Source organism: Pleurodeles waltl, chromosome 8 (genome assembly GCF_031143425.1).
Source record: "Pleurodeles waltl isolate 20211129_DDA chromosome 8, aPleWal1.hap1.20221129, whole genome shotgun sequence".
NCBI lineage: Eukaryota > Metazoa > Chordata > Amphibia > Caudata > Salamandridae > Pleurodeles > Pleurodeles waltl.
This window is the reverse complement of record NC_090447.1, coordinates 105051574-105123662: the sequence shown is the minus strand read 5'-3', so window position 1 is coordinate 105123662 and position 72089 is coordinate 105051574.

Below are 72089 nucleotides of genomic sequence, written 5' to 3'. Positions count from 1 at the left end.
GTCCCGCACCAGCACACCCACCACCACACCACGCTCACGTGCACTCAGCACCCCCAATACCATTCACACGTCCCCTGTGTCCTCTCCCAGTGTGTCTGTGACGCCCCCTCCCAAGATACACAAACGCAGCCACACACCCACCCAACAGCCATCCACCTCACAACAGCCTCCAGCGCATGCACCTGCACCCAAATCCACTAAACTTACACCTCCTACAACCACCACTTCTTCCTCCACTCCCAAACCTCCTCCAGCTATCCGTCCCAGTGTCTCCAAACAACTTTTCATGTCCACCCTTAACCTATTTCCCACCACCCCCGTCCAACTCATAGGTCATGTACTAGCACCTCAGCCATAAAATCACCGGGACCAGTGGTGCCTGTTGTGACAGGTATGTGGAGTGCACCGGCCACCAGGCCAGCCAGTGTATCACGGAGCCAGAGCACAGCCAGTCCCCCCCCTGTGAAGCACCAGAAGTTGGCCAGTACCCGGCGGGAAAGGGGGAAGACTCCAGCCACCCAAGCCGCTCACAGGGGTCCCGGGGGAAGTGTGGACTCAGCTGTGACTCCTCCCAAGGTGGGGAAGGGCAGAAGAAAGCCGCAAAGTCTGGGAGGAGCAGCACGGCGGAGATGACTGCCATCATCCCCGCTGGCCAGGAGGCCACCGCCAGCCCTATCATCGCTGCCCAGGAGGCCACCGCCAGTCCCCTCGTCGCTGCCCAAGAGGCCACCGCCAGCCCCATCATCGCTGCCCAGGAGGCCACCGCCAGTCCCCTCGTCGCTGCCCAGGAGGACCCGCCAGCCACAGCCCAGCTGCCCAGGAGGACCCTGCCAGCCTCAGCCCAGCTGTCCAGGAGAACCCTGCCAGCCACAGCCCAGCTGTCCAGGAGGACCCCACCAGCCACAGCCCAGCTGCCCAGGAGGACCCCGCCAGCCACAGCCCAGCTGGGAAATGAAGGACCGCCAGCCCCAGCCCAGCTGGGCAATGAAGGACCGCCAGCCCCAGCCCAGCTGGGCAATGAATGACTGCCATGTCAAGCACCGCTGAACAGGGCAAGCACCGTTGAACAGGGCAAGGACCGCCATGTCAAGCACCGCTAAACAGGGCAAGGACCGCCATGTCAAGCACCGCTGAACAGGACAAGCACTGCTGAACAGGGCAAGGGGCAAGCCGCGCTGAACAGGGCAAGGACCGCTGAACAGGGCAAGCACCGCCAACTCAAGCACCGCTGAACAGGGCAACCACTGCTGAACAGGCAAAGGACCACCATGTCAAGCACCGCTGAACAGGGCAAGCACCGCTGAACAGGGCAAGGACCGCTGAACAGGGCAAGGACCGCCATGTCAAGCACCGCTGAACAGGGCAAGGACCGCCATGTCAAGCACCGCTAGCCCATGAGCGACAGGGACCGTCACTGGGTGAGTGATGCACTCTGGGCACCAGTCCACCTCCAGAACCAGTGGAGACATGCATCCACTCTGTCTGTCCTTGGCAGGATGAAGCACTCTGGCACCAGTCCCCCTCCAGAACCAGTGGAGACATGCATCCACTCTGTCTGTCCTGCACAGGATGAAGCACTCTGGGCACCAGTCCCCCTCCAGAACCAGTGGAGACATGGATCCACTCCGTCTGTCTTTGGCAGGATGAAGCACTCTGGTTATCAGTCTCCCTCCAGAACCAGTGGAGACTGTTATCCACTTGAGAGACTGTGGCTTTGCACTCCCCAGGATAAGGCAGTGGGCAAACCACCCACTGTAGAGACTTGAGATACTGTGGCTTTGCACTCCCCAGGATGGTACAGTGGGCAAACCACCCACTGTACAGACTTGAGAGACTGTAGCTTTACACTCCCCAGGATGGTACAGTGGGCAAACCACCCATTGTAGAGACTTTAGAGACTGTGGCTTTGCACTCCCCAGGATGGTACAGTGGGCAAACCCCCCACGGGAGAGACTTGAGAGACTGTGGCTTTGCTCTTCCCAGGATAAAGCAGTGGGCAAACCACCCACTGTAGAGACTTGAGAGACTGTGGCTTTGCACTCCCCAGGATACATCAATGGGCAATGAGCCCCCTCGCGGATCTGGCGTCGTGCACTCATCCGGCTGAGGTGCCCCCCCCTTCCCTTCCCCCTGAGGTGCCTGTTGTATTTCTATCTGATGCCCCTGCAGTGTTCTCTCCGTCATGTTCGAGTATCTTGTGTGGGCCTCGCCCATGCATTTTGGTCCCAGTGGTCCACGGACTATGAATGGTGTATTACCTGGACTAATTTTCGTGGTGTATATTTTGTTAATAGTGTATATATGTATATTTTTGCTTACTCTATTTTGATATTATACAATGGTTACACTCATTTCCTTTTGTCTTTGCATTCTTCCGGCGTGGTTGGGGGGTGTTACTGTAATGTTTGGATATGCATTGGTGTGTGTGTTGTAGTGGGTGAGGGTGGGGGTGGGGGTGTTGCGTGTGTGTCCCCCTGTTTTTTGCCTCCCCTCTCCCCTATGTCGTAGGTGCAGTACTCACTGTGGTCTTCACCGCAGCGTTGGTGCTCCTGGTACAGGAGCAGGAAGACTATTGCAGGAAGAATATGGAGTTCCGGCTCCATGGTGCCCTCCTTCCTCGTGGAGAGTGTAGAGGTGAGCGTTTTCCCTTCGAAATGCCTGTTTCCGCTGTGTTTTTATCTGCGGGGAATCTGCCCCGGAAAAGGTGGCGGATTGGCCTGTCATAATAGTGTGGGTGGTACATTGTTTCCCGCCTGCCTGTTGGCGGTGACCGCCGCGCTGTTTGTCAGTACCGCCGTGGCGGTCGGAGTGTTAAAGTGGCTGTCTTTGTTGGCGGTTTCCGCCGCGGTCGTAATTTCAAATATTTTACCGCCGGCCTGTTGGCGGTCTAACCACCGCTTTACCACCGTCTGCCAGGGTTGTAATGACCATCCATAATATTTATCTGTATATTTGCAGGTCAAAAATGATCAAGATGCAATACGAAAATGTAAAGGTATCACTGAAAAGTGACGTAAAGGGGGTCATTTTGACCTCAGCGGTCTTTTCTAAAGACCGCCGAGGGACCGCCCTGCAGAAGACCGCCAGTGGTGGCGGTTTTCCGCTCGGGGTATTATGACTGTTGCCACGACAACAGAACACCGCCCACGGAATCATGTCCTGTGATTCGGCGTGGCGGTGTTCTGTTGACGGTGTGGTGTCGGCGGAGCAGCCCCCATGGCTCCCGTCCCCTCCCGGAGGATCGTCGGACCATGAAAGTTGATCGTCCGTGAGGGGAGGGGGGTGGGGGGGGTTGTGTGTTGTATGTGTATGTAGTGGGGATGTGTGAGTGTGTAAATGCTTGCGGGGGGTTGTGTGTTTGGGAATGAGTGCGTGTATGTCTGTATGTATGTCTGTATGGTTGTGTGTATGTAAGTTTGAATGTGGGTGTGCGTGTCTGACTGTGTGTGTGGATGTTGGCATGTATGTCGGTGTGTGTGCGTGTATGTGTGTTGGTGGTGCCTGTGTGCGTGTCGTGTGTGTATGTGTAATGTGATGTTGGGGTCGGGGTGGAAAGGGGGGTCCTGCCACCTTTGGGGGGTGGCAGGGGTGGTGGGGGGGCATAGGGGAGGGAGTCGGGGTGGGGGTGGGGGTTGGGGGAGACCCCTATCAGTGCCAGGGAAGGGATTCCCTGGCACTGTTAGTGCTTACCGCCATGGATTTCATGGCAGTTTCAAACCGCATGAAATCCATGGCAGTCAGCCGGGTCCAAATACAGCTGGCGGTATAATGATGACCGCCGGGCTGGAGACCCAGGTCTCCAGCCCAGCGGTTGTCTCCGCCCTGGCGGGCAGAACAGAAAAGCGGCGGATGACCATGGCGGTAGCCGCCATGGTCATAATTCCAAAAAAAAGACCACCAGCCTGTTGGGGGTCTTACCGCCGCTTCTCCGCCTTCCGCCAGGGTCATAATGGCCCCCAAAGTGTCTTAAGTCTTTTAAGAGCAAACAAAGGGGGTTATTACAACTTTGGAGGAGGTGTTAATCCGTCTCAAAAGTGACTGTAAAGTGACGGATATACCACCAGCCGTATTACGAGTTCCATAGGATATAGTGGACTCGTAATATGGCTGGTGGTATATCTTTCACTTTACAGTCACTTTTGGGACGGATTAACACCTCCTCCAAAGTTGTAATAACCCCCAAAGTCTCTTTCACTCACAAAGTACCTGGTTTGAGTGAAAAATCTCCGCAAAGGGCCGCAGAGGAGGAGAAGCGGAGAAACAAAGGAGTGTGCGTCGATTTCTCGGGCCGCACACTGTCGATGCGTCGTTTAGTTTCCACGCAGGGATGGCTAGGCGTCGATTTCCGGCACTCGGTCGTGGATCCTCTTCGGGTTGTGGGGTTTTCAGACGCCCAGGGTCTGTGCATGGAATCCTGGGCTTGTGACAAGCTGTGCGTCATTCCAGTGGGCAATGCAGGGAAATTTCTCCCTCACAGCAGGCGCTGTGTCGATTTCCCCTCTGGAAGTTGGGCGTCGTCGTCCCAGGTTGGCTGTGCGTCGATCTGGTGGGCTGTGCGTCGAGGTTCCGGTCACACCGCAGGCGCGCGTCGATCTTTTCCTTGCGAAGTTGAGCGTCATCGTCCTGGTTCGGCGTGGGATGAATTTTCACTGTGGAACAGGCTGTGCATCGAATTTTCGCCGAACAAGGAGTCCAGTTGCAAGAGAGAAGTCTTTTTGGTCCTGAGACTTCAGGAAACAGGGGGCAAGTTCTATCCAAGCCCTTGGAGAGCTCTTCTTTGCCACAGCCAGGGAACAGCAAGGCAGCAGGGCAACAGCAAGGCATCAGTCCTTCACAGAAAGCAGTCAGGTGAGTCCTTTGGGCAACCAAGCAGTTCTTGGCAGGATGCAGGTTCTGGTTACAAGTTTCTCCTCCAGGAAATGTCTGAGGTGGTAGGGCTGAGGCCCTGTTTTTATACCCAAATGTGCCTTTAAAGTGGGGAAGACTTTAAAGAGTGGCTTAGAATTGCACCAGGTCCCCCTTCAGTTCAATCCTGTCTGCCAGGGTCCCAGTAGGGCGTGTGGCAGTCCTTTGTGTGAGACCAGGCCCTCCACCCTCCGAGCCCAGGAAGACCCATTCAAAATGCACATGTATGCAAGTGAGGCTGAGTATCATGTGTTTGGGGTGTGTCTCAGTGAATGCACAAGGAGCTGTCAACTAAACCCAGCCAGACGTGGATTGTAAGGCACAGAAAGATTTAAGTGCATAGAAATGGTCGCTTTCTAAAAGTGGCATTTCTAAGATAGTAATATTAAATCCAACTTCACCAGTCAGCAGGATTTTGCATTACCATTCTGGCCATACTAAATATGACCTTCCTACTCCTTTCAGATAAGCAGCTACCACTCCAACAATGTATGAGGGCAGCCCCAATGTTAGCCTATGAAGGGAGCAGGCCTCACAGTAGTGTAAAAACGAATTAAGGAGTTTTACACTACCAGGACATGTAAACTACACAGGTACATGTCCTGCCTTTTACCCACACAGCATCCTGCCCTAGGGGTTACCTAGGGCACACTTTAGGGGTGACTTATGTGTAGAAAAAGGGGATTTTTAGGCTTGGCAAGTACTTTTAAATGCCAATTCGAATTGGCAGTGAAACTACACACACAGGCCTTGCAATGGCAGGCCTGAGACAATGTTAAGGGGCTACTTAAGTGGGTGGCACAGCCAGTGCTGCAGGCCCACTAGTAGCATTTAGTCTATAGGCCCTAGGCACATACAGTGCACAGTACTAGGGACTTATAAGTAAATTAAATAGTCCAATTGGATATGATCCAATGTTACCATGTTTAAAGGGAGAGAGCATATGCGCTTTAGCACTGGTTAGAAGTGGTAAAGTGCGCAGAGTCCTAAAGCCAGCAAAAATTAGGTCAGAAAAAGAGAAGGAGGAAGGCAAAAAGTCTAGGGACAACCCTGCAGAAGGGCCATTTCCAACAGATTGTCTGTTTAAAAATGCCACTTTTCGAAAGTGGACATTTTCTTGCATAACCATTCTGTTACTCTGCCTGTCTGTGGAATCCACGACTGGGTCAGACTGACTGGTGGGCTGTTTGTGAATTCCCTCTAGACAGTGACACAAATGGAGCTGAGGTGTGTCCTCATATCCTGATGACTCTCCTGGGCTAGAGTGGGAAGGGAGGATCTGACACCTGCACCTGAAAGGGCTGTGCCTGTCTTCACACAATGCAGTCTCCGACCCCTGGAGTGTGTCTGGGGCCATGGCTGGTTAAGGCAGGATCTTGTGAACAGCAGAGACTTTCCTTTAAAGTTTGCCTAATTCAAAGGCAGAAATGAGTATGAGTAGTGGACCTAAAACCCCAGACGTTGAGATCACTTCTGGATCAAGAAGGAACCTTTGCCAAGGAGAAGAGCTGAAAAGCTGGAGGAGGAGTACTGCTTCTTTGTTGTGTTTGCTTTGCTGTGCTGCCCTGCAGTTGCTGCTTCTGCCTTAAAGAGGGCAAAGACTGGACTTTGCTGTGTATTCTACTTGTGAAGTTTCTCCAAGGGCTTGGAGTAGAGCTTGCCTCCTGTTGGAAGTCTCAGGGATATCAAACACTTCAGCTTCATCTGCCTACAACACTGGGAACTGTGTGTTTTGTGCTGAAACAGAAGAAAAACCACCTTGATGCCATCAATGACACGGCTGCCAGCACCGTGACCTCATTACACCGCACGGAGCCATGCCCCACATCGCACCACAACCCTGGTCTCACCGCCGCCACCACCTGACACCGTCACTGAGCCGCTGCTTGCACCATGACCTATGGGCCCCACACCCTGCATAGCCTTGCTTACACCGCAGCCTTGGCATTCCCGACGATGCTGCTCAACGCTGACACCAACGCCACTGTCTGCGCCGTGGCCGGAGGACACTGCTCATGAGGTACACAACACACTGTCCTGCACCACAGCCCTGGACCACCGACGCCAGTGCTATCGACGCCAGAATCATCAACAGATACCCCATCTGCACAGCGACCCGTGGGTGCCACACAGAGCCAGCCCCGCGCCGCACCGCCGCCATGGGCCTAGCGACGACATCGGTTTAGCAACGACGACGATGCTGTCTGCACAGTGACCTGGAGACACCACATGTTGCACCACCCTACTTCACACTTCAGCCCTGGTCTCACCGATGCCACAGGATGACATCACCAAGCCGCTGCCTGCACTGTGATCGGTGGCCACCACATGTCGCATTGTCCCGCTTCACACCGAATCCCTGAACCCATCAACACCAGTGACCCTGACTTCTTCATCAGCCAGGAGTTCGATCTACAACGCGTGTGACTTCAAGGGCCTGATGACCCCCGCACTGACCTCTGAAACTGACGCCTGCAACACAGAGACGCCACACTCTGGAAGTCATTGCAAGGATCACGTCGCTCTACATTTCCAAGGTACTGTTTGCAGGTCTTCCCGACACCGTAGTTGGCCGAAGATGCTGCAGCCGTCCTGAACTGTTGGATTTGCTGTTAATGATGCCATGATAGACCCAGACAGAGCTATCGACTTCAAGGAACTGTATTTTTAAGTTAATTCTTGCAAAATTCATATCTTTATTATTGTATGTTGGATTTGTCTTGTTTTGGTCTTGCTTCACACAGGTGTGGTGTACTGTTTGTAGTGTTTTCATTGTATTACCGTGTGTTATGTGCAAATGCTTTACATATTGCTTCTGAGATAAGCCTGACTGCTCATGCCAAGGTACCAAGGCGGTGAGCATGGGTTATCTGAGCTGGTTGTCTCCCTCATCCTGACTAGAGTGAGGGTCCTTACTTGGACTGGGTGCAAATCGACTGCCAACCAGAGACCCCATTTCTAACAACAAGGATCTCTGTCTTGCCGGAGTTGCGTTTGAGACAGCTGATTTCCATCCAGGCAGTGACTGCTCTCATTCCATTTTGGATATTTCTCTTGGCTGTTGACGGGTCGTCGGTCAGGCAGAGGATCAGGTAGGTATCGTCAAAATAGGAGACAATGTTTAGGCCGTGCTCTCTAAAATGTTAGCAAGTGGGGCCATATAGATGTTGAAGAGGGTCGGGCTTAGTTAGAATCCCTGGGGTACTCCGCAGCAGGTTTCTTTGGGTCCCGAGATGAATGGTGGGAGTCTAACACTCTGGGTTCTTTCGGTGAGGAAGGATCAAATCCATTCCAGTGCTCTGCCATGAATGCCAGCATCGTGGAGTCTGGTGCAAAGGGTAGAGTGGGAGGTTGAGGAGGATGAGGGGGACCATGTCTCCATGGTCCAATACGGCACAGATATCATCAGTGACTGCAAGAAAGCCTGTTCCGGTGCTGTGATTGCTACTGAATCTGGACTGGGAGGGGTCTAGGATGGGATTTGACTTGAGGAACTCCGTTAGTTGTATGTTAATGGCCTTTTCTGATACCTTGGCTTGGAAGGGGAGAAGAGAGATGGGTCTGTAATTCTTCACCTTTTTTGGGTCAGCGGAGGGTTTCTTTAGAAACGGGTTGATCTCTGCATGCTTCCAGTCGGATTTGAAGGTGGCGGTTATGATGGATCGGTTGATAGTTTGGTGGAGCTCTGGTGCGGTAGTGGCGCTGCACACGTTGCAGATGTGAGGTGGGCAGAGGTCCGAGGGTGCCCCAGAATGCATAGACTTCGTGAGGGTCTGGGTATCTTCTGTGGAGATATGGATCCAATGGTTCAGGGTCTGGTGTGGCGTGGGGCCCGTGCTGATGCTAGTAGGCGGTGGGTTTTGGTTCTTTAATCCTTCGTCTATGTCCTGAATTTTCTGGTGGAAAAAGTTGGCGAGGTCTTGAGACGAGTGTCATCTGAGGTGTCAGTTTGTGCTGTGTGTGTGCTGGTGTTGATGCGTTCTTGAATGTCAGCTTCCTTGGAGGCTCTGATGTGCTGGTGGTGCGTGATGACTGTTTCTGTGTAAGCTGTGGGTCTACAGTTGTTTAGCTGTTTCTCCATTTTCGTTCCAGGTGTCTGCAGGTGCATTTTGACCCTTGAAGTTCTGACGTGAACCAGTGGGGTTTCTTACAGTGCTGGTTTCCAATGGGTTTTCTGAAGTGGGCCTATGGTGTTAGCGCATTTTATGATCCAGCGGTGTAGGTTACGTGCTGAGTTGTTCACGTTCAAGGCATCCAGTGGGGGGGAGTGGCTGAGTGTGTCAGTGAGCTGGAATTCAGGGACTTTGCTCCAGTTTCTGCAGAGGGGGGACGTGGAGTGCGGTGGCATGTGGTGAACTTTGTGAAGGTGAATTGGACGCCTCAGTGGTCAGTCCGATGCTGCTTGGAGGAGTGAGAGATAGTGCTGCTGTTTCCTGCCAAGCAGATGCGGGTGAGGGTGTGACCTGATGAGTTAGTGGGGAGGGTGACTAGTTGCTTGGGACAGAGGATGGCAAGGTTGTCGAGGAGGGTTGTGGTGTTTGGGTGGTCATGGGTCTTAAGGTGAAAGTTAAGGTCACCCAATAGGATGTAGTTGGTGGAGGCGAGGGCGGTGACAAAGTTTGGAAATGGATTAGCTGAACTGTGGCCTGGGTCCGTGAGATCTGTAGATGAGCATGCCATGAAGGGAGTTGTTCTGGTTGGTCTGAATTTGGAAGTGTAGGTGTTCGAGGGTGATTGGCTGGTTCTGCATCTCGGTGGTTGTCGACAGGCGGAGGGTGTTCCTGTAGACTATGGAAATGCCTCCTCATGCATCAGAGTATTCCAGCTTTTAAGCACTTTACCAAAGAAGGATATACAAAATGGAGTCTTCGTTTTGAGAAAGGAGTGGGGAGACAGCTTTTCCCTTTGCAATGCAGGGTCCAGGCTACACAATCGTCACAATAAATAGAGCAAGGGGTAAGACAAATTGGGAGTGTGAAGTCTTAAGTCTTTGTGAAGCATGTAGCTGTCTTGGAGCATCATACCCCAATATACAACCTCAAATTGGGAGATTGCCATGGCCTCAGCTACGGGTTTACTATCATGTAAGGGTATGTATGTGTTTTAAATATTTGAATTTAACCAATTAGAATCTAGGCATAGCTTGAATGTGATCTTAGAAGCATACATTTTCAAAAAAGAAACCCAAGGATGGATAGGAAATACCGGAGACCAAAAGTGTGAGATAGATTGATTTAGTGTGGTTCTCCATGGCAAAAGGAGGACAGGGGTGAGCCTGACAAACTTCCCATTCTGCAAATGAATCGGGCATTTTGTGTGGTTCATTTGAATATCTTGCAGTACTAGTGATAACCACAAAAATGCCTGAACCTTTCAGTGCTTGGGTTATCAATCCTTTTTGTTCTTGGTAGATAGAAGCAAATTTCATAGATTTTTGTAGCATACTATGGAACAAAAACCTAGGACGTCACCCACATCATGAAATCCTTTTAGAGATCCTTCATGTGAGAAAAGTGTCAGTGCTCTCATGATTTTATTACTGTGATGAAATGTGTAGATCAATGCTACACTACATCTCTGCACCTCCCTACTCCCAGTAGTAGGTCACATACAAGAGTTCGAAAACTATTTTACCACTCCTTCAGAATCCAAGTCGTAATATACTAATACACACATCATAGCATTTTCAAGGCCCCTCCTGTTTTCTCTCAATACATGTGCTGTCTAAATTTCCGGTCAACTGTTACATTTTACTCAGTTAGTAATCTTGGAACTAAAGGTAGTACTGCTAGCCAACCACCAATATCACAGAAAATCAGGCTTGGGTGTTATCAGTGTGTTAATGATACAACCCAGTTAGTTATTCTGATGGTCCACAAAAAATCCTTTATAAGCATTGAATTGTAAATGGGTCTAGATGGAAAATATTATAGGGTTTGGGGTTTAATTTATCTCCAGGAATAGATGTTGTTTTCTGTAAACAAACAGAACTTCGTCTGTGACATTTCAATCACAGACAAAACATTAAACAAACTCAGGTGTTTCCAATTCATGGGGATAGAAAGCCGTAATGAATTATTGTAATAGGTACAACCCCGCTATCTTGGGGTTATTATCTCATGGGACAATTACTGTGAAGGTTTACCAGTTCCCCCAAGCTGCACACATTTTGGTCTCAAGCACAACTGACCCAACCTCAGCCCCATCAATCTATAGTAATTAAAGGCAGAGAAGATGGCTAACTATGCCTATCCTGACTGACCTCTTGGAGTCATCTTCCTAACGTATTAATGGCTCTCACCATGCTCCACCCTTTTTTCTGTAACACTGGCATATCGTGTCACCAACTGCATCCCAAATCTTCCCACATCTACGGGGGCACTGACTTATCATTATAATTAAGTATATGTGAGCTCTAAAATGTGACTGACTTTACCCTAGCCATTCCTTCTTTCTGGTGCCTGTATCATAATATCACACAGAGATGTTCTTGAAGTGGGATCTCACAGGTACAACAAGATTACAACAGATTCTGCCCCAGTCTTCCAGATCTTTCAGAGGAGCTGATCTAACTTGACTGATTCCTCCCAATCCTGAAGGTCTTCATTGAGCCAGAGAGAATGATATGATGTCTGACTGAAAAGATTGGGTCTCAGAGAGACCTCGACCTGTAAAGCTATCTCAGAAATAGAATGGACAGCCTGCCAGACACACCTACAAGACATGGCTGAATTTGTCTCATTTATACCAGCCTCTCAGACGTTAAAGTGCTACTTTAAAACCTCATGCCTCCACATCTATGCTTCATGTCTAAATACTGGTACCCCACCACCTCTTATTGGGATCTAATGCCTTCCACCTGGAAAGAAGAAAGACTAAGAGTTAAGAGAGGTAATGACCACATCCTGACTCCCTTTTGCTCTGCTCCTCTATGTTCCTGGGCAGAAGATGGAGCTAGGGCCAGACTTACAAAGTAATTTTGCAGTTGCAAAGCCTACAATTTGTTAAATCACAGGGTTTCCAACTGTAAAATGTTTTTTAATGTACTAAACCAACCTCAAAATTCAATAAGAATTACTGAATTACAAAATAGTTTTACATTTCTTAACAAATCACTATTAGAAAGGGGCATGTTTAGTCCATCCCTTTTAAACTACAATTTGTTGAGGTGGTAACACATTTGCAAAAGAGAAGGGGTCCTTTTTGGGCAACTCCCATTTCAAGAATGTACAAAACCAATTCACTTGAATCACATCCTCATCGATAGCACTGAATAGTCCCCTCCACGCATGAGAATCCCGGAGCCCATTTAAAACATATACATATGTTTGTACAATATTGTACGATATTACATTTACATATGTGTTTGCAGCCTGTGAAAAGGGCTAAAAGTGGCCAATTCTATTTATTTTTTATTATATATAAGAATCCAATTACTTAAAAACAGTGGCTTAATTTGAACAATTAGCATAGAAAATCTTTCACAAACCTTTTTAAAGGAAAAGGGAATGAAGAATAGTGTTAGCCAATGGACTGCAATGCAAAACATTGGGAAAGGAAACTGGCACTGTGCCTTTAAGAACTTCACAGTACACCCTATTTCCTATGACCCTCCCCCCCACGGGTAAAGGGGCAGATCATTTTCATGGAGGATGAGAGGATAAAAGGATCCTGGATGAAAACGAGAGCTGTATTTCCTCTTTTCTCTTGTCAGAGGTAGTGGGTGTCTTGTTTGTTATTATGATAAGGGTTCTCCTAAAAAACAAACTAGGATTACAGGTGAGTCACTTTTCCTTCTCCTCCAGGGGATCCTCATCATTAGTCATAAAAACTGAATAAAATAGCATGTGCATCTCATAAATAAGTGGACGAGAAGAAGAAAACAGCTCCTGGAGTCACCAAAAAGGTTTCTCAAAGATGCTTGCCATACATGAATATCTGGCCTGGAGTCCAAATCCAGAAAATACTGTCAGGTAAACGTGTACACGAATCTCAGGTACAAGCCATACAAATTTCTTAAATGGACACATTTCTAAGAGAGCAGCAGCTTTTTTATGGTGTGGAATGTGCTTTGGGTCTACCAGGCAATGGTCTTTTTGCTAGTTGGTGTGAAAAAAGTATACAAGAGACTATCCATATAGAAATAGGTTGCTTTTATGAAGATAAACTTACTGGCCCACAATTTACAAAAAGATGTTCTGATTTTGTCTATATACAATTTCAAAGATCTCTTTATATGTAGGGGATGCAATGCTCTTTCAGCAGGAGTAGATGAATTAAGAAAGAATGTAGGTGAGGAGATGGTCTGGTTAATGGGAAAAATTACTCTACATTAGGAAGAAAACGGGTAGGTTCTCATGACCACTTTATTACTATTGAGTACTGTGTATGGGTCAGTAGTGCATAAAACCTATATTTCACTAACTCTGCGCACAGTGGCAATAGTGACTGCTTTAGGATCCAGATTGCTAAGTACAGTGCTGAAAGGTTGGCCTATAGGACAAAGCCTCGCAACTTGTACATGGGATATTGTATGTCCAGTAGTGTATTGTCTGATTGCTCTGAAAGGGGAAGAATGTCCATGAACCACCATTGGTAGAGCCAGTCTGGTGATATAATGATCATTCTGGTCATGAACTGGTAAGAACTGTTGGTATAAGGGAGAATGGGGGCAATGCATAAAGAACTTTCTTTGACCAATCTATTAAAAGGGCATTCCCCTTTGACTCTGGTTTGTAGAATTTGGAGATATAATCTTGGCATCTTTTGTTGCTTGCATCTGCAAGCACGTCTATCTGTGAATAACACAGAACTGAAACATTTCTTGCAAGACTCTGCTGCTTAGAACCTTTTGTAATTTTCTTGAAATGCACAACTGAGAAAGTTTGCTTCTACGTTTTGATCGTCTGAAAGATGGACAGGCGGTATTGTCAAATTTCTCACTATTAACAATTTCCATATATGCTTATAACTGATAATGATTCCCCTGAAAGAGGAGAAGGGTTACCGGGGAGTATGGAGTGCTCTAGAGGATAACTGCCAATTCCCAAAATATGTAAACAACTTTTCTTTTTAAATTTAAACTAAGCCCCATTTCCTCAAAGGGAAACAGACTCCATTTAAAAAACCAAAGTATTCTGCAATCACAGATTTGTTAATCTGCTAATCCTAGCATGCCACCACCCTTGTGATGGCATCCACTAATACCGATTTTGCAATTTGAGCCCTTCCTCATGAATACTGATTAGACAGTTTGAATTCCAACCCACTATGATTCAGAATTTTAATGGGTTGGTTCACAGATCTATTTTTATTTGCAATTGATGATCACTTTTTGTCATGGCAATTCCATAGCTCTTCCCTCTAGAGATAGGAAAAACATTGTCTCCCAGTTGGTCGCCATTGCTTTTGACAAAGTCTTAGCTTTAAAGATTCCTTCCTATGTTTTGTCTTTCCCTTGAACAAAGCAAACTCTTCTAATGTATTGGGCTGGACTACACACAGGAGAGCTACTTGCAGGTTGCTAGAGAGCTACCAGTGTCTCACAAACTCCTTGTTGGAGAAGCCTCCCCCAGAGAATGACAAACTGACAGGGTGTAGACTTGCACACTGTAGCTTCACTTGTGGTTCTACTTACAAGTTCAACCTGTGAATAGCAGTTGGAAAGTGTGTGTGGAAATGAGGCTTGAATCCAGAAACCACATGCAGGAAAGGGCCCAAATATTAGTCCACATTTCCAGGCCTGCAACTCATTATTGCACCATATATATGGTAAATTCCCACTGGGAAACAACAATGCCCAGTCCTTTGTACCATGCAGCATGATCACACCCTCAAACAAGGGTCATAAAGTGCTCTGCAAACTTTTAGAAAATTAAAACAGTAGTTTGAACAGTGACCCCTAAATTGGGTCCTTGTTTGGCTATTCAGATTTGTAGTTTTGTGAACTAAGAGGGAGAACATAACTTTTCTTACTTCACCAGCCAGCAAAAACGTTTGAGGCACTTTGAGATTACACCATTAGAGCGTCCTCACTTTGCTACATAGATGGTGCCCCTGGGCATTGCTGATCTTCACCCTGTTTCTCTGTTGCTACCTAAGATTTGGAATTAGTTGTTTGTGTCAAAAGTTGACAGTTGCAGTTTGTTCCATCTGGGAAATGTGCATTACAGAGAATACCAATGTGATGGCAGGAGTGCTTACGAAGGTCTCTGCCACCGGCAGCTGCACCAGGAATGGATATCAGGCCATACTCTGTCACCCTCTCTGTCAGTATAGATGGACATTTGTCATATTCAAATCAGATTAAGGGCCTGATTAGATCACAGCAGAGGGGAATACTCTGTCACAAACCGATGTATATCCTGTCCGCCATATTGCAATCTCATTATATCCTTATATGGCTGATGGGATATCTGTCATGTTTGGGATGGAGTATTCCCTCTACCAAGATCTAATCAGGCCCCAAGAGTCTTTTAGTGTGTAGCTGACACAGTCCTTTGAAAACACAGAAACCTCCACATCAATGGTGTAACAACAGCCCTCTCAGCACCCACGTTGCAGGGGTGGTGGGGCCCTAGCTGTAGGGGTCCCCATCAGCACTGAATACTGTGCATGGGTGGTGGGCCTCTGGCCTGACAGCGCCTGATTGAGTCGGGCCCCATTCCATGTACTTAGAACGGGGGCCCCCTCAAGTTTCATTACACCACTGCTCCACCTTCTCTAAATATGGTGGTGGGAGGGGTTTGAGGGGACGACTGGGGAGAAGCCACCTGCCAAACTTTAAAAACTCCTTATTTAACTCGAGTAATAGCACCCCAGCCGGAATGGCCATGGCACTTACCCTCTAGAAGGAAACACAGAGAGCCCAAGACCGGTATGCAATAGAAAAATATATTATTCTGAAATATTGTCAGTGTTAATAACTTAGCCTCTCGTCTTCCTTTTTTGTAATTGCATGAAATGTAACCTTTTGCAAATATTTAAATCCCATCTTAATTTATTCCTGCAGATTTCCTAAAGAAAGAAAGAGAGTAAGTTGCCTATTTAAGAATATCTACTATAAAGCATATTTTCACATTAAAACTTTAAAATGTTATCATGGTTCTTACTGTATGCTCTGTCACTGATGGTGTTCGTGAGGAGTGTGAAATGGAAGGAGTGAGGGGTGGAATCTGAATAACCAATGAAGCGCTCCAGTTGAACATTCCAGATAAACCAGTTTTTCCCTTTATATTGGACCTGGAAGGAATGTTTAACCCTATGACGTGTATGTCATCGGGTTCCAGAGGGTGGGGAAGCATTTTTTATACATCTCCTAGATATTGGTTATTGACATTTATAACTGTTTTATGGCAACTGCTCATTTCAGTATTTTCTCCCAGAGCTTGGAAGGGTTTGACTTTGGGCCCTAGATTTAAACAAGCATTGGGAAACTCAATAGGCCTCTTCCAAGATTGAAGCAGACCTAATGACTTTGTCAATGATGGTGTTCCCTTGTGGCCACCATGTGTGTACATAATTGCAAGGTGGAAAGAGAAATTGTACTAAGATGGCTGCTGTCTATGCGTCCATGTGTTTTGAATTAAGAAAATAAGAAAAAAACATGCTTTCAAATGGCCACTGCATAGAGGCACAGTTGCCATCTTGGAATGGTTTTGTCTTTCCTTGACAGAAAATCATTCTAATTTGGCCACCATGCATTCATGCGCATGAACAGCAGCCACCTTTGAATCTTTCTCTATTTTGCATTAAGCAAAAGCATAACAAAATGGTCACCACCTGTGCTCATGATAAAGAAGAAAGGAAGGGAAATGAAACTTGGTTTACAGAATGCAACGATTGGAGTATGTATGATGATTGGCTTCCAATTCTAAATGCGTGAGATGCTGCATTGAGTAAACTGCTGATATATGATGTTTATTAATATCATTTTGAAATGAGGCCAATAAATATTTGTATGCCATTCTTTGATTGAGAATAAGTTCACGTTACTGCTGTTTAGTTTGGATCAACTGTCACTTACAAAACAAACAAATAAGTGGAATTGCTGTTTCTGGACCTGCCATTTTCTATATTAGGGATCCCCATACAAGTCAGACAGTGATTTGTGATGTTCCAAAATCGTGTGCACCAAGAAACCCTGTGTCACAAGTAACTATTGTTTATGCAAAGCCACCAGTCTTCTCCCACTGCCACATATCAAATCTATTGTTCTTTAAACTATTTAAATGGAAGAATGTAAGAAATTGGTTTATTGGCTGAGAGGGATGTAATCCCTACAGAAGCAACAGCCACAGTCCTTGTCAGGCTGAACTGCAAAAGTCACAAAATTAAGCTATGCTTAACCCTGTGTTAGGTTGGTAAAAAAGCAGTCAACTTAACGTAGAGGTACTGAGTAAAGTATTTATGCAGCACACAGACATTAATAATGTGAAAACACAACACAAGAAAAATCCCAAACTGCAAACAAAATGACACTAAAATGAATTAGATCCACTCAGTAGAATGAGAGTTATGAATTTTTTAAAGTTTTAGGTGTAAAATAGCACCTAACATATCAAAGCGCCTACCATTGGTATCTGCACAAGACCAGGGCAATGTCAAAAGTTAAGGCCCACTAAGAAGGAGTGCTGTTTGGATGCATGAGGTCAGTTGGACCCGTTCTCGGCTTACCTTTAGATTTAGAAGAAATTTTGAAGAAAGGTTCCTGAGAAGGTAAAGTTCAGTGGGGCAAGGCAGCTGGCAGTGTTCGAGGAGTAGTTGTCATCATCAAGGAGCCACTGGATGGAGTCACAGTGAAGATTTCTACCTTCGAACTTTGTTACTTTTTTGGAAGCCAGATCTCCAGGTGCATACAGCTGCAGGCTGTAGCCGACGAGGGCTTCACAAGGCCGGATATCTTCGCCAAGAGGTCCCGCTAAGCAGGATTTGGTTCTGCAGAGAATAATGTAGCCGACGCTACCATGGAGTCAGACTGACCAGTGATACACCTTGGGCAGAAAGCAAACAGGTAGGTCCCAGATTTGTGTCAATTCCTAGGCCAGTTTTTGAGGAACATTTTTCTAATTCCCAACTTTTAGAGTTAGAGCGGAGCAGCATCTTTAGCAACACAGCCAAGGGTCTAGGAGTTGAGGGACACCTCTTGGGGGTTCTAACTAACACCTGCAGAGGCCAGAAGCAGGGTTGAAGGAATCTGGAGCAAGGTATGTCCCTGTAGTCACACTGGAGACCAGCCTTAGGACTCACTCTAGTAGTCCTGAGTTTAAGCAGCACAGCAGGCCTTAAGCAGCAGGGCAGTCCTGTAGAGAAAAGGCAAGCTTAAAGCACCAGGACAGTTCTCTGAGGTACAAGACCTCAAGAAGCAGGGAAGTCTTCTGGGAGTCCAAGGCAGTCTTTCTGAATTCTTCCACAGGTCCAGGAGTGGACTGACTTAGGGCCAGATTTACAAGAAATTGGTGTATCAGCTGTGATGCGCCATTTGTGTTGCGCCTCCCTACCAGCACCTAATGACATCATGTGTGCGCCGTGTTTACAATAGGGCACACCATGGTGCTTGTTAGGACAATAGCGTCATAATTTATGATGCTACTGTGGTACTTTGCAGGATTAGCACCATAAATTGTGCCGCTAATCCTGCAAATTGAAGGAAGGTGCATTGAAAGTAATGGGAGCGTCATTTTAACGCCTGCTCTGAAATGAGGCTAATAATGGTGCAGGGAAATGTTGTAAATTTCACTGCCATTTTTCCAGGCCTCCCTGCGCTGGAACGCCCTACCCCCTTGCATACATTATGCCTGGCGCAGGCATAATGTGGCTCGCGGGGTTACAAAGTGGCCCAATGCAAGCATTGCACCACTTTGTAAATATGGCGAAGTAGGATGGCCTCCTTAACGCCACAGTAGCGTAAGAAAAATCATACTAGTGTGTGTAGGAGGCTGGCCTGGCTTAAAGTGGGTACCTAATGGTACTTACACCTTGTGCCAGGTCCAGTTATCCCGTATTAGTAGATTAGTAGTGTTCTAGCAGCTTAGGCTGATAGAGGTAGCTATAGCAGAGTACCTTAGGCTGAACTAGGAGACATACAAAGCTTCTACTGTACCACTTATATCCTATAGCACTATATCATAAGAATCACAATACTCAGAGTTACTAAAAATAAAGATACTTTATTTTAATGACAATGTGTCAGAAATATCCCAGAGGATATACTCCCTTAGGAGGTAAGTAAAATGCACAAAAAATACACATAAGCCAAAATCAGGTAAGTAAACAGTTAGAAAAGTAGTGCAAACACTGTGGAATACAATATGATGCAATAGGCCTGTGGGCAACACAAACCATATACTAAAAAAGTGGAATGCAAACCACTTAGGGACCCCAGGCCTAGTGTAGTGTATAGAGGGTCGCTGGGAGTGTAAACAAACAATAAGGGTGTCCAAGCTACCCCACCCCAAGACCCTGAAAAGTAGGAGTAAAGTTACCCTACTTCCCCAGAAACACACTAAAGTCGTGATAGGAGATTCTGCAAAGACCACAACAGACTGCAAAGCACTGAAGATGGATTCCTGGACCTGAGGACCTGCAAAGGAAGGGGATCAAGTCCAAGAGTCACGAAAGTGTCCGGGGGGGGGCAGGAGCCCACTAAACCCGGGATGAAGGTGCAAAATGGCTGCCTCCGGGTGGAGGAAGCTGAGGATTCTGCAACAACGGAAGATGCTTGGAACTTCTCCTTTGCACAGAAGATGTCCCATGGCGTGCTGGAGGACGCAGAGTTGTTTCCACGCAGAAAGACCACAAAGAAGCCTTTCTAGCTGCAAAGGTCAGGGTTGAAGAAAATGGATGCTGCCCGGGCCCAGGAAGGACCAGTAGGTCGCCCTTAAAGGAGGAGACAGAGGGGGCACTCAGCAATACAGAGAGCCCACGCAGAAGCAGGCAGCACCAGCAGAAGCCCTTGAACACGGGTTCCTTGCAAAAGTGCACAGAAGCCCTAGCAGCTGCAGTTCACGCATTACACAGGGTTACTGTCTGGCGTGGGGAGGCAAGGACTTACCTCCACCAAATTTGGACAGATGGACCGCTGGACTGTCGGGGTCACTAGGATCCAACTCATGTGTTCCAGGGAGCATGCTCGTCAAGATGAGCAGGGACCCAGAGGACTGGTGAAGCAGATGTTTGGTGCCTGCGTTAGCAAGGGGAAGATTCCATCGGCCCACAGGAGATTTCTTCTTGGCTTCCAGTGCAGGGTGAAGGCAGACAGCCCCCAGAGCATGCACCACCAGGAAACAGTCAAGAAAGCTGACAGGATTAGGCGCTACAATGTCGCTGGTAGTCTTCTTGCTACTTTGTTGCAGTTTTGCAGGCGTCCTGGAGCAGTCAGCGGTAGATCCTGGGCAGAAGTCGAAGAGGGAGATGCAGAGGAACGCTGGTGAGCTCTTGCATTCGTTATCTGAAGAGAGGCCCACAGGACTGACCCTAAATATCCCTCAGAGGAGGATTGGCCACCTAGTCAGATAAGCACCTATCAGGAGGGGTCTCTGACGTCACTTGCTGGCACTGGCCATTCAGAGGCCTATATTGTGCCCTCACACCTCTGCATTCAAGATGGCAGAGGTCTAGGACACACTGGAGGAGCTGTGGGCACCACCCCTGGGGTGGTGATGGACAGGAGAGTGGTCACTCCCCTTTCATTTGTCCAGTTTCGCGCCAGAGCAGGAGCTGGGGATCCCTGAACCGGTGTAGACTGGCTTATGCAAGGAGGACACCATCTGTGCCCTTCAAAAAATTTCCAGAGGCTGGGGGAGGCTACTCCTCCCCAGCCCTTAACATCTATTTCCAAAGGGAGAGGGTGTAAGACTCTCTCTCTCAGAGGAAATCCTTTGTTCTACCTTCCTGGGACCGGGCTGCAGCGGTAGCTGCAGTGAAAACCCCAGAGAGCTGGTTTGGTAGTACCCGGGGTCCATGCTGGAGCCCCGGGGATGCATGGGATTGGCACCCCAATACCAGATTTGGCATGGGGGGACAATTCCATGATCTTAGACATGTCACATGGCCATATTCGGAGTTACCATTGTGAAGCTAAAATGTCTAAGATCATGGAAATGTCACCCCAATACCATTCTGGTATTGGGGGGACAATTCCATGATCCCACGGGTCTCTAGCACAGAACCCGGGTACTGCCAAACTGCCTTTCCGGGGTCTCCACTGCAGCTGCTGCTGCTGCCAACCCCTCAGACAGGCTTCTGCCCTCCTGGGGTCCAGGCAGCCCTGGCCCAGGAAGGCAGAACAAAGGATTTCCTCTGAGAGAGGGTGTTACACCCTCTCCCTTTGGAAATAGTTGTGAAGGGCTGGGGAGGAGTAGCCTCCCCCAGCCTCTGGAAATGCTTTGATGGGCACAGATGGTGCCCATCTCTGCATAAGCCAGTCTGCACCAGTTCAGGGATCCCCTAGCCCTGCTCTGGTGCGAAACTGGACAAAGGAAAGGGGAGTGACCACTCCCCTGACCAGTACCTCCCAGGGGAGGGGCCCAGAGCTCCTCCAGTGTGTCCCAGACCTCTGCCATCTTGGAAACAGAGGTGTTGGGGGCACACTGGACTGCTCTGAGTGGCCAGTGCCAGCAGGTGACGTCAGAGGCTCCTTCTGATAGGCTCTTACCTCTCTTGGTAGCCAATCCTCCTAACCTGGTAGCCAAAGCTCCTTTTCTGGCAGTTTAGGGTCTCTGCTTTGGGGAATTCTTCAGATAATGAATGCAAGAGCTCATCAGAGTTCCTCTGCATCTCCCTCTTCGCTTTCTACCAAGGATCGACCGCTGACTGCTCCAGGACACCTGCAAAACTGCAACAAAGTAGCAAGACGACGACCAGCAACATTGTAGCGCCTCATGCTGCCGTCTTTCTTGACTGTTTCCAGGTGGTGCATGCTCTGGGGGTAGCCTGCCTTCACTCTGCACCAGAAGCTCTGAAGAAATCTCCCGTGGGTCGACGGAATCTTCCCCCTGCTAATGCAGGCACCAAAAGACTGCATCACTGGTCCTCTGGGTCCCCTCTCATCCCGACGAGTGTGGTCCCTGGAACACAGCAACTCTGTCCAAGTGACTCCCACAGTCCAGTGACTCTTCAGTCCAAGTTTGGTGGAGGTAAGTCCTTGCCTCCCCACGCTAAACTGCAAAACTGTGTACAGCGTGATTTGCAGCTGCTCCGGCTCCTGTGCACTCTTCCAGGATTTCCTTTGTGCACAGCCCAGTCTGTGTCCCCAGCACTCTGTCCTGCAGTGCACAACCTTCTGAGTTGTCCTCCGACATTGTGGGACCCCCTTTTGTAACTTTGCGTGGACTCCGGTTCACTCTTCTTCCAAGTGCCTGTTGGGGTACTTCTGCGGGTGCTGCCTGCTTCTGTGAGGGCTCTCTGAGTTGCTGAGCTCCTTCTCTGTCTCCTCCACCAAGGGGCGACATCCTGGTCCTTCCTGGTCTTCAGCAGCACCCAAAAACCTCTACCCCGACCCTTGCAGCTAGCAAGGCATGTTTACGGTCTTTCTGCGTGGGAACACCTCTGCAAGCTTCATCGCGACGTGGGACATCATTCTTCCAAAGGAGAAGTCCCTAGTCCTCTTCTTTCTTGCAGAACTCCAAGCTTCTTCCAACCGGAGGCAGCTTCCTTGCACCTTCATCCAGGGTTTCCTGGGCTCCTGCCCCCCCGGACACTGTCGTGACTATTGGACTTGGTCCCCTTGTCTTACTGGTACTCAGGTCTGGAAATCCGTTGTCAGTGCACTGCTGGTGTTTGTTCTTCCTGCAGAATCCCCCTATCATGACTTCTGTGCTCTCTGGGGGTAGTAGGTGCACTTTTCTCCTACTTTTCAGGGTCTTGGGGTGGGGAATTTTTCTAACCCTCACTGTTTTCTTACAGTCCCAACGACCCTCTACAAGCTCACATAGGTCTGGGGTCTATTCGTGGTTCGCATTCCACTTTTGGAGTACATGGTTTGTGTTGCCCCTATACCTATGTGCTCGTATTGCAACCTATTGTAATTCTACACTGTTTGCATTACTTTTCTTGCTCTTACTTACCTGATTTGGGTTTGTGTACATATAACTTGTGTATATTACTTACCTCCTTACTGAGGGTACTCACTGAGATACATATTGTCATAAAAATAAAGTACCTTTATTTTTAGTAACTCTGTGTATTCTTATGATATTGTGCATATGATATAAGTGGTATAGTAGGAGCTTTGCATGTCTCCTAGTTCAGCCTAAGCTGCTTTGCCATAGCTACCTTCTACCAGTCTAAGCTGCTAGAAACACCTCTTCTACACTAAGAAGGGATAACTGGACCTGCAACAAGATGTAAGTACCATTGGTACCCACTACATGCCAGGCCAGCCTCCTACACAGTGTGCCAATCAGAATTGGTAAAAATGGTCACTAGCCTGCAGTGACAATTTTAAAGACAGAGAGAGCATAAGCACTGAGGTTTTGGTTAGCAGAGCCTCAGTGACACAGTTAGGCACCACACAGGGAACACATTCAGGCCACAAACTATTAGCACTGGGGTCCTGGCTAGTAGGATCCCAGTGAGACAGGCAAAAACAAACTGACACACAAGTAAAAATGTGGGTAACATGCCAGGCAAGATGGTACTTTCCTACACAACCCCCTCTCCCCCCACAAACGAGGGACAATAAGGCTAACCTTGCCCAGATGAGTCTTCATTGTCTAAGTGGAAATATCTGGAGAGTCCATCTGCATTGGAGTGGGTACTCCCAGGTCTATGTTCCACTGTATAGTCCATTTCCTGTAGGGAAATGGACCACCTCAACAATTTATGGTTTGTGGCCTGTCTGAACAATAAAGTGAGTACCAAACAGGTATGTTCTCAACTTTTTCAGTGCCCAGACCACAGCAAAGGCCTCCCTCTCTATGGTAGACCAACGCTTTTCTCTAGGGGTCAACCTCCTGCTGATAAAAGCAACAGGTTGATCCTGGCCCTCAGTGTTAAGCTGTGATAGCACTGCCCCCACCCCTAATTCAGAAGCATCAGTTTGGCCTATGAACTTCTTGGAGTAGCTAGGGCTTTTTAGGACAGGTGCAGACCACATGGCCTGTTTTAGCTCACCAAAAGCCTTTTGACAGCTAGATGTCCACAATACCTTTTTAGGCATCTTCTTACTAGTGAGGGCATTAAGAGGAGCTGCAATGGAGCCATAGTTCTTAATGAAATATAAGAGTATGGTGATGTAATAAATCCTCTGTGTGGAAGGCAATCACGCCAGGCTCTGGTTCAAGATAAATTTATTTCTTGAAGTAGTTCAATCATGATAGGAAAATATCCTTGAAATCATATACAATTAGCCTTCCACACAGAGGATTTATTACATCACCATACTCTTATATTTTACTTTTGTGAGTGCTCTGACAGCTGTTTGTTGTTACTGTCAGTTTCCTTTGAAACATTGGAGGAGTCAGGAAGATCCTCCTGTCATGAGCACCATGACAAATAATATTCTGTGAACTCGACTGTATGGACTTACTGTGAGCGCCCGTTACCTATGTCCTTCTTCCTAGCGGCTTTCTTCCATAGTTCTTAATGAACCTCCTATCTAGATGTGCTGCACTAAAAGCTTCCAAACCTTGCAGGACTGTGTTCACCAACCTCTGAAAAGTGGCAGGTGCATTCTTCAAACCAAAGGGCATAACAGTGAACTGATAGTGCCCTCCAATGGTAGAAAATGCAGTTTTAGGTTTAGTATCTTCTGATAATTAATTTGCCAATACCCTGCAGTTAAATTAAAAGTGCTTAGATAGTTGGCAGATACCAGTGCATCTATTAGCTCATCTGCCCTGGGTATAGGGTGAGCATCAGTTTTGGTTACTTGATTGAAACCTCTGTAGTCAACACAAAACCTAATTTCTCTTTTACCATCTTTACTGTGAGGTTTTGGGACAAGCACCACTGGGCTAGCCCATGGGCTTTCTGAAGGCCCAATCACTCCTAAGTCCAGCATTTTCTGTACCTCTTGTTTTATGCAATCTCTGACATGGTCAGGCTGCCTATGAATCTTACTTTTGACAGGTAAACTGTCTCCAGTATTGATTGTGTGCTCACACCAGGTAATGGTACCTGGTATCAATGAGAAGAGGTCAGAAAATTGGCCTAGGAGATGTATACAGTTGTCCTTCTGCTCAGCAGTAAGGCAATCTGCAAGCACCACTCCCTCCACTAAGCCATCAGCTTCAGTAGTGGAGAAGAGATCAGGGAGAGGGTCAATCTCTTCTTCCTTCCCCTCATCAGTTGCCATGAGCAGGGTTAAGTCAGCCCTGTCATAGTAGGGTTTTAGGCGATTGACATAGAGCTCCCTAAGGGGACTCCTGGCAGTGCCCAGGTCTACCAAGTAGGTAACCTCACCCTTAAGTTCAACAATGAGATGGGGTCCACTCCATTTGTCCTGGAGTGCTCTTGAGGCCACAGGCTCCAACACCCACACCTTCTGTCCTGGGTGGTACTGAGTCAGGACAGCCTTCTGGTCATGCCATTGCTTTTGGAGCACTTGGCTGGCCTGAAGGTTTTTACTGGCCTTTTTCATGTACTCAGCCATCCTGGATCTTAGGCCAAGTACATAGTCCACAATGTCTTGCTTTGGAGCTTTTAAAGGTTGTTCCCAACCCTCCTTACCAAAGTACAAGGGGACCTCTTACAGGGTGCCCAAAGAGGAGTTCAAAGGGGCTAAAGCCCACTCCTTTTTGGGACACACCTCTGTAAGCGAAAAGGAGGCATGGCAACAAGACATCCCATCTCCTTCTGAGTTTTTCAGGGTGTCCCATAATCATACCTTTGAGAGTTTTATTAAACATCTCAACTGGAACATTTGTCTGTGGATGATAAGGAGTAGTGAACTTATAAGTTACACCACACTCCTTCCACATAGCTTTGAGGTATGCAGACATGAAGTTACTACCTCTGTATGACACCACTTCGTTAGGGAAGCCCACTCTGGAAAAGATTCCCATGGAGGGCCTTTGCCACTGCAGGAGCTGTAGTGGTCCTCAAGGGAATTGCTTCAGGATACCTAGTGGCATGGTCCAATACCACAAGGATGAATCTATTGCCCGAAGCTGTTGGAGGGTCAAGGAGGGCAACTATGTCAACCCCTACCCTTTCAAATGGCACCCCAACCACAGGAAGTGGAATTAAGGGGGCCTTAGGTGTGCCACCAGTCTTGCCACTGGCCTGGCAGGTCACACAGAAGCGACACAACTCCTTAGTGTCCTCTGACATGTGAGGCCAGTGAAACAATGGGACAAGTCTGTCCCAAGTTTTGCTCTGGCCCAAATGCCCAGCCAAAGGAATGTTATGTGCCAAGGTCAGAAGAAACTCCCTATGCCAGTGCCAGGGTGCCCTCACACTTAGTAACTTTGCATCTAAGCTTCACCAAGTGAGGGTTAGACATATAGGTGACTTATAAGTTACTTAAGTGCAGTGTAAAATGGCTGTGAAAAAACGTGGATGTTATTTCACTCAGGCTGCAGTGGCAGTCCTGTGTAAGAATAGTCACACTCCCTATGGGTGGCAAAATAAATGCTGCAGCCAATAGGGATCTCCTGGAACCCCAATAACCTGGGTACCTAGGTACCATAGACTAAGGAATTATAAGTGTGTTCCAGTGTGCCAATCAGAATTGGTAAAAATGGTCACTAGCCTGCAGTGACAATTTTAAGGACAGAGAGAGCATAAGCACTGAGGTTCTGCTTAGCAGAGCCTCAGTGACACAGCTAGGAACCACACAGGGAACACATTCAGGCCACAAACTATGAGCACTGGGGTCCTGGCCAGCAGGATCAAAGTGAGACAGGCAAAAACAAACTTACACACAAATAAAAATGGGGGTAACATGCCAGGCAAGATGGTACTTTTCTACAGTGTGAAGCTAAGAGACTCTAGGGCCTTGTAAATCTAGCCCTTAGTGTTCTGAGGGTCCAATATTTATACCGGTTGCCAGCCTTTGCAGTGGAGGAATCTTCTAGGCTACTCTGCATATAGTTGTGGAAAGTTCTTCCCGTCCCCTCCCAAAGCTTCAAGAATTCTGGGGTGACAGAAGGCTACTGTCAAGTTCCTTTGTTAGTGTGCTTTAGACAGCCCATTAAAGTGTAAGAGGGACAGGTAACAGCTTTGCCTACCGCCATCCTGGCAGAATGGCCAATCCTGCTAAATTCTTGTCCCTCTTTGTTTAACTGTCCGGAGTGAGTATGCAAAGCCCAGCAGCTAAGCTATTTACAATCATATGACCCAGGGCACTGGAAGAGGGCACCAAATGGTTAGGACAAGAAAATGTCAGCTGTCTAAAAGTAGCACTTTCAGAATTGTGAATTAAATTTGAACTTTACCCTTAAAGAAGATTTTAAATTACAATTCTTTTTTAGATCAAACATGACATTTCCACCTGTTCCCAATTAAAAGTTGGTACATATAATAAGGTAACCCAGTGCTATCCTTTGGGAGAAATAGGCCTTAATGTTGTGAACAATGACTTTAGGGGTTTTTCACTATCAGGACATGTGAAAATGAAAAACACATGTCCTACTTTTTAAATTCAGTGCACTCTGCCCTACGGGCTGTTTAGAGCCTTCCTTAAGAGTGGCATATGTATTAAAAAGGAAGGTTTAGGCCTCGCAAAAAGGGTTATTTTGCCAGGTTGAATTGGCAGTTTAAAACTGCTTACACAGGCTGCAATGACAGGCCTGAGAGAGGTATGAAAGGGCCATGTAAGTGGATGGCACAATAAGTGCTGCAGGCCCACTCATAGTGTCTAATATATAGGTACTGGGTACATATAGTACTATTTTGCTAGGAATTTGCAAGTAAATTTGCCAATGTTACCATGCTTTAGGGAGTGAGTACAAGCAATTTAGCACTGGTTAGCAATTGTAAAATACACAGGGTCCTAAAGCCAGCAAAAACAAAATTCAGGAAACAGGAGGGGTGAAGGCAAAAGGTTTGGGGGAACACCAAAGACTGTCACATCTAACAGCTACCCAGTCTGTCATTTCTGCCTCCGATTGTGCTTCCTTTCACCCTTAGTCACTTCCCTATCTCTCCCTCTCCTCCTTCACCTTGCCTGCCCTTCCCCCAGCTTCATTGCCTCCAGTTGTCCTCTCTTCATTAGGATATTCACTCTCCACACCAGTATCTCTGCTACTTCCATTTCCATGCTCTACCCTGGATTATCTGCTCTCCATCGCAGCCTTATTGGTGTATAATGGGCCGCTCAAGGCTATAGTCCCTGGTGCTGCTGTACCTGATGCACTAATGGAAGCGACGCTCCTGACCTCAAGAATTAGAAGCCCAGCAGCAGGCTCACAGATTTTGCTTTGCTGCAACAAAGAAACTAATCAGACTGAACTGGGAACCAATGGGGCTCCCGGGCATTGAGATGGAGAGTAAAAAGTATGATATAACATATCGAAGAAAAGAAAGGCCTGAGAAATGCAGACAGAGGCCAAATGTGGGACGAGATAGAAAATGCCATTACGAAACCCCACTCTAAGGCTGCATCTACATATGGAAACATCATGTTTGAGGAACCAGGTCCAGGAAGGTGAGTTGAAGGTTACACAACCAATCATGACATTCATAATATTTATTGACTGAGGGATACAGCTCAGAGTTTATCTTACAACTCTTACTAGGATCTCAGATGATTTTCGGCAAGGTGATAGGATGCCTTCTACTCTGTACGTCCTTGTATTGTGTCGGTAACACTACCGATCTCTGCACCAAGCGAACCATGAGAGCAATATCAAAAACTCTGCACTTCTAGGTGTGGTGGACCCTACAGTCAGGTGGAGCGATGCTGGTGTTGTCTTTCACTTGTCTGCTGTATGCAGGTGATAATGTTCTGCAGAAATAACCTGGGCTCCTCTACATGCCTTAAAAGTCACTAAAGATGTACTTGATTCCACTAGGACCTTGTAGTGATGATTGGCTTGTTGTGAGAAAAAAGGGCTGATTGCAGAGGCCCCCTAACTTTTTGCCCCCATTTTCCACTTTTTGCTGGTGTTTTCCTGACTCTGATGGTGCCCTGGGTACTGCTAACCAGTCCCAGGGCCTGTGCTCTGTGTAAAATCAGTATGCAAATTAGGCTAATTATAATTGGTTAAGTTAACCTACCTATAAGTCCCTAGTATATGGTAGGACATGTAGGTTTAGGGCCACAGCATAGGTAGTGCACCCATAAGTGCACTGCTGAGGTGCCCAGTGCCATTTTAAAGGCAGGCCTGCCTTGCTGGCTGCTTTTAAATTAAAGTTATATGCAAACTAGACTTTGGAACTAAAAGTAGTTCCAAAGTCTTAAACTACCTTATTTTTACATATACGTCACCCCTAAGGTGTGCCCTATGTGCCCCTAGGGCTGAGTGCCATGTAACTATAAGCAGGGACCTTATAAAAATAGATTTATAAGCCCTGGTGAGGTAAAAACAGCCCCATTTGTTTTTCCATCATTGTAGTGAATAGCCTTCATAGGCTAGAATGGGGAGACTTTATTTCAATTTTAAAAGTCCCCTTAAGTAATGGATACCAAGAGTTTGGTATCAAATTAAATGTTATAAGAAATTGTGTTTATGGTCAGAGGAGGAGGCGGCAGCGGCAGAACAATCAGGGCAGGAGCCCTTTAAATTCTATCCTCGCGCTCCCGCTCGCAGGACGTGCGCGGGCGGCGCCCGGGCAAAGCCCGGGCCAAGGGCGGGCCTGTCCTGCGCCCGTCAGCTGCCGGCAGAGGCTGGGCCACCCCCCTGAGATCTTCCCCGCGAGCTCCGGACTTGGTATCCATATCTCCAAAACAGGTACTGTGTTTATCTTCCTTGAACCTCCTTGACCCTCTGTCACTATATTCCTGTAGCCCCAAAACACTGGGATTAACCCACCTATCATTCTTCGCCTCCATCTTCCTAAAAGCAGTTGTTTGTTATTCCACCTCCTAAGTGAACCTCTACCTAGCAGTCAGTTATCATAGAACTTCTGTGCTTCAGGCAGCTAGTAATAATGGGAAAAAGGATAGTTCACTTCAAAAAAACCATACGTCAATTTTGAAATTTATGTCAGGAGCAATGGGAGAAATCGACAAACAGATCACCAATGTCGAGGGAAAAATACTTACCCAGAATAGGCCATTAGTACCCCCTAACCCTCCCCCTTTAACAACAACTCCTGAGCACTCAGCAAAGCCTTTTGGAAGTGAAATCCAGACTAAAACTACTAATGGTTGTATTCAAGATACAATTGACTTTATCTCAGATAGTGATGACCATCCTACCTCACCAAAACGTAAGAGGAAACCCCAACTAGCAAGGAAGGATATACCATCTAAACAAGAGCCGCCTGTGAATGTTAGACATGGCTCCTAGAAAGCACAACCCAATGCATGTATCCAAAACGTTCAAACTTGCCCTCAAAACAAAAAATCTGACCATAAGAATAAACCCCATACAGCGAAAGGGAAAACTAGTGCTGCAGAGCCATTAACTGCTCTAGAAAAATTAGTTAGTACACGCTTTGATCAAGTAATGGAACGCCTAACCCAACTTGAGGGGAAAATGGATTATCTGCTTAAAACATTGAATCCACAATTAATAAACCCTTTAACCTCAACTGCACGACAGCTTTGTTATACTGATTTCAACGCCAGGCCCCTTTTAATGCACCAGACCCAACCACCCATTTCTCAGATTACCCAAAGACAAGTTGACCCTTGTGCCACATCCGAAAGAACTGGCAATGCCCAATCCCACAAAATGTCGCCAAAAAGAGGGGAACACGTAACTATTCCTAAAGTTTATCAGGGTGCCCCTTTAACCGGGAGAGACATACTTGACCTCCCGCCTGCGGCAACCCCCTATGTGGCAGTTCTTGCCAATGTCCCCACTCTATCTGGAGCACGGGGGGAATAATGGGCAGCTCTGAGGAACAAGGCCCTGCACTGGATTACAACTCGCCTGAAACCTGGCCTGACAAATAAACTTTTTGAAGACATCAAGATGGTCAGAAGGGTAAAATGGGTGGGTAGAAACCGTAAAATATTCAAGTTCTCTCATTCAAAACCCCTACGCTGGTCAAAGATATCTTAAGAAGTTTTAATCCACATCAGATTTCCAACCATGGCGTTGCCCTGCTTCCTTTGGGTTTCTTTTATCAGAGCACTAAAAACTATGATGGACCTGGCCTTTGTCTTGAGGATCATAGAACCAGGTATGAGTCGCAATATATGATTCCTACTGTAAACAGATTTTGGGGGCTCAGTATGGAAGATACTGATTGACTATTATCTGACAAGGAATCCTGCAGGCTCAAGCACCCTACAGAAAAATCGGACCTCGCCCATCTGGGTACAGACAATTCGGCAGCAGACACTGGAGAAGAACGATCGGATATGGAACCCTCCTCTAGGCAATCTGTCAATGATGAATTGTTTCTCAGAGCCCTGCCAAAAAAAACTTATACCTGTGCCCTGACTCCTCGTAGTATGTACAGAAACCATTACTACTTCAGGGAAAACTCAGATAATTGATAAGTCTTTTGCGGGCCCGGCTAAAACAATGCATAAAGATCATCTTTCTTTTTTATTTTGGAATGTGGCCGGCCTCCGATCTAAGGTGGAGAATGAGGCCTGGTTAGAACACATCCAGCGTTTTCTCTGGGTGTGCCTCCAAGAGACCTGGTCTGTGAACCCGATTCACATAAATGGCTATAGGACACTACATACTCCTGCCGTTCCTTCCGCACGGGGCAGGGCTAAGGGCGGTTTGTGCACCTTTATATCCAATAAGTGTGATACAATCAAGGACATTGCTCTAATATCTAACATGTTTTACCAAGTGATTTCATGTCATTTAAAAAATATTGCACAACTGGTGGTCATTAATTTTTATAATAATGTACCTTTTCAAGATCTCCGATTAGTACTCAACCTCCTCCAGGATGATATAAACCGAGTATGTGACTCTTCAAATAAACAGTCTTATATTGTGTGGGGAGGCGATTTTAACATATACCTTTGTCCCAGCTCAATTAAGGGTTACTGCCCTTACGCCCCTGACGGTGAAGATGATTCATTACACTTCATACACAACAATTTAGGCAACTCGTTGAATGAAGTTCTATTTAGCCTTGACCTCATCCTATGCAACTGCCTCACTCAGGGTAGGCCACAATTGAAACCCACTTTTAACGGTAGGCAAGCCAACGCGATAATTGATTTCATTTTACTTTCCAATAACCTCCTCCCTTATGTACTTGATTACGATATTCAGCGAGTATAACCCTCAAACCATAGGCCCCACATTTCCCCAACACGCCCTTATACATAGGGGCACGGAAGAGATAGTAGAAAATATTGAACTGGGAGCAAGAAATGGTTACACCATCCGGTCGTCAGACATTGAACCTATAGGTTTTATGAAACGACTAGTGACCAATTATGCCAACAAATTTAATATTTGCCTTGCAGACAACACGAGTCCACGAGACTGTATCGAGGCCTTCATGGTAATTATGGCTGGTATAAAACAGTCTCTTAAGGCAACTTTTAGCAAATCGAAATCGAAAGAGGGCAAAGGTTGGTTCAATGCTGAATGCACACAAGCTCGCAAGAATCTAAAATGTCACTTACATTTACAAAACCCTAATAAACGCCAACTAAGTTTAAAGAGGAAGGAGTATAAAAATGCTTGAAAAGTTTGAACGTTTTGGATACATGCATTGGGTTGTGCTTTCTAGGAGCCATGTCTAACATTCACAGGCGGCTCTTGTTTAGATGGTATATCCTTCCTTGCTAGTTGGGGTTTCCTCTTACGTTTTGGTGAGGGAGGATGGTCATCACTATCTGAGATAAAGTCAATTGTATCTTGAATACAACCATTAGTAGTTTTAGTCTGGATTTCACTTCCAAAAGGCTTTGCTGAGTGCTCAGGAGTTGTTGTTAAAGGGGGAGGGTTAGGGGGTACTAATGGCCTATTCTGGGTAAGTATTTTTCCCTCGACATTGGTGATCTGTTTGTCGATTTCTCCCATTGCTCCTGACATAAATTTCAAAATAAAGAAAAGAAAACAGAACTTAAAAAATGAGGCATGGCAATCCCTCTATGATGCAAGCATCCGGAATGATAATGTAAAATTCTGGAAAATTGTGAACTCCCTGCTCCTATGTGATGAAGAAATACCAAAAATTGAAATTGCCATCACGGAAGAAGAGTGGGTTGCCTTCTTTTCCGCCATATACTCCTCAGAATATTTGGCACTAGAAACAAATCACCCTAAACTAGACTCCCATGACCTCATCTCACCATTTAATCTAAACGAGGTCACTGACGCTATTAATGCAAGTAAAAGCGGAAAAGCCCCAGGCCCAGATGGAGTCCCATTTGACATCTATAAATCTAATATTTCTCTTTGGGGTCCACTATTGACGCAGGTGCTACGCGCCTGCTGTTCAACTACTTTCATCTCGACCTGGGCTGAGTCTATAATTATTCCAATCTATAAAAAGGGAGATCGCCATAATCCTGCATGTTATTGTCCTATTTCACTGCTTGACACACTTGCAAAGATTGCGGGACGTATCATCTTAAATAGATTACAAGATTGGACGGAGGAAAATCACATCCTCTCTGATCTACAATACGGGTTTAGGGCTGGCATAGGGACAACGGAACAGGCTCTTAACTTAGAGATCATACTTGGTAAACATACAAGGGCCAAGCCCGGAGCACTATACCTTGCATTTGTCAATTTAACCTCCGCATTCGATTGTATGGTGCATTCAAAATTGTGGCCCATTTTGCTGGACATGGGGGTCGATACCACCATAGTCCACTTTATCAGGGAATTGTACGCTGGTGCAAACGCCAAGGTCCGCTATGGGCGTCAAGGGGAATACACTTCATCTTTCCCCATTGAATGAGGGGTGCGTCAAGGTTGCGTGTTAGCTCCCCTATTGTTCGCTTTCTATATTAACAGTCTAGAGGGGTCTCTTTCCGATGCCTGTGGTGATCTTCCACAAGTAGGCTTTCAGAAGATCCCGGCCCTCTTGTATGTGGATGATGCCGTTCTGATGGCCCGCACCCCAGTCGCTTTGCAAAGATTAATTACAACATTTGATAACTGCATGGACGTCTTGGGCCTCAAAATTAATCACACTAAAACTTTCTTTATGACATATCCCAGATGCTGAAACAAGGAAGAGAGGGACCGGGAGGTTATCTGGTCCAGTGTACAGTCTCCCAATAATCTAATATACACAAGGTACACTGTTCCACACGTACTCAAGTAGCCTAGGGCACCAGAGGTGTCAGGAGCAAAAGCCCTCAAGCATCACAATGCATGACTAGCATCATCATTGGGAATTGCTCCTCGCCAGGCCGGCGCTGCAACGCCTGACGGGCTCCCCTTAGAAAGGGGGGCACTCAGCCGTACTGTTCTGATGATGGTTAGTCAGACAGTTATGCCTATATTCAGGCACCAGCAAACGCTCGGAGAGAAAAGAATGTGAAACTAAAATTGGTCATTCATCCTAAAAAATATTTCATAGCTTTAATCAATATACTAAGATGAAGACCAAGATTAAAATCAAAAAGAAAGTAATAAACTGAGTGTTGATGCTCAATTACTTTCAAAGAGCAACAAAATAGCGGGGTCTGTAATTTTAACAGTACCCTCAAGTTGGGGTCGACATGTTTCGCGTCGTGTGGTCCTACAGGATCCGGTGACGCTTCATCAGGACCAAAAGAAAATTTTGTATCATTTCTTCTCCAATTAAAAACGAAAAAAGTGACGAAAATGAATATATATACAGGTCACTTACACTTCAAGCAAACTGGCTACGTCACTGTCAGGTCGCCCATCCCCCAATCAGGAAAAGGCTCCTTGAGAGGCACGTTTCGGGGACTTGGAAACACTACGGTTGTTTGCCAGGTCCGTCACTGAGGACCTACCCTCCGACACGGCATCTCGCACATGTGATGCCGCACAAGAACTGCCATATAGACTTAAAAGGTGCACAACTAGTCGACACAGGGACATTTTCGTACTTAGGCATTGTGTTCGATGACAAAGGTACATGGGTACAAGCCATAAAAGCGAGAAAATTGTCATTTACGAAAACCGTTATGGCGATAAAAAACTTCTCTAAAAGGGTGGGGAGAGTAATTCCCAAAGACATGATGACTCTTTACAATGTGAAATATGTCTCAGTAGCAATGTACGGGGCTGGACTTTGGGGATATCGAGACTGCACTACTGTACAGCTGACCGAAAATGCTCTCCTGAAAACAGTCCTAAGTGTCCTGCAATCAACATCAACAGTAGCATACCATTCAGAAATGGGAGTAACATACCTTACAGATCTCATTTGTGTCCAACCAATCCTACTGTGGCATAAAGTATGGACCTCAGATCCTGCGAGGTTGAACAGGGCTATCATAGTAGATGCCCTAGCACTTACCTACTCATCCAAAATTCCATGGCTAAGTTACATAAAGCACTTTCTTATTAAACTAGGCCACCCTGAGCTGTTTTTTACCCCAGATGAATTGAAAACAATTTCCAGGAAAGACCTGAAAAATACTTGCCTCACCCACCTGGCTAAATTGAGATGGGATGCGGAGGCAAATAAATATAGTGTCAGGAGAAACCATATGATACAGCAAATGAATGGCATGGAACCATACTTATGTAAAGTCACGAACCCAAGACATCGGTTTGTACTTACGCGCTTGAGACTAGAGTCTTTTCATCGTCTTGTTAGTTTTCCCCTGATCAATGACTGGTCTTTACAACTGGAAAAATGTCCCTGCGATAATGTCTCCGATCAAAATACAATGCACACACTTCTCTTTTGCAAATATTATTCAACTTTTAGGAAAATGTTTGTGATACCACTTTTAAAATTAATGCATTTTAAACAATGTCGTCCAGCTTTTTTGTATCTTTTATCCCTTCCGTCTATCACGGTTTGCAATGGATTAGCCTTGTTCCTGTGTTCAGTGATTAAGGCCAGAAAATGTCTTGAGGCAAATGGGTGAGACTTCCAAGCACTATATTTGAGATTATTTTACTTCTTTTAATCAAATTGTTTATTAACTTTTACTTCTTTCTTAATTTTTTACCTGTTTGTATTTATATTCATATTTATACGCATTTTATTCTCTGCATCCTTCCTCCTTTTTCTTCTGAAAATTGTTTTTTATGTATAATGACCTTTAGGATTGCTAAGAACAATTGAATAACGTTTCTTTGATGAGTTATAATAAATCCCACAACTTCCAGTTGTTGGATTTAATATAACCTGTTCAGGTAAAGAGTTTTAAACTTTACCTGAAAAGTTGCCAATTTCAGCCCTGCATTGTTTTGACTGCTGTGCTCTGATCAGCCAGCCTCTGGCAGCCTGGCCAGGCTGCCTTGATAAGGTGTGAAGTGGCCTGGCTTCACACAAAGAGATGTGCCTGTGGGAGGGAATTTCCCCTCAGCAGATGGTGAAGCAGGAAGGGGGAGAGCTGCCAAACTGGTCTTCAAAGGCAGAGAAGGACATTTGGAGCAACCCAGCAACACCCCCACATCCTGAAACCCCAGACAACTAGGTGCCCCCTTGATTAGATTAGGAGAGGGCAGGAGAGGGGTGTGTTTATGATTTTTAGCCACACCAGTGGGTGGGCTCAGCCACATGTAACCTCCAAAAATAATTTTCAGACATGATGGATTTTTGAAGAATGTTGCCTCCTGGGATTGATTTTTGCCACACTTCCCAGGAAGTGGTCATCTGGGGGAAGGACCCTGCACCTGATTGGAGAATCAGGACCCCTCTGTTTTTCACCCAGGAGCAAGGATACAAATGGCAGACCTGCACCCACACCTCAGTTCCCTACCACATCCCTACCAGGAAGAACTACAGAAGAAGAAGGATTGCCCTGCTGGACCCCTGGTCTGCACCTGGAACCTGCACTCAGAAGGACTGCACCAGCTGCACACTTGGGCTTCACCACAAGAAGGACTTTGCCTGGCTTTAACTGGTTCAAGGTGGAACTCCCTGTTTGCTACAGGTGAACAATTGCTAACCAGAATCCCCTGCACCAACTCCTGAAGAAATCGACCAGCTGACCACTGTCCAGTGGCCAAAAAGGAGTTTGGGCAGGTGCATTCTGGAGTTGTAGTCCGCATCCCCAAGGATCATCTCAGAGCTTCTGGACCCTTGGGGTGAGCTGTGGACCCCAAAAGCACCTTAAAAGAACATCTGGGAGAAGCCCCAGAAGTATTGAGAAGTTTGGAGAACTTTTGAAAAAAAGCTCCATAGAGTGACTGACCGGCCGCGGCAACTCTAGCTGGCTTGCCTCAACCGCGACCCGGCCTGATTTGCAGGTTCATCCCGCTGAAGAAAATCTCTGAAAAAGAGACTAAGTCAGAAGGTAAAAAGTTGACCGGGACCTCCCAGCCAGCGTATCCGAGGAGGGCTCCAGGGACGTCGGATCAAGATCCAGGTTTACCCCGGTCGAAGGATTTTCACTTTGAAAAAACGACTAAGTCCGAAGGTAAAAAATCTCCACCGATGGTTCCTGCGACGCATATCCAGAGAAGAGTTCCGAGAGGTCGGATTGGACTAGCAGGTTCGTCCCGCTGAAGAAAATCTTCAGAAAGGAGACTAAGTCCGAAGGTAAACTTTTGACCGAGGCCTCCCGCGAGTTGTAGCCGAGCAGGGCTCCATCGCGGTCGGCCTTAAACTTTGACTTTGCCCCGGTCGAGGTGCAACCAGATGACCCGATTGGCGCTTCTTGTTTCTAGGTGCTAAAAAACAATAATTCTTTAAAAATTCATATCTCCGGTTACCCTTATCCAATTCTATTCATTTTTGTGTCCTTTTAAAGATAAAAATATATTCTATGTTTGTAAATTGGTTTTGGATTTGTAAACTGTATCCTGTGTTTTATTAAATTACTGTTTTGTGATATTTTTGAATGCTTTACACTCTGTCTCCTAAGTTAAGCCTTGTCGCTCGTTGCCAAGCTACCAAGGGTTGAGCTCGGTTTAATTTACTGAGACCTAACTGGACCTAAGTGGAGGTTAGTGGCCTATTGCTAAGTGTAGGTACTTACCTGCCCTTACCAATAACCCATTTTCTAACATTTTTGGTGCGCAGTGGTGGGATCATGTACTTGTGTTCAGTATCACATTACAGTTTTAAGTAGAGCAAATTAAAAATCCTTTAAATTGTCCTAGTGCAAAAAAAATTTTTAATTTTTAATTTGGATTAATTTAAATTCTTGAATTTTTGTGATTTTTCTAAATTCTTGTTTCCAATTTTTGCAAAAAGTTTTTGTTGACACAAAACTAGGAAACCATGGAGCTTGATCTGGCTAGCCTACCCACACTGACAGTTGTCCAGCTTAGGGGGTTGTGTACTGAAAGAGGGTTGCCTGCAACCACTGACCTCAGGAAGCATGTCCTGGTCAAATTCCTGACAGCATGGGCTGAGGCCCAAGAGGAAGACCCAGAGGAAGCTCCAGAGGAGGGAGAAGTAGGGGAGGATGCTAGCTCTAACTACTCAGGGGAGGGAGGGCATCTGAGCCTAAGTGAGGATGAGGATGACCGGTCCTCATTACATACAACCACTAGGGGCAGACTCAAAGCTAGTTGGGGGAAAGGGGTCCCTTCAGGAGGAGAGAACCTGTTCCTCAGGGAAAGAGAGCTGGAGGCCCAGCTAGCATTTATAGCTTTGGAAGCACAGAAGCTGGCCCTAGAAGAGAAAAAGTGGGCAAAGAAAAAGAAAAGAGACGGTGGCAGCGACAGAGAAGCTGAGGTGTCCATGGGTGGGGGGGATGTTTGCCCCAGATTACCCAAGGGGTGGTTCCTGCTTATGTAGAGGGGGATAATATATACAAGTGGTTGGAGGCCTTTGAGAGGGTACTCCAAATGAGAAGGGTTAGGCCTCAATACTGGGGTTCACTTTTATGGGAGTTGGCCCCCAACTCAGGGAGGGATAGGCTTCTGACCTTAAGGGGGGAGGAGGCAGATTCATACCCTGGTACGAAGAGGTGCTTAACCAAGAAGTTTGGTCTGACCCCAGAGCAGTATAGAATGAAGTTCAGGGACACCCAGAAGGTCAGTACCCAGTCTTGGATTGACTTTGTAGACACCTCACTTAAGGCACTAGAGGGCTGGATTATTGGTAACAAAGTAAATACTTATGAGGGGTTATACAATCTGATCAGGAGAGAGCACATCTTGACCAATTGTACCCAAGAAAGGTTACACCAGCATCTAGTGGACTCTAAGCTGACCAACCCTAGAGAGCTAGGGGAGGCAGCTGATGAGTGGTTGAGAACCATGGTGGTTGTCAAGTCCCGAGGGGAGACTCCAAGAAGGGGGGGTCAGGTCCCCAAAAACCTGAGGAGGGAGGTGGTAAGCCCACCACAGAGACTCCCTTTGTAACCCAGAACCCTAAGAAGGAGGAGAGTAAATCCCACTCCCACTCTGACAAGCAGAGACAGGGAGACCCTGGGTTAAAAAAGCTCTTAAACAGTAAGGCTTGCATTGACTGTCAGCAGACAGGTCACATCAGAGGAGATGCAGCCTGTCCAAAGAAGGTGGTTAGCACTGGGCTGTCCAGTGTAGCCACGGAGGAGGACTCCTCAGATGATGAAGCCCTCCTAGCATTGAGCTGGGAGACAGGACCAGATGGTAAGCTGGTAATCCCTGAGGGTGGGAACCATGGTGGTTGTCAAGTCCCGAGGGGAGACTCCAAGAAGGGGGGGTCAGGTCCCCAAAAACCTGAGGAGGGAGGTGGTAAGCCCACCACAGAGACTCCCTCTGTAACCCAGAACCCTGAGAAGGAGGAGAGTAAATACCACTCCCACTCTGACAAGCAGAGACAGGGAGACCCAGGGTTAAAAAAGCTCTTAAACAGTAAGGCTTGCATTGACTGTCAGCAGACACGTCACGTCAGAGGAGATGCAGCCTGTCCAAAGAAGGTGGTTAGCACTGGGCTGTCCAGTGTAGCCACGGAGGAGGACTCCTCAGATGATGAAGCCCTCCTAGCATTGAGCTGGGAGACAGGACCAGATGGTAAGCTGGTAATCCCTGAGGGTGGGAGTAGGCACTTCCACCCCATTCAGGTGAATGGGATCCCTACCACTGGCCTGAGAGACACCTGTGCCAGTCACACCATAGTGAGTGACCGGTCAGTGACCCCAGACATGTATGTCCCGGGAGAGACCAGGAAAGTCAGGATAGCCACAGGGGAGGTCACCTCCAAACCTGTAGCCATAGTGTCCCTAAAGAGGGAGGGTATCCTTGGCTGGTTTAGGGTGGTAGTCAGTGCTGACCTCCCCCTAGATTGTATCCTGGGCAATGACCTTCCAGAGGTGAGTCTGGTCCCAGACGGGGCGGTCACCCAGGGCGCCCCCAACCCAAAGTCCTGGGGAGTCAGTCCCTATAGTTAGGAGACAGGGGTCCCCAAGAAAAGGAAAGAAGAAAAGGAAGGGTGGGCCACTCTTAAAGAGAGTCTCAGGGAGCCAAAGGCCTTCTGCCCCAGTAGAGGGGGAGCCCAGAGTTGGCACTGGTGAGGCCTCACCTGACCCCAAAGAAGTCCTGAGTAGTCAGGCGACTGTCCAGATGCAGGGAGTTGCCCCTACACTGACAGAAGGGAGAGTGAAAGGAGGGTGTCTGCAACAGGAAGTAGTAGCCCCCCACTCTAGACAGCAAGAGGGGTGCCAGGACCCCACAGTTGCCCCTAAAGCAGCTCAGCCAACTGTCAGTGGAGAGCTTAGGGTGTGGTTCTGGGTACTGACAGCTGTCAGTAGCTTCTGCTGGGTGCTAGCCTTCCTGGCAGCACTGTACTTGGCCTGGGAGGCAGACCCCAGTGCCAAAAGCAAAGTAGGCCCCCTGACCCTGTTGGTCATGGTGGGGTTGCTCAAGTGTTGGGTTACCTCTTTGGGTAAGCGAGGTGTTGCCCTAGCTATGTTAGGAGTAGGGGAGGTGGGCACCTCACTACCCAAGTTGGCAGAGAGAGAGGAGTAAGACCCCCCTAGAGGGAAGTCTCAGTTTGAGATGGGTCCTTTCACTGTTGGGATGGATTCACTACCCAGAGGGAGTGACCATGGCTTGAGGATGTAAGGCAGAGTAGGCCCTGCAAAGGGACAGCTTGTTCTCTTCACTGTCTTCCTCGCCTGACAAGCCAGGAAGACTCTCCCAGGGTTGGGCTGAGTCTCCCGGGCGTGTGGGCTGGGGGGAGCTTGTGTGAGAAAACAGGGCTGATTGCAGAGGCCCCCTAACTTTTTGCCCCCATTTTCCTCTTTTTGCTGGTGTTTTCCTGACTCTGATGGTGCCCTGGGTACTGCTACCCAGTCCCAGGGCCTGTGCTCTGTGTAAAATCAGTATGCAAATTAGGCTAATTATAATTGGCTAAGTTAACCTACCTATAAGTCCCTAGTTTATGGTAGGGCATGTAGGTTTTGGGGCCACAGCATAGGTAGTGCACCCATAGGTGCACTGCTGAGGTGCCCAGTGTCATTTTAAAGGCAGGCCTGCCTTGCCGGCTACTTTTAAATTAAAGTTATATGCAAACTCGACTTTGGAATTAAAAGTAGTTCCAAAGTCCTAAACTACCTTATTTTTATATATAAGTCACCCTTAAGGTGTGCCCTATGTGCCCTTAAGGCTGGGTGCCATGTAACTATAAGCAGGGACCTTATAAAAATAGTTTTATAAGCCCTTGTGAGGTAAAAACAGCCAAATTTGTTTTTCCCTCATTGTAGTGAATAGCCTTCATAGGCTAGAATGGGGAGCCTTTATTTTCATTTTAAAAGTCCCCTTAAGTAATGGATACCAAGAGTTTGGTATCAAATTAATTGTTATAATAACTCCCACAACTTCCAGTTGTTGGATTTAATATAACTTGATCAGGTGAAGAGTTTTAAACTTTACCTGAAAGTTGCCAATTTCAGCCCTGCATTGCTTTTACTGCTGTGCTCTGATTGGCCAGCCTCTGGCAGCCTGGGCAGGCTTCCTTGATGAGGTGTGAAGTGGCCTGGCTTCACACAAAGAGATGTGCCTGTGGGAGGGAATTTCCCCTCAGCAGATGGTGAGGCAGGAGGGTGGAAGGCTGCCAAACTGGTCTTCAAAGGCAGAGAAGGACATTTGGAGCAACCCAGCAACACCCCCACATCCTGCAACCCCAGACAACTAGGTGCCCCCTTGATTAGATTAGGAGAGGGCAGGAGAGGGCTGTGTGTATGATTTTTAGCCACACCAGTGGGTGGGCTCAGCCAGATGTAACCCCCAAAAATAATTTTCAGCCATGATGGAGTTTTAAAGAATGTTGCCTCCTAGGACTGATTTTTGCCACACTTCTCAGGAAGTGGTCGTCTGGGGGAAGGACCCCTGCACCTGATTGGAGAATCAGGACCCCCCTTTTTTTCACCCAGAAGCAAGGATAAAACTGGCAGACCTGCACCTACACCTCCGTTCCCTACCACATCCCTACCAGGAAGAACTACAGAAGAAGAAGGACTGCCCTGCTGGACCCCTGGTCTGCACCTGGAACCTGCACTCAGAAGGACTGCACCAGCTGCACACTTGGGCTTCACCACAAGAAGGACTTTGCCTGGCTTCAACTGGTTCAAGGAGGGACTCCCTGTTTGCTACAGGTGATAAATTGTTAACCAGAGTCCCCTGCACCAACTCCTGAAGAAACCTACCAGCAGACCACTGTCCAGTGGCCAAAAAGGGGTTTGCGCCAGGTGCATTCTGGGAGTTGTAGTCCGCACCCATACAGATCATTTTAGAGCTTCTGGACCCTTGGGGTGAGCTGTGGACCCCAAAAGAACCTTAAAAGAACATCTGGGAGAAGCCCCAGAAGTTTTGAGAAGTTTGGAGAACTTTTGAAAAAAAGCTCCATAGAGGGACCGATCTGCCGCGGCAACTCTAGCCGGCTTGCCTCAACTGCGATTTGCAGGTTCGTCCCGCTGAAGAAAATCCCCGAAAAAGAGACTAAGTCAGAAGGTAAAAAGTTGACTGGGACCTCCCAGCCAGCGTGTCCGAGGAGGGCTCCAGGGACGTTGGATCAAGGTCCAGGTTTACCCCGGCCGAAGGATTTTCACCTTGAAAAAACGACTACGTCCGAAGGCAAAAATCTCCATTGAGGGTTCCCGCGACACGTATCCGGAGAAGAGTTCCAAGAGGTCGGATTGGACTGGCAGGTTCGTCCCACTGAAGAAAATCTTCCGAAAAGAGACTAAGTCCGAAGGTAAACCTTTGACCGAGGCCTCCCGCGAGCTGTAGCCGAGCAGGGCTCCATTGCGGTCGGCCTTAAACTTTGACTTTGCCCCGGTCGAGGTGCAACCAGATGGACCGATGGGCGCTTTTTGTTTCTAGGCGCTAAAAAACAATAATTCTTTAAAAATGCATATCTCCGGTTCCCCTTATCCCATTTTATTCGTTTTTGTGTCATTTTAAAGATAAAAATATATTCTATTTTTATAAATTGGTTTTGGATTTTTAAACTGTTTCCAGTGTTTTATTTAATTATTGTTTTGTGATATTTGAATGCTATACACTCTGGGGGTCATTCCAACTTTGGCGGGCAGCGGAGGCTGTGCTCTTTTCAGTTGTTTTAGTTCTGCAAACACCAATTCTGAGACAACCTATCTTTTTCCAAGTCTAACAATCCCTTGTGGTGGAAAACAGCGCCCCACCCCAATAAAGGAGTTATGTAGTCACCGAGTTGTCTACATGGAACGGTGGAAACCAGGCAAAGCTGTGTCAGGTCGATTCAATTTCCAGAGAACGAATTTCATCAGTTAGTTGTGTGTCATCATACTAATGTGACACTTCTTACACTCGCATGTAGAAGAAGCTGAAGAAGGCTGGGTCTAGGTAAATAAAACTGACTAATTATATCTCTGAGGAAAAAAGTTATCTGATGGCACAATGCAAACTAACTCGTGTAAGCTCAGCCACACATTGGCTCACCCCTCTGCCTCCGGGTGATTATATAGCCTAACACACATGTGGCATCGGCCACCCATTATTTCACCCCGCTGCCTCCGGGTGACTATACAATTCAACGAACGTGTGAGCTCAGCCACACATTGTCTCAACCCGGCTGCCTCCTGGTGATTATACAACCTAACACACATTTGACAGCAGCATCTGGACACAACACACTTTCATAAACACCACCATGAAGGCTTTCTAGGTCATTCCTCATTAACAGTCATGGATGCTGCTCCTACTCTTGCAAGATTATTTTAGGGTTGGAGTGAGGACATGAAAACGACTAGGAATCACTCTTACTGGATCTCAGTATGGAGAGCCAGAGTGGGCAGAGGCAACATGTTGAGGCATAGGCGCTGGAATTAGGGGAGTTGCAGGGCCCACACAAAAACCCATGCTGGAGTTCAAAAGGTCAATGAGCAATAAAGATGCATTTGAATTTTACGTTTGTTATCACATTTGCTGTGTGTTACTAGACAAAAGTCAGGCCATATCTTCTGACAAATTGCAGCTTAATTTAACTAGGAACCTAGGGCCAGATGTAGGAAGCATTTTGCATGTGCAAAATGCACTTTGCGATGCACAAAACCTGTTTTGCGATTCGGTAACCTGGTTACCGAATCGCAAAATGGGTTTGCGAGTCGCAATTAGGAAGGGGAGTCCCCTTCCTAATTGCGAGTCACAGTGTAATGCAGGATTGCTTTGTGACCACGAACGCGGTTGCAAACCAATCGCAGTTTGCACCCATTTGAAATGGGTGGTAACCCATTTGCAAAAGGGAAGGGGTCCCCATTGTGAATGGCACTGCAAACATTTTTTCAGAGCAGGCAGTGGTCCTGTGGTCCTGTGGACCACTGCCTGCTATGAAAAAATTAGGCAAAAACGTTTCATTTTTCGTTTTTGTAATGCATCTCGTTTTCCTTTAAGGAAAACAGGCTGCATTACAAAAAAAACCCTGCTTTATTAAAAAGCAGTCACAGACATGGTGGGCTGCTGTCCGCAACAGGCCACCATCCCTGTGAGTGCCGCCACTCGCAAGGGGGTCGCAAATTGCGACCCACCTCATGAATATTAATGAGGTGGGCCTTTGCGACCCCCTTGCGAGTCGCAGATGGTGTCAGGGACCCCATCCAACATTCTGAATTGTGACTCGCAAATTGCGAGTCACTCTGACTCGCAATTTGTGGGTCGCAATTCAGAATCTACCTACATCTGGCCCCTAGTGTTTACTTTTCTATCTCTCGACTGCAAAATGATACGATTTTCTGAAAGTGACCAAGGTGGCAAACTTTATGCGGTACAGGGAGTAAAAGGAAAGGTTGTAAGATATCAGTTTTCTCAAAAACAACTAAATTTAAATTACTGGGAATGAACTGTACACACATTCCAAAATATATCAGCAATTAGGAATTCCCAAATGAAGCACATTTTTTTTAACTCTGTAGTGGGAAGGATTATAATAGACACAAAACAAATCTAGACACTTTACTTGGTGATGCACCAGAGATAAATATTCTATGAAACCTACACATTATTATTTGTGCACTATAGCTTTATCAGTAAAACTGCTCATCCCGACGCTAGCTAATATCCACACCTGATGCTGGGTGTGTGAGAAGCCACTGACACTCACACGGCCGATTGTTTGCACTCGATACTAGGTCTGTGGTGCTCATCACAGCCTAATGTCTCCACCTGATGCTAGGACTGTGGTGGTCATCGCAGCCTAATGTCTCCACCTGATGCTAGGCCTGTGGTGCTCATCACAACCTAATGTCTGCACCTAATGCTAGGTCTTTAGTGCTCATCACAGCGTAATGTCCCCACCTGATGCTAGGTCTGTGGTGCTCACCACAGCACAATGTCTCCAACTGATGCTAGGAATTTGGTGCTCATCACACCCTTATGTGTCCATCTGATGCTAGGACTATGGTGCTCATCACACCTTATTGTCTCCACCTGATGCTAGGACTTTGGTGCTCATCACAGCATAATGTCTCCATCTGTTGCTAGGACTGTGGTGCTCATCACACCCTAGTGTCTCCACGTGATGCTAGGACCAAAACAAATCTAGACACTTGGTGATGCACCAGTGATAAATATTCTATGAAACCTACACATTATCATTTGCGCACTATAGCTTTATCAGTTAAACAGCACGTCCCAACGCTAGCTATTATACACACCTGGTGCTAGGTGTGTGAGGAGCCACTGACCCTCAGCACTGCCGAATGTTTGAACTCAATACTAGGTCTTTGGTGCTCATCACAGCCTAATGTCTCCACCTGATGCTAGGACTGTGGTGCTCATCGGACCCTAGTGTCTCCACCTGATGCTAGGTCTGTGGTGCTCATCGCAGCGTAATGTCTCCATCTGATACTAGGTGTGTGAGGAGCCAATGACGCTCAACACAGCCTAATGTCTCCCTCTAATGCTAGGTCTGTAGGGCTTATCACAGCATAATTTCTGCACCTGATGCTAGGTCTGTAAATGATGGTAGGTCTGTGAGGAGCCACTGATGCTCAATATGGCGCAATGTCTGCACCTGATGCTGGGAGTGTGGTGCTCATCACATCCTAATGTCTGTAAATGATGCTAGGTCTGTTTAGAGCTGCTGATCCACATCAGTAAGTAAGAGGAAGAGCAAAGGTAGATAGATTTGAACAATTCAAGATGAGCTGTAAACCCGTAACACAATGCACAACCTCAGCCCTTCCCATGAGCAAGAACTTCTATTAAGCACTGCAAACCAATACATTCTACAAGATGAGATCATACTCACCTTTACATAAGTCATGGGCCACACACCTGTTCAACATAGAAGCGTATACATACTCTTAAAGTATTCATTTCATATTTTTATTTGCAGATACCAGGCTGACTTGAAAGAAGCCATGAGGGCTGTGGACACGGAGGTGAGATTTCACAAATTAATATTTACCTGTTCTATATATCAGAAGCTATGAGAGATGCTAACTGGCTTCACTGAAGGGGTACTGAAGTTCTACTCAGGCAGACCTTGAAGTTATACTCAGGCAGAGCTAGCATCTTAAATTATGAATTTCCTAATTTGTCATGAAAAGCAACTCTAAATGTATTAGTCAAACTGAGCTCCCACCCCATTATAGGTTTGACTTTTTTTTTTACTAATTTTAATCTAACCTTATATTTGTATATTTTTGTACATTATTTGCCTCTTGGAAATAGCTTCTTACAAAGCCTGAGAAGCCGTGCAATTCACTCAAAACAGCCTGCCTCAATAAAAAAGGCAGAGCAAGGAAGAGGACTTATTTTTTATGGTTTTTAAAGTCGTACACACTAATCTCTATATTTAAAAATCTACACAAGGGAGGAGCCAAAATGGCAGACTGAGCAGACATGCACCCTCTTTACTCTCTTTCTACCACCCGTGAGCTGCTGACATGAAGCACCTTTAAAAAGCAAAATGAAGCATGGGACAGTGGAGGATGGAAGGATACGCCAACGACATGCAGGGACAACAAGCAGACATATCGGGGCAACCATGCATCTGATGCAGCTAGATGCCATCCAGGCTGTTCTCGAGCAGACCTGATCACAGAGCACGATTCACAAAGGTAAACGTAGTCCAAAAGTCTAGTTTTAGACCTGAAGTCTAACTTTACTAGTAGTAGTTAGACTTTTGGTCTAAGTTTAGACTAAAAGTCTGACTTTACTAATAGTAAAGTTACACTCTTGGTACTAGTAAAATGAGAATTTTGGTCTAATCTTAGACCAAAGTCTAACTTTACTAATAGTAAAGTTAGACTCTAGATGTAAACTTTGACTTCAGGTCTAAACTTAGACTGTTGGTCTAAGTTTACCTTTGTGAATTGGGCCCCAAGATGGTAACCGAAGCCTATCGGCTCCAGTAAAGCACACTGCACTTATGGTTAGGAGTGAAGGGAGAGGCTGTCAGGGAGGAAAAGAGAACTTAAAACCCTGAAAAGGAGGTGGATGATGTGGTCTTCTAAATAAAAAACAATAAACTGCTCCCCTGCATCAACCTAAGTAATGCAATCCTAGGCCTACAGCCCTGTCGGCTGATGGTGGATAACTGTAACAGGGTCTCTTCCATAAAGGCAAAACTCAGTATATGGTGTCAGATTTGAAAAGGAATGAATCCAGAGGGTTCTCTGCCCCTTAGCTGCCATATGAGACCTTCAGACAACTGTGCACACCAAGTAAATGCTTTCAAACATGAGCAAACAGAAGTGCCTTACTCAACACCTACAAGTCCCTTCACAGTCTAATAAACAAAAGATGGTCTCAAAAGGGAAATATAGACAAACAATTGACATGGACATAGCAAAAAAAGATCTACAAAGTTCACTACAAGATTTGAGAGAAGTCCTCAGTTCTGAGGCCGTGTTTGAGAGATCCCATTCCAAGTCTTCAGGTAATTCAAAGAAGAAAACACACAAGAAGTTAAAAAAATGGCTCCCCTTGCATACACATGAGGGTACCGAGAAGCCTTTAGGGAGGCAATTTGCAAATCTTTTGTACCCTGCTGGATCCCTCTTGAATGCCTTCAATCGAGTTGCTGCCTGTGGATCCCTCCCTGACACTGACTGTGACTCTCAAACCCATTATGGGGCTGCCCTGTCTCTGGGACAGACAGGTGCTCCAACTCTTCATGTGATGCTAAGACCTGTGCCAGTGCCCCATGTGTTAATGCCAGCAGCAATACCCCAAACCCCAGAGGAAGAGTCTGTAGTAATTTGTGATTTGATAAGCAAATCTACCACAACCTGAGTTGAAGAACACCCACCTCGACTACTCAAGCAACCCCAGTCTGATACGCTTCCATGGCACTGGAGATTCTCAGCCCTGGATCCATAAGGCAATGATGGTGATGGTTGTATGATAAGGAGAACCTACTTTTAGACTTCTGAGAGGCTAGCGGCCTTCACACCTTCCACGACACTGGCCTCTACCCTGCACCTTGACCCTCTACTGAGGAATCTGCCTCTTGTTATGGTGATCAGATGGGTGGTGGAAGTGCTTTACTTCCAGCAACATTTAGTGAATGTAAAAACAAATGTACTCACAGATGTACTGCAGCCAGAGCAGACCTCTTCATAATCACTTCTTCCTTTTAACCCGTTGTAGGAGGCTGGCCTGGCTTGTAGTAGACACCAAGGGGTACTTACACTCTGTACCAGGTCCAGTTATCCCTTATTAGTGTAGAAGAGGTGTTTCTAGCAGCTTAGGCATATAGCAGAGCAGCTTAGGCTGAACTAGGAGACATGCAAAGCTCCTACTATACCACTGGTGTCATATGCACAATATCATAAGAAAACACAATACACAGATATACTAAAAAAAAAGATACTTTATTTTTATGACAATATGCCAAAAGTATCTCAGTGAGTACCCTCCGTATGAGGATGCCAAATATACACAAGATATATGTACACAATACCAAAAATATGCAGTAACAGCAAAAGGAAGTAATGCAAGCAATGTAAAGTTAAAGTAGATTGCAATAGGAGCACATAGGTATAGGGGCAACACAAACCATATACACCAAAAGTGGAATGCGAACCACGAATGGACCCCAAACCTATGTGAGCTTGTAGAGGGTCGCTGGGACTGTAAGAAAACTCAGAGCAGTCTAGTGTGCCAGTAACACCTCTGTTTCCAAGATGGCAGAGGTATGGAGCACACTGGAGGGCTCCCCTGGGAGGTGCAGGTCAGGGGAGTGGTCACTCCCCTTTCCTTTGTCCAGTTTCGCGCCAGAGCCGGTGTAGACTGGCTTATGCAGAGATGGGCACCATCTGTGCCCATCAAAGCATTTCCAGAGACTGGGGGAGGCTACTCCTCCCCAGCCCTGACACCTTTTTCCAAAGGGAGAGGGTGTAACACCCTCTCTCTGAGGAAGTCCTTTGTTCTGCCTTCCTGGGCCAGGCCTGGCTGGACCCCAGGAGGGCAGAAACCTGTCTGAGGGGTTAGCAGCAGCAGCAGCTGCAGTGAAACCCCGGGAAAGGCAGTTTGGCAGTACCCGGGTCTGTGCTAGAGACTCAGGGGATCATGGAATTGTCTTCCCAATGCCAGAATGGCAATGGGAAGACAATTCCATGATCTTAGACATGTTACATGGCCATGTTCGGAGTTACCATTGTGACGCTATACATAGGTGTGACCTATGTATAGTGCACGCGTGAAATGGTGTCCCTGCACTCACAAAGTCTGGGGAATTTGCCCTGAACGTTGTGGGGGCACCTTGGCTAGTGCCAGGGTGTCCACACACTAAGAAACTTAGCACCCAACCTTCACCAGGTGAAGGTTAGACATATAGGTGATTTATAAGTTACTTAAGTGCAGTGGTAAATGGCTGTGAAATAACGTGAATTGTCAGAGCTCCCTATGGGTGGCAAAAGAAATGCTGCAGCCCATAGGGATCTCCTGGAACCCCAATACCCTGGGTACCTCAGTACCATATACTAGGGAACTATAAGGGTGTTCCGGTATGCCAATGTGAATTGGTGAAATTGGTCACTAGCCTGTTAGTGACAATTTGTAAAGTAGAGAGAGCATAACCACTGAGGTTCTGGTTAGCAGAGCCTCAGAGAGACAGTTAGGCATCACACAGGGAACACATACTTATAGTCCACAAACCTATGAGCACTGGGGTCCTGGCTAGCAGGGTCCCAGTGACACATAACAAACATACTGAAAACATAGGGTTTTCACTATGAGCACTGGGCCCTGGCTAGCAGGATCCCAGTGAGACAGTGAAAACACCTTGACATATACTCACAAACAGGCCAAAAGTGGGGGTAACAAGGCTAGAAAGAGGCTACTTTCTCACACAACTCCCCCCAAACGAAGGACAATAAGGCTAACCTTGGCCAGTTGAGACTTTATTGTCTAAGTGGTGATAAGTAGAGAGTAGCTCTGCAATAGATTGGTTACTCCCTTTATCATCCACTATATGGTTACTTCCCTGTGGGGATGTAATGTTTGAAGTTTTTTAGCTAAGCAACAATGTGAAGATATATTTTCAGAGTTTCTATCAGTAAGTTTTAGTTTAGAACAGAGGGAATTGTCCACTGGACCTGTTTCTAGTGATGAGAATGCCAGACAGGGATGCTGTCTCAGTAAAGCCATAGCTGGGCAAAAACTTTGTCCATATGGCTGAAAGAGAGAACAGGGATGCTGTTTCTCTTGATTTGGAGCAGGGCAGGGATGCTGTCCTATGAGCTCCACACTAGGGCAGGGTTGCTGTCCTAAGTATTGTGAAGTAGTGCAGGGTTTCTGCACTAAAGTTTCTCTGGGAGGGTTGGAGGGATGCTCCATGTTAACTAAAATGGTGCTCTTTTTCTCCCCAGTGGCCGACACCAGGGAGGGGGGTTAGAAAATCCTCGGGTGCGTCGCACCTGAGGATTTCTTTTTTCCCCACTACCCGGGAGACACAGAAGCTTTTCCATGTCTCCCCCACTCGTCCCTTTGTGAGGTAACTGACTTCACATTGTTGTTTTCCCCATCTGAGCAGGAAGCGGCCTTACAGCTGCTTCCTGCTCAGATGGGGAAAACGGCCCGAAGCGACCTTCCCCACGTTCGGGAATGCCTCGTATGAAAGGGGAGACTCTCAATTTCAATATTTTGTTTATTTCAGCTGTTATGCTAAATTTAGAATTTTGTCTACTTTTCGGAAATGCTTAGCTTTCCGGGATGCAGTATTGGTTTCACACCCATTCTTGTCACTAACTGGAAGGAGGCTGAAAGCACCAAAAATAGTAAAAATGAAGTATGTCCCAGAAAAATGCCAAAATTGTGTTGAAAAATTTGGTTTTCTGATTCAACTCTTCCTGTTCCTGGAAGATGGTGATTTTAGCACCGCAAACCCTTTGTTGGTGCCATTTTCAGGGAAAAGAAAACAAGCCTTCTTCGGCAGCCCTTCGAAATTGTAGGTGTATCTTCAGAATCCCCAGGATGTTGGAAAAAAAGGACGCAAATTTGGCATGGATAGCTTATGTGGAGAAAAAGTTATGAAGGCCTAAGCGCGAACTACCCCAAATAGCCAAAAAAGGGCTCAGCACTGGGGGGGAAGGCCCAGCAGCTAAGAGGTTAATGAGGGCCTGACAGACACCCTTTTGGGCACTTGGCTGAAGCCAAGTTCTTACCCTTTGCTCAATAACCAAATAGCCAGGAGACCCAGGTGGTAAAGCATGTTAGGGCCTGCTAAGAGCCTCAATTTTTAATGCACATTTTACCTTAGCACTTGCTTTCTGTTATTTACATGGCTTTTCATTCATATGATAATGCACTGAGAAATCACAGTATATGTTTGCTTGTTTCTTGTAAGCCTTGATGCTATCTGGTCTGTCCACTCTGTCCATGCCTGAACACATAGAACACAATGCCTTCAGTATTCTGATTGTCCATGAAGACAGATCTGCGATAATAGACATTTCATAGCATCGAGTCTGCACCTCTGACACAGTTTGGCATGAATGGTGTTTGTGTTATAAAAACTGCCTCTGCACCATATTCAGCATCGGAGCACTTTCGCTGGGATATTCCTGGAAGTTGGCAAGCAGTGCCTGAGATGCAGCTTGGCTGGCTCTGACGCTGTTCGTGATTCTGACCTATATCCTGCACAGGGCATATACCCCTCAATACACTAGGCCAGCTTCCCAGTGCATCTTATGGGGAGTCGGGCTGTCCTACTGGATCTGGTAGAGGGTACTGCCACTATGCTCTCAATAGCATAGGTAGAAGCAGATTGTGGTGTGCCAACACAATAATATTACCATGGCTGAACTGTTTATGTTTTTCAACATTTTTTTAATGCTGGTTACCATGGTTTGTCTCATTTGCCTAATAATCACAGCTCATGTTTGTCACGCAAGAATAAGATTGCTGAACCAAATGCTCTAAAATACATTTTCTCATCTTTTTGGTGTCTCATCTTGGGTAAGCTTTGACAACAAAATGGTATATCTGTTTTTTGTGACTTCCTTGGAAATCTGAGTAGCCATTTTCAAGGTTGCAAAACCCATCTGGTACCTTGGTATGTTTAGGGGTTCAGATGGGGCACTGTGAGCTAGCTAGGAAACGTGTCAACATTTCCTGATGGCACATGTGGACTGAGTTTTTGTCGACCAGACACACTGTCTTACTTAATTGGTAGGAACCATATAACACCCAGACCTGCTCTGGGGGACGGATTTTATTTCCAGTAACACCTAACACCTGGGAGCCTTGTGATTCAGGCTCCCCTAGTAGGCTGAATCCAAATGACTTTCTGACCCCCCTCTCCCACACCTCATCTCCCCCAAAGAGAGAGTTGAAACTTATAGAGGCATTTGGAAAGCAAATGTTCTTCTCTGCCAGCTTTTCCCTCAGGTCTGTAAATTCAAGATTCCTCGCAGAGCATTACTCGCACATGCTGTGGAACATGGTGAGCAATATCTGTCCCGCAGTCCAAAGGTACCTCCACGCCACTACAAACTGTTTGGTTAGCTCAGTTGGTAGCAACATGGTGCTTTGGTGCCAAAACTGAATATGATCTATGGGCTTTTCGAGTGACGTCCAGCAACCATTCATTGACATTCCACTTGATAGCATCTGTCTCTTCGTAGACAAAGCAGACTTGGCATTAGAGTTCTGCAAAGAAAGCAAAGCAATGGTAGGCTCCCTTGGACTGCAACTGCCCACACAGTTTTACAGCAGAGGCCCTGAGAGATTCTGCCTCAGCAACAACAGACATCCAAAGCCTTTCGAGGTAAAGGTTGGGGATCCATTCAACAGTGTCCAGGCCCCAAGAGGAAAAATCTAAGCACTATGCTATGCCCCATGCAGCCGCCGCTGCAAAACTCCTTTACATTGCCCTCCAGCAGTGCGCTGTCACTCAGAGGCCAAATAAATTAATATCTTCATGGGTGGTGAAGCATCTCATCGAGGAGATGGGTGCTTGTAGGAAAGTACCATCTTCCTTGGCATGCTACCCCCAATTTTACATGTATGTCAGTATGTTTTTGCCTGTCTCACTGGGCTCCTGCTAGCCAGGACCCCAGTGCTCATAGTTCCTGCCCTAAATGTGTATGCCTGTGTAGTGCCTAACTGTGTCACTGAGGATCTGCTAATCAGAACCTCAGTGCTCATGCTCTCTCTGCCTTTAAATTTGTCACTATAGGCTAGTGACTACATGTACCAATTCTAATTGGCATACTGGACCCCCCCTTATAAGTCCCTAGTATATGGTACCTAGGTACCAAGGGCAATGGGGTTCCAGGAGATCCATATGGGCTGTAGCATTTCTTTTGCCACCCATAGGGAGCTCAGACAAACCCTTACAAAGGACTGCCATTGCACCCTGCATGAAATAACACACACGTTACTTCAAAGCCACTTTCACTGCACTTAAGTAACTTATAATTCACTTATATGTCTAACCTTCGCTTGCTGAAGGTTAGGTGCAAAGTTACTAAGTGTGAGGGCACCCTTGCACTAACAAAGGTGCCCCCACATAGTTCAGGGCCATTTCCCCGGACTTTGTGAGTGCAGGGACACCATTACACATGTGCATCACATATAGGTCAATACCTATATGTATCTTCACAATGGTAACTCCGAATATGACCATGTAACATGTCTAAGATCATGGAATTGTCCCCCCCATTCCAAATCTGGATTGGGGAGGCAATTCCATGCATCCTGGAGGCTCCACTATGGACCCCCAGTACTGTCAAACCAGCCCTCTGAGGCTTCCACTGCAGCTACAGTTGCTGCCACCTCACAGACAGGGTTGTGCCGTCCTGGGGTCTGGGCAGCCCAGTCCCAGGAAGACAGAACAAAGCCTTTCCTCTGAGAGCAGGGTGTTACACCCTCTCCCTTTGGAAAAAGGTGTTACAGGCTAGGGAGGGGTAGCCTCCCCCAGCCTCTGGAAATGCTTTGAAGGGCACAGATGGTGCCCTCCTTGCATAAGCCAGTCTACATCGGTTTAGGGAACCCCAGTCCCTGCTCTGTCCAGAGGTCCATCTGTCTGAATTTGGAGGTGGTAAGTCCTTGCCTCCCTCCCCAGACAGTATTCGTGTGCACTGTGTGATCTGCAGGTACAAGGGCTTCTGTGCACATTCCTAAGAAACCCTGCATGCACAGCAAAACCTAGGTCCCCAGCACTCTGTCCTGCGATGCTCAGCTCCCTAAGTTGACCTCCGGTGTCGTGGGACCTCTCTTTGCAATGTTGAGACAACCGCTGTGTTCAGTCTTCCCGAACTCGTGTTCAAGGACTCCTGCAGGTGCTTCCCTTCTTCCAGTGGGCTATCTAATTGCTGAGGGCCCCCTCTGTCTCCCCTCCTGTGTGGCGACATCCTGGTCCTTCCTGGGCCCGTGCAGCACCCTTTTACTTCAACTGCAACTCTTGCAGGTAGCAAGGCTTGTTTACAGTATTTTGCCAAGGAGACAACTCTGCATCCTCCAGCATGCCGTGAGACACCTTCTGCACAAAGCAGAACCTCCTACCTCCTTTTGATGGAGCAAAACCAGCATCTTCTTCCAACTGGAGGCAGCCATTTTGCACCTTCATCTGGGGTTTAGTGGACTCCTGCCCCCCCTGGACACTTTGACGACTCTTGGACTTGGTCCCCTTCCTTCACAGGTCTTCAGGTCCAGGAATCCTTTTTCAGTGCCTTGCAGTCTGTTGTGGTCCTTGCAAAGCCCTGTGTCACGACTTTAGTGTGTTTTGGGGGAAGTAGTAATACTTTACTCCTACTTTTCTGGGTCCTGGGGTGGGGTCGCCTTTACACCCTTGGTGTTTTCTTACACTCCCAGGGACACTCTACACACTACACTTGCCTAGGGGTGCATTTGTGGTTCACATTCCACTTACTTGGTATATGGTTTGTGTTGCCCCTAGGCCTATTGCATCCTATTGTGTTTTACAGTGTTTGCACTACTTTCTGACTGTTTTATTTACCTGATTTGGTTATTTGTGTATATTTTGTGTTTGTTACTTACCTCCCAAGGGAGTATATCCACTGGGATATTTTTGGCCCATTGTCACTAAAATAAAGTACCTTTATTTTTAGTAACTATGAGTATTGTCTTTCCTGTGATATAGTACCTATATCAGTGGTTCCCAACCTGTGGGCCGGGGACCCCTGGGGGTCCGCGAAGCCTCCTCAGGGGGTCCGTGGCTGCTTAAAAAATTTAATAATATTAGGTCCCAGCTATCGGTAATGACTCCTTGGGGGTCCCCATGTTCCAATAACGATTCAGTGGGGGTCCCCGTGCTCCAGTATTGATAAAATGGGGGTCGGCAGAAGTCAAAAGGTTGGGAACCACTGACCTATATGATATAAGTGGTATTGCATGAGCTTTGCATGTCTCCTAGTTCAGCCTTGGCTGCTCTGCTATAGCTACCTCTATCAGCCTAAGTTGCTAGAACACTACTACACTCTACTAATAAGGGATAACTGGACCTGGTATAAGGTTTAAATACCACTGATACCCACTACAAACCAGGCCAGCCTCCTACAGTGCTTCCAGTCACACAACACTGTTTTGTCATACACTTCTTTTCCACCCATCCACACAAGCCACCTACACCACAACAGCTTTTAGAGGAAACTTTTAAATTTTGCGATGGAACGTTCAGGTTCTATTGAGGGAGGGGAAGCTTGTGTCGACATCAGTGACTGGGATCGGCTACTAATCCCTCTGCTTTCTGGTGCTGAAGAAAGATGGTGGGCTTCTAGACCTCTACCTTCTGAAGTTCTTCCTCAACAAGGATATGTTCAAGATGCTCACACTGGCCTAAGCTGTGGCTGCTCGGGAACCAGATGACTGGATGTTGGAGGTTGAATTTGCAAGACGTCTATTTCCACATTTCCATCCTGCTGTCTCACATAAGCTACCTGTGGTTTTAGTTAGACCACAAGCACTTTAATTTCTCAGTACTCACCTTCAACATCACCAGTGCCTCACAGGTGTACACAAAAGTGATGCTGGGGGGGGGGGGTCATTGTCCATTTCTGGTGGTTGGGAATACCACTCTTCCCATACTCCAATGACTAGTTACTGAAGGCGGGCTCTCCTCAAACATTCATGAACCACATCCAGACAACGACCGATCCGTTGACATCATTGAGATTTTCTATCAGTGTGCTGAAGTCACACTTGAATCCTTCATAAAAACATTCTTTCACGGGTGTCATTCTGGACCTGGTCCTGTTCAGAGCCTTCCATTTACCTTTACAAGTCCAAAATAACTTTGATCCTAATATTCCAATCTCTGACCTAAGTCTCAGTGAAAATGGCACTAAGAATTCATGGTTGCTTGGCCTACTGCATTCCGCTTGTGGACCACGCTGGGTGGCACACACAGACTATGAAGTGGAATCTGAAGTCTCAGTGAGCTCAGCACCAAGGGAACCTCTCCGATTCAATACAGGAGTATAAATAGACTACAAAGGATCGGCATTGGTGGCTGCTGGACTGCAGTAAAACCCGTGGCAGGTCCACACTCCACCCAGAGGTGATGGTTGTGATGGATGTATAATTTCTGGGTTAAAGATCTCATCTGGGAGAGGCAGAGACCAGAGGACACTGATGTACAGCAGAAACCACCTCAAGGTCATCCTGTTGGAGCAGCGGGCAATCAACTTAGCATTGAAGGCCTTCCTCTTTTCCATAAAAGTGAAACAGTTGAAGGTTCTCATGGGCAACAATGCCACCATCTGGTATAGCAATGAGCAGAGCGCAGTGGGGTTGTGGGTTCTATGCCAGGAGGCTCTGAGCTTCTGGAAATGTCTGAGTCGCCAGAGCATCTCTCTGGTCATACAACACCTGGCAGGATCTTTAAACTTAATGGCAGACAAACAGTCTGCATTGCTTAGTGTATCACAACTGGATGCTTCAATCAGAGGCGGCACAGGGCATCTTCCAGAAATGGCGAGAACCATGGGTCAATTGTTGTTGCCAAAAGATGCACTTTCCTATGTGTTGTTCTACAAACTTCACTTTCCTGTGTTGTGCCACAAACTTCACTTTCCTGTGTTGTGTCACAAGCTTCACTTTCCTGTGTTTTGCCAAAAGCTTCACTTTTCTGTATTGTGCCACAAGCTGCATATTCTTGTATTGTGCTGCAAGCTGCACATTTCTGTGTTGTGCCTCAAGCTGCACATTCCTGTAATATGCCCCAAGCTGCAATTTCCTGTGTTGTGTCACCATCTGCACTTTCCTGTGTTGTGCCACAAGCTGCACTGTCCTGTGTTGTGTAACAAGCTGCACTTTCATATGTTGTGCCACAAATGTCACTTTCTTGCATTGTGCCACAAGGTGCACTTTCCTGTGTTTTGCAACAAACTGCACTGTGTGTTGTGCCACATGTTTCACTTTTCTGTGTTGTGCCACAAGCTTCTCTTTTCTGTATTGTGCCACAAGTTGTATTTTCCTGTGTTGTGCAGCAAGCTTCACTTTTCTATGTGGTGCCACAAGCATCACTTTCATGTGCCATGCCACAACCTGCACTTTCCTGTGTTTTGCCACAACCTGCACTTTGATGTGTTGTGCCACAAGCCACACTTTCTTGTGTTGTGTCACAAACTTCACTTTCCTGTGACGTGCCAGAAGCTGCAGTTTCCTGTGTTGTGCTGCCAGATGCATTGGAGGCTTCAGACACTCTTGGCCTGTGCAGGAAGCACACAACCCCCCTGCTCACCTGACTCAAACACTGCCTCTCACCGCTCTTCCCCACAGACTCACTAGTAGCTTTCAATGCTGGCCAAGTCCACTATGGGGAGGGTGGTCCAGGAGAGAGGCAACAAGAGATGTTTGGGTCTGTAGGCCACTGAGACTATAGCTCTACTGGGTGTCGCAAAAGCACCCCAGCTGATTCCTTAGCAACATCAGTGGAAGCCTGCTATCCTGGCAATCCGTTGCCGCAGGCCTGACCAAACCTCAAACCCTGGCTGCGATGTGCAGATCTTCCAAAGATCCTAAGGATCAGCACGGCTCAGCCCACAACTTCACTAGCCCATGCCCAGTTGGCTGGTTGCCAGCACTACAGCTGGAGCCATTGGGGCACACTGAAAGCAAAACTGGAGTGGAATCTGTTAATCTCACCTTGTGCACTTCTGCACTTAACAAATCAGCATAATATAACAGAAACCCTTATGTTTCACTTTTTGTTTATTTCTAATCATGGAAAAATGAGGTACTTCTTCTGAATGATCTCTGATGGTGTCATTTATGATTGGTAAGCCAATAACTGTGTTGACTAACAGGCAGGGAAGGTAAAAATTCAGGCCTAAGTTTTTCAAATGAGGGTTTAAACAGTTTCAGACATGCCATGAGTTTTTAACAGTTTCTACATGACTTATTGAAAAACTAAACCCAGTAGCATCCAACTGTGGGTAATGTTTATAGAATAAAACCATAAAACTGTCAGCCCTAATAATAGGTTATTCTTAAGGTTCAGGAAATAGCAACATTAATGATGCATGGGTCATAGTTCCGATAGAAGGGTATGTGAGGCATGGCATCCTGAAATGACACATCTCGCATTTCTAAATACTCTTGGATAATAGGAAGTAAACTTACGTTAGAAAATCAGCCCTTCATGCCATTCTTCAGATCCACTGTTACTGACCAAATCCAACCAGAAATACATTCTGCCAGACCTTCTCTCCTTAGTCTTGTGTCGCTGCCCCTTCTACCTCTCAGTTCTCACTGCTCACTGATGTTATCAAAAGACGGTTTTGACAAATCAGACTGCAAAATGGCATTTTGAGAGCATGACCTGTTTCCAGGGATCCAGAAAACAAAAGACATTTAAATCTGTTTTGACCACCATCACTAGCAGACCTGAGGCTTTATCTTCATTATGTGGTCAGACCAGTGGGCCTTTCCATCTTACTTCAACTCTGAGTGTCACTTCCCTCAGGAAAAATTAAACCTTTAAAAATGTTTTATTTATTGAGAGAAATCACATCACAAATATGTCTCAGTGTCTTAATTTACAATCAGTCTAAAATACAACTACAAATCCGTTCTGCCTTTCATATCAATAACTATCATTGTCAGTACTTTCAGCAAGTCATTCTGCTGGTTCCTGTTTATACTTCATCATCATAATTTCTATAAAAATAGACCTTGATTTTTCAACCATTAGAATAACTTGCATACCACTTATACAATATTTTCCTAAAGGGTCTGGAATTTTTTGTAAGAACCACTCAATATATATTGTTTCTCACATTCTTTTACTTTCATCAACTTCGTCCTCCATTGATCGGCTCTTCGCATTCAATTAGTTTTCCAGTTTTGAAGAATCAGTGACCTTGCCACTGATGTGACTGTAAATTATTTTTTCCTATGACTAGCACACAATCCTATGCTTGGTAAATATTTCAACAATATTAGTTACAAACCATCTGGGATAAATGGAGTATCATATAACAATAACTGCAAATTGAGTCCTAGTATTCCACTAACGTGGGACATCCCTCAATCAAATGTGTCCAGTTGCCTTCTACACCTTTACTGCACCTAAAACACTTGGCTGACACATGTATGCCAATTTTGTTTAGAAAGGCAGGTGTCCTATATAATAACCATTTAGCGTAGAATTGAATTCTGCAATAGTTTTCTCCTTTCAAAATAGATTGTTTTAATTTATTTTCCATTTTCCAAGTATCTGCCGTAATTTCCAACCCCTCCTGCTTTAGCCTATTTTGAGACACTCTATTAGTTATGTCTACTCCATTAAACTGTAAACCTCAGTTTCCAATATTTCATCAGACTATACATGCTTGCCTCCATATGGTCCTCTGTGAGGTCAGAGTTAGCCATAACAACTTTTGAGTCCAGATTTTTCAAAAGTGTGAAAGCTGAAAATAGACCATTGAAGGAGACCTCTGGTTAATCTAATGACAGGTTCAATATCCACCCATTATTTTTAATAAAATCCCTTAGATAATCATAGCCATTAATACTCTGCCTGCACACTGTGGCCCATATTTATACTATTTTCCGCAAAACTATGCTAATGCAGTTTTGTGGCAAAAAGTTTAGCGTTGGCTTGCGTCATTTCACAACGCCAGACAGGTGTCGTATTTATTGAATGGCGCAAGCTGGCGCTAACTTGGGCTACCGTCTTTAAAAAACTTTATGTGCAAAAAAACAAGGGAGTGTAGTATATAGAGTATTAAATAATGGTAAAACAGACATAGAAACTAGTGCAACTCTTCCTATTATAGACAGGTGCAAATTATTTCATTTTAAAAAGGAGGGACTTGATTTTACATATGAGTGGTTAATAATTCAGTTCATACAAATTATCTATATTTCCTGTAGTGTAAATGCCTAGATATCACTTTGGAATCTGATTTAATAAAGGCCATTGCTCAGAGAATAAGCTGTCTATTGTGCAGTTAAATAATTAAACCTCTTTTTTAATTTGTTGATTTTATGCCCCCTCAATTGTTGAAATTCATTAAAATGCTAAAAACCTATTGTTGTATTGCATAACCAGGTTTTAAAAAGGTGCCATATCATCTGCATATAGTTAAATTTAGACATCACGTTCATTGGCGTCTCTATCATCATGTCTTCCTTCTTGGCAACAGCGAGTGATTCAATAAATAACACAAATAAAATAGGCGAGAGCGGGCACCCTGCCTTGTACCGCGTGTGACCTGGACAATTCCAATATCCATAAAATTCACTGTTAGACGTGCTTTAGCTCCTTTATATACTTTGGAGATTACCTTAATAAGTGAAGCCAGCAGGCCACATTTCTCCAGAATGCAGAAAAGGCTCTCCCAATCAACAAGGTGAAAAGCCTTCTCTGCAGCCAGGAGAAATATCTGCACTGGGATCTTTTTAACACCAAATAGATTTAAGGCCTACAGTTAAAATGTGTTAAAATGTGTAGTTAGAAGAAAGTAGTCTACTAGGTATAAAACCACACTAACCCCTGTTTATCAGCGGTCCCACCACTTGATTGAATCTATTCGCCAAATATGCAGATTTATTTTGTAGTCTGTTTTAAGCAGGTTGAGGGGTCTATAACAGTTTATATTCTGAGGGTTCTTATCTTTTTTAAGAAACCTGACTACTGCAGCTGTGTCAAATGAGGGCAGAATATTCCCTCCTTGTATTATGTTATTTGCTAATCTGAGAATATATTGATTTAAAATGTTAAAACTACTTAAAAAAATCTCAGCTTGAAAACCATCCGCACCACAATTTTCCCTCCTGCTGGAGACTTTACCTCTAAATCTACTTCTTGCAGGGGATAAATAATGCACCGGGTGTCCTCCGGTCCAATTGTGGTGTTGAGAAGTTGGTACTGTAAACTGTATTCACTCTATGGAGAGCGATTATTCTGCACCACACCGTGTGCAGACACTGAAAATCTAGTGAGACATACACTACAAAAAGTATTTACTAGGAACAGTGTACACCATATGCAGCACTTGGCAAAAGAGACATCATTCACTTAAAATGAGCAACTTCTGAATGTGCTAAAGATTACACTACCTGCAACCTTCATACTGTGGCGAGAACCTTTGCAGAATAACCCATCTTCTGAAGCAAAACAAGCACACATACATAGCTTAATACCTGGTGCACACAGTTGTCTATGTTACATAGAGATTGTCATGTTGAGACTATTCTGTCTAATTACTCAAGGCTGCTTGCTTACAATGCTTAATATGCTGTATGTATAATCTTTGCCCTGCTGCCAACCTTTTCTGCAGAGCCTAAAAACGTGTGTGGAAGATGCTGGACACAAATTGTCAACAGTCACCTGCACACAGGGTTACTCTCCAATGCAAACATTTATAACGTGTTCAATACCTCTACACACCTCTGATGCATGAGGAGCACATGCATTTTGTAAACACACTCATCAGCTGGACACAGGCTGTATACAATTAGGTAGAAAGGTAATATGGTAGCGACCTGTCTCTATGTAAACTGTAAAACAAACAGGCACACTCATTGTATGATGGCATCAGTGATGTCTATTCACATTCATTTTTTATAGTTCCACCTACCTCCCTGTTCTGTGTTTCCAAGATTAAAATGGGGGATAGTGTGTTGTCCTAATATAACCAGTCTGTAACGCCACATGCTCTTTCCAACTTATTGTCTTCACAAAACTTCCCTGCTTTCTCACACCCCATGAAGTCTCCTGTGACCTCTGTTCTGCTATTTGTTCTTCTCTATAATGGTTGCTGTTCTGATATGTTACCCATTAAACACACCATTATCTGTTCTGTGTAAAATACTCTGTAAACCATGTTGCTGGATGTGTTCTCTGCAAATGCCAAGAAATAACAATTCGAGGTCAAGGCACAATTCACACCTGACTCACAATGTGGCATGTGGCTTAAATGCAATCTGCACCCAATTTCACATTCCCTGTAGGATACAACAAGCCTATTAATATTTCAAAAGAAAAGTAAACAAATATAGACACGTTTAACTTGCCTCTTTTGTAATATTATTGCAGACCTTGGGAACATTTGAGTCACATGCTTCCAGAAAGGTGCTGATGGTGAAATCATTCTCTCACTAACAGGAAGCTCTGAAAATTATATGTATAAATATGTTAACGAATAGTAACTTTAACTTTCATTGCCTTCCCACTTCCTACACCCATAGTCAATGTCTAACATGCATGACAAAACAAAGAAAAACTCCTAAGCAAAAGCAGCTATAGCTCACTAAGCAATATTAAGTCCCATTGCATTGTGGTACCAGATTTGCGTAACTTGGTGTTATGAGTGAACCCACGTTTGTTCGTGGGATGCATTACAAATGTGGCTATGTATTTACTCTTGTGCAGAATCCTGATTCTATCTGAGCTTTATTGCATGAATACGTACTGTTACAGATACATGTAGCATTAAAGTCTTACTGTAAGTGTTGTAACAACCCCCTAAAAGCTATCTCTTGCTCTTGTTCTGGATGTTTAAATGTAATAAGATTCTTCTTTATTTTTTAGAAGCAAATCTCAAAATTTTATAAAGGAAACTGTAAGTTTTATCCTTTTCGTAGCAGAAACAAGTTAAGGCATGATATTTGTGGGCTTGAGCATTTAACACTTATATATACATTTTAGTTAAAGAATAAACAATTGATCTGAACCATTTCATGTGAAAGAAACATTACACAGAATACAGTCAAGATGAAAAACGAACCATAAATAAGTGAAAGTGAGATTTAAAATGAGCATAAGGTCATAGGAGGTGAAAAAACACAGTCAGGTGCAAAAAACTTTTAATACTGGATAATTTTCACACAAAGTACTCAGGGGCATATTTATACTCTGTTTGCAACGAATGTGCGTCAAAATGTTTGACGCACATTCGGCGCAAACCCTGCCCCATATTTATACTTTGACGTCCGACGCAGTTCCACCATGTGCGCCATTTTTTGGAAGGGGGAACCAGCCTTGTGTTAATTATATGCAAGGTAGGCGTTCCCTTCCAAAAAATGACTTTAAGGCCTGTGCCCCATATTTATACTGTGACATCATTTTGACGCACAGGAGGGGGCAGGCCTTAAAAAAACAGCGCCCAGCCTGATGGGCGCCGTTTTTTTACGCCTGGGTCAGGGCAGGCGTTAAGGGACCTGTGGGCTCAGAAGGAGCCCAGAGGTGCCCTCCCATGCCCCCAGGGACACCCCCTGCCACCCATCCCAGGGAAGGAAAGGTAAGTTCAGGTAAGTGGTTTTTTTCGTTTTTTTTTTGTGGCATAGGGGGGCCTGATTTGTGCCCCCCTACATGCCACTATGCCCAATGACCATGCCCAGGGGACATAAGTCCCCGGGGCATGACTCCTGTCTTTGCTAAGACAGGAATCATTTCAATGGGGGTTGGGCGTAAAAAAAAATGGCGCAAATCGGGTTGAGGCCTGAATTTTGCCTCAGACCTGACTTGCCCCATTTTTTGACGCCCAACCTCCATTTTCCCCTATGCCGGCGCTGCCTGGTGTGAGTCATTTTTTTTGACGCACACCAGTCCGCAGCGCCGGCTAACGTCATTCCATAAATAAGGCGCCCGCATGGCGCTTTGGAATGGCGTTAGCCGGCGGTAAAATTTTTGACGCACAACTGCGTTGGCGCAGTTGTGCGTCAAAAAGTATAAATATGGGCCTCAGTTTGGGCGGCTTCCTGTCTGAAAACAGGAATAAATGTCATTTGCAAAGGGGGCAATTTACTAACATGGATCCACATGCTATTTGCCCTGATTTTAGCACTTACTCACATGTCTAAATGGAAATGTAAGGAAGACTGTATGGCATTGCATTTTTAAGAAGGTAAACCTCTAGTAGTCTGTCTTCATAGAGGCAAGTTTTTAAAAAAATGCCCCCAAACTGTTCTAGAAACCTCTGAAATCTGTTTACTATGCTAATATTTTGCTTTTATTTCAGAGGCATTCTTTTGCTCCTTCTTTAAATTGTAATGTCTCTGGTTTTCATCACTACATGTTATGTTATTTTACCATCCTGCTACAAAGTAAACATATTTTCCATATGTTGGGCCCAGAAATGAACAAGTCACTACTAAAGCAGCATGTTCAGGAAAAAGCGATTGATTCTCAAACATGTAGTTTTGCCCAAATGCAGCGGGTCAGGCCACAAGGAAAGGACTGTGTATGAATTGGTAGAAATGTTTGTCTTAGACCCTCAAGCACGTAGGTTACATAACCTCCTTGTGCCTAAATGCAAGAATTTTCCTCAAAGACAACCTTGACATTTTCTGAAAAAACTTTTTTGATTAAAAAGACAGCCTGCATTTTGGCCAGGTGTATAATCTATCAACCAATTTGAGTAAATTTGCATGTTCTTTAAATTGACACCACAGGGACAGGTAAAAGTCAACTAACAGCTTCTGACTAGGCCGTTGGTGAAATAAATAAACCAATCTCTGGACCGGTAACTCTGGCATTCATTTTGACTAAGCCAACCTTTAGTGGACTTCAACAATGTTGTCAATGGTCAATGTTAGGAAGAATGTTCATGTTTGAAAAAAAGTTTTGTGTAAATTTGGCTGATTCTACTATCTTTTCACTGATAGAAGGAGTTGAAACCTATTATTCTGTCAAATGAAAAGAATTATCAACTTTGAACATCATTAAATGCATTTTTCAAGTTCGCCTGCTAGGCTGAGGCTGATAAAAGAAAATGTAAATCCCATATTGATTTTTTCCCATTGTCTAAGTGGATCTAATCGAATCTTACAACTAACATTTTTCAGATTATGAGAACGTTTGAGAAAAATTTCTTCATATACTTGTGTTTTCATGTAGAGAAGACTAACCCTTAGACTGGATAAATAAGCAGTGAAGAAAAGTGCCTGGGACCTGAGTTAGGATAGACAATTGTAGCCTGTTAGTTATCTTTGTTGGAAAAAAATAGAAACAATAAGAGAAGCTTGTGCTGCCAAAACCTGGTAGAGCCAAATAAACTGTCTTCAGTGCTGCCTCATAGGAAAAAAGTTAGGCTGTGCGAAATTATAATTATTGGTCATTTATCACACCTACACCGGTTCCAGAGGGCATCATCCATTGTCTTGAATGTCCCTCTCGTGCTCAGTGTGCATGGAATATAAGAATGGGTAGTGCTCCAGTCTGCCCTGTTAGAGGATCCCTGGACCTGGGATCCGAGTGCCAGCCACTGTCTCAAAATGCCCAGATATGGGTCCTGCAGGAGGATTCCCTTGCTTCGCTGGGTGAAGACAGTTTGACCAGGTGCTGGATAAGAGCTCTGGTTGGAATCCTTCTGCCCTGGGCTCTATTCTTCAGGCATTCATGTCGCAAATTGCCCATGATGGGTTCCCGCAGGGCAGGCTCCAAGCACCCAGCAGTGCCACCCTCTCTCCCCGGGCAAAGTGGCATCAGACCGTGGCAGAATCTTGGACTCCTGTACACTGAACAGCTTCCATAAAACCCTGTGAGATCCCTGGTCGCTGGAGGCCGATGGTGTTAACCAATATACACTGCCTGCCAGTTTGCTTGTCAGCTTCCTGTTGACAAAAACATTACCAGTGATGTTTCATCCTCAAGGCTGATCCAGCCAATGGACTAGTATGGCTGTGCCAGCTCAGTCAACCACATCACCTGCCCAGCTATATTAATATAGCCTTAGAGCCCGCTACGACGGGTTCTAAGGCTATTAGAACATTCTGCCATTAGAGGGCAGAATGTTCTCATAAATAAAACAAAGGCTTCACGGAACCGGAGGGGATTAAAATCCCCTCAGGCTCCATGAGGTTTTGTTCACAGTTACTGCTGTGAACAAAGAAGATTGGAATGTTGGCGCTGCGGGTGCTTTCACCCGCCAGTAAAAGCCCGGAGCACTCCATTGTTTTCAATGGAGCTGCCAACATTCCAATGTTCTAATTTAAATTACACCCAGGCTTAAAAAGAAATGGGGCACTCACCACACCCTCCCAGCTCATTTGACAGCCGATTCCCTCAAGTTGCTGGAATGGTGATCTAGCAGAGGAGGTTCAAATTAAATCAAATATTGTTAATGAAAATACATATTTAAATATTTATTAGAAAAATCTACATTTTACTCTGTTAATTTTAAAAGAAGTCAATCACTTGATAATATATTTTACATATTAAAAATATATATATAAACATACATTTTAATATATTGGTCTGTTATAACTAATTTAAATAATATTTTGTATCAGTTCTTTCAGAAATAACATTTGCATATTTGTAATAACTTTAATAATCCCAAAAATCAAAATTCAAAAAAAGTAAATATGCAATAATATTTACGACCCTCAAAATATTTTTGAAATAAAAATTGTGATTGGGTGAGTATTATTATTTTAACTACTGCCCAACTTAAATTGGAGAAAGTGCATAAGTTAAAGTGGGCTCAGAAAAACAATTCTAACTCACTCCAAGTTACCATAGGGAAAGGTGCTTGTGTTGTGGTGTGGTGGGGGGGGGGGCAAATGTACTATTCTAACTCCAGGCTGGCAAACAATAGGGGAAAGTGCTTTTAATTTGTGGTTTTGAATCATTTGTATAACTAAAGGCCCGCATACATTGAGCATAGCGCATATCTTTGGACTATTCAAATGTACTACTCCTGTGCATACCTGTCACACAGCGTCACACTGAAATATATGGAAAAGAGTGATGGGTGGAATACTTTAAATAATCTTGTACACTGGAAATTACCCATGCTTGCATCTCAATTCCATAATTTGCACACCATGCCGCCTCAGTTTAGAGCTGGCTATATGCAAATCAGTCCTGACCCTGTTCCTCATGGGAACAATCCAGCCTGGACTGCCAGGCCAGGTCCTCTATGAACGGGAACACAAGCAACCCAGGACTGTTTCACCCTAGTTGGGGCTCTTTATTTTCCAATCAGGCAGCATGTAGGAAGATGCCGCTCTCAGCCTGTGTGGAGGGTATTTTCCAGGCCTTGACCAAGCTGGCATTTCTGGAGAGATGGTCCCAGCTGGCACAGAGCATCAGGTGGAAAGGGCAATGGCCAGACAGAAAGAGTGTCAAACGTGGGCATCTTCCTTCAAGATGAACTTGAGGCTGGCTGTGATATCAGTTTCTAACTGAACCATGTATAATGGAGGGCGTTAATGTTTGAAGAGTTCTTCCTGACACATTTGTTCCCTTATTTGTTATTGACTTCATCATCATCCACTTGTTACTATTTTATCCAGATTTTTGCTCATTTACAGTTTCATTTCCCTTTGAATTTATTTTTTGGCTTTTTCCTTTTCGCTGTTGTCAGGCACATCTTGGTGCGTAGTTTATCTCCTCTTGCAATACTCTTCACCATCATTAAAGAACTGTAATATTGCAAAAGAGGCTTTCTACCCTTGCACTTTTGGGACCCACTCAAGGAGGAACTTGATGCCTTTCTCATGTATTCTAAAGTACAGGGAGGTACCTTGACACTGAGACTATTGCTGTTTCCTCTCAGGAAGGGTGCCTGACAGATGTTGTTGGATGACCCGTGCATGTACATATCAATTAAAAATGTATGATTCCCTCATCAACATAAGCAAATGGGCTGATACTTCACTGTTTGCTGATGGTGAATCAAGAAGCCCATCCCAGCCTGTTCAGCATTGGTCACTTGCACATTCAATAGCAACACATCTATTTTAGTATGTAAACTTTGTGTCATGTATCTCTTTTTTGTCGAAGAATATTTCACCACTAGGCCTGCAGCCACTAAATAAACTGTGCTGGAGTGGAAGATGCGAAATGGTCATGGGCAAGTTGAACAATGGAATATGGGTACAGAGGGGAAGGGAATGAGATACTGACTGTAAAAATAAAATCAAAAAACAGGCTTTTGAAGCAGGGCAAACACTGCCATTAATAGTGTCTCCGTGTTTGTCCCATAGTGAAATGTCCGCAAATCATCTATTTCAGCTAATTTCCATCTACCATAACTTATCAGCCAACCTGCCGTATTTGTTTGTGCTGAAATGCACCTCAATCTTATCCATACTAAGGATACTCTGACAGATGCTGAATAGCTCCTGTTTTAGAGTTGCTCCTTTGTCTGTTTCTTAGTGTGGGACTCCCCTCAGGAGGAGGGGGTTTGTTTCTGCTAATAATGCTATTTGTGCTCCTCTTTGCCAGGGGTGGGGGTATATGTTATTTGTGTGGGTAGGTTATCCATACCCCTAACGTCCTAACTGAAGACCACATATTTGCGTTTGAGGGGCATACGCCTCTATTAAATCTGAGTAAGCATTTCCTCCCAAGCATCATAACCAGTGGAGCAGTAATAATTGCATTTCACCATTACCCATCTCCCATAATTGTTTGTAAATTATTAACCATCTGTGACCCACTTTTGGGTCAGACCCACCATAAATGAACTCTAACTGAACACCTACCCCTCAATAGCAGTAGGGCAGCTGCTCCCCGCCACTAATGAAAACCATGTGGTTAACGATTTCTCAAGCACCAGCTTAGTGAGAGATGGGTGGGATGCAGTGAAAGACTGGCTATTGGTGCCTGTATCACCCGCCCTTAATGCACTAAAATTCACAGCGTTATAATCAAGATGGGCTGGTCTCAAATCCAGTTGTTGTTGCACTACTACTGTCCAGGCTGGGCTACTTCAATGCTTTGTATCAGGGTCTTCATCTATGCTCACTTATTCAACTCCAGCTTCTACAGAATGCTGCTGCCCGGCTCCAAAAGAAGGTACCCAAACTGTATTCAGTGTCTCAAGCATTAGAGGAACTCCACTGGCGCCGGGATAAGAAATGTGTGGCCTTCAAGGCACTTTGAATGGCCCATAAATCTCTTCATGGGATAGGCCCAGAGTTCTTGCGGAAGAGATTCATGTGGTATGTACCAAGGAGACCCTAGCGTTCCACCTCATCCAGAACATTGGTTGTCCCCAATTGTAAAAACGTCTTATGGGTTGGTAGGAGCTTTGTCTATTCCACTTTTAAATTGTGGAACACACTCTCTTTGGAACTTAAACTTCAGAAGAACTTTTTTAGTTTTAGAAAGCAACTAAAAAGTTGGCTTTATTGGCCTCTTTCTAAGGTTGTTCTTTTATGGTGCTTCTGTCAGTCCTGCCTGCTAGTGCCAAGACGGCTTTGGGCATTCACTGCACTTAATAAATCATATCACTATCAATATCAAATTGCATAATGTAATAAAGAGCAAATGAAATGTTCTCTGCAGTTTTCAGATGAAGCCAACTGAAGATCGGGATCATTTTTGGTACGTTGTTATCTCTATGAGAATAGTCCAAGTCGTCCCTGATCCAAAAGAGTATTTTATTGATCGGCCATGGCAAACAACTGCTGCTGCCGTTCCTTCCTTAGGTTGAGAAGACTTCTTACATAAATTGACCAGCCTTATGTGCTTTTGGTAGTGAGCAATCTCAGGGTCATGATTCTGACAACTATGGCTCTTGGAACTGATAATGGCGGACGAAGGTGCTTTGAAATCCTGTGCACTCTCTCCACTGAGTCCAAGGCAGAGAGGCCCTGTGGTTGACCTGTTATCTGAATCTACTCAAGAAGAAATGTGACCTCAGTGTTTTAGGACATCCTTCATCACTCTTACCGTATTTTGATGAAAGCGGCCTTCTAAATATTCTCTCCTATATTCTAAGGATAAAACACCTTCATCCAAGCCAGTCAACTGTTTCCACAAATTGTCAGTGTCTTGCTGGAGTCCCACACCATCATTCACATCAACAGTCAGCACTCCTATTTATAGACCCTCTTCAATACTGTGTCCTCCAAGGTGCAAATGTAACTTTAAGATGGACGAAGGAGTGAGAACAAGTGTCAGATGATGTTTAGCAGCTTAGGAGCCACAGAGATGCCATCAAACTATAATGCTTTATGTTTTCCCTGTTGACCTAAACCTGTGTTTTGAAAAGGTGTTTACAACTAGTCAGTATCTTTATTTTCTTGACATCGTCATTTTCTCTTTCAGTATAAAAGATGTAACACTTTTTAGCTTGTTTCTGTGCGTGCTAAAATACTGTAGTCTTTAAAAGTGTACCCACCATCCATGCCACCACCTGAGCCAATAAAATGCCTAATTAGCGAGAGGTTTAAGATACCCTTGTCACCAAGCGAATATTATTAAAACCTTTGTTTTGATAATTTTATGTAACTATCTTATTATATCATCCATTCAAGCCTTTACTCTTCAGATCTTTAATTGTGAGCTTAATTTAAATTCAGAAAGAAGGCTTATGTTTATGTTACATAATTGATCTTGATCTCATTTAGAACACAAGCCGGATTCTAAAACCTAGACCAGGATTTCCTCATCCTCAATTCAACTCCCATTTCTATGAAGCAAAACAGATGGGATTATTTCAGACTTTTTCCAGTAAATTGGGAATCACTTGGTCAAGATCACACATTTTATAAACCCGCCAATATATGGTTTCCTTCATTCCTCAAATGCCCTAAACAAGTTAATTGGGATCATCTGGGAGCTCAAAACATATTATGAGACTGGAGAATGTAGTGTGTGTGGTATGAAAGATTGCAGGTCTCTGGGGCAACCCAACTCTTAAGTCTCCAAACTATGCCGAAGTTATTTTCTGTGCAAGTTTCACTAAATCAGATTTCATTGAAAGAGTTAAATCTAATCTTTTGTCATGTGTATTAATAGCACTA